Source organism: Mesocricetus auratus, unplaced genomic scaffold (assembly GCF_017639785.1).
Source record: "Mesocricetus auratus isolate SY011 unplaced genomic scaffold, BCM_Maur_2.0 Super-Scaffold_100022, whole genome shotgun sequence".
NCBI lineage: Eukaryota > Metazoa > Chordata > Mammalia > Rodentia > Cricetidae > Mesocricetus > Mesocricetus auratus.
In genome coordinates this window covers 4102015-4174103 of record NW_024429203.1, presented here as the reverse complement: position 1 = coordinate 4174103, position 72089 = coordinate 4102015, and the positions used below count along the sequence as shown (strand labels likewise).

General features: G+C 40.1%; 1 protein-coding gene and 1 long non-coding RNA gene across 4 annotated transcripts; one reads left to right on the top strand and one right to left on the bottom strand.

The window, feature by feature from the left end:
- Positions 1-12710: 12710 nt before the first annotated feature.
- Positions 12711-13378, bottom strand: LOC101844314 (60S ribosomal protein L13-like). Of its 2 annotated transcripts, XM_040729972.1 has the most exons (2): positions 13112-13378; positions 12711-12973 (listed from the first exon to the last, which is right to left on the bottom strand). In XM_040729972.1, the coding sequence occupies exons 1-2, from the start codon at positions 13376-13378 to the stop codon at positions 12746-12748; spliced, it is 495 nt and encodes a 164-aa protein (XP_040585906.1). In that variant the 3' UTR covers positions 12711-12745. The 2 variants fall into 2 exon arrangements, with proteins under 2 accessions (XP_040585906.1, XP_040585905.1); XM_040729971.1 differs by having other exon boundaries at positions 12711-13378.
- A 17406-nt stretch (positions 13379-30784) lies between these two features.
- LOC121133423 lies at positions 30785-69624 on the top strand. Of its 2 annotated transcripts, none has more exons than XR_005870253.1 (4): positions 30785-31038; positions 31195-31343; positions 59615-59695; positions 69478-69624. It is a non-coding gene; the product is annotated as an uncharacterized LOC121133423 (long non-coding RNA). The 2 variants fall into 2 exon arrangements; XR_005870252.1 differs by having other exon boundaries at positions 31191-31343.
- The last annotated feature ends 2465 nt before the right edge of the window (positions 69625-72089 follow it).

Sequence of the window (72089 nt, the reverse complement as noted above, 5' to 3'; positions counted from 1 at the left end):
TTCACTTATGCCTGTTTACTGTTGTAACCCAACAGTGATGTGGAAATTGGCCTTAAAAATGTATCTTGATATGCTTGTGCATGCATCATACAAAATGCATGCAGATCACTCTGTATTAGTGCCATGGGATGGATGCTGTCAAAATCTCCTACAGTCACAAGGATATTTAGAGGGTTAACATCAGTCAAATTAATGACTGAATCCAGATTATTCCCCTGAGTAATATGCTACAGAGTAGACTGTCTCCAGCCACCTTTTCCTGTGGTATTGTTTCAGTTGCTTCCCTTTTCTGGGAAGTGCAACTTAAAGTGTAAATAAAGTCTAAATCGTTTAATATTTAGAAATAACTGAGAGAACTCCAGGCCTTGATAGCCAATGATGACAAAGGAAAAAAATGGTTGGAGTGCTGTAAAATTGTCAGTCTCTTTTGTAGTAAGTTAATGAGGAAATTTGGATTGTCCAGGTTCTGGTGGGCCCTGCAGCTAGGAGATTTGACTAAGGCGTGGCATCCCTGGCTCACCAGTGGCAGTGCTGCATCCCAGTAAGGGGAGTGATAGTGTTATGAAGAACTGCAACAAGGTTCTTGGTGTTTTAGGTACCACACGTACTTCATTGAATTATTACACAACCCTAGGAGGAAACTATGATAATTGCTTCCTTTTATCTCTTTTTTTATATACTGGGCTATTGGAATATAGAGATACCTAAAATTTGCTGATGGTCACAGTGCTGGAAAATTACACAAGGCTAGAGAGTTCCCAATTCTATTTTCACAATATTCTTCCAGATACATAGAAACAAGAAAATAGAATATTCTGCTCCTATTTTTAGAAATCAGTAGGGAATGTGTGTTACAAGTGGGTGACAAACAGCCATAATCTGCTTAAGGAGCAAGAATTAGTAAAACTGTAGATGTACAACCTCAACCAAACTTCCTGCTTCCAGATACCACCTAATTTCAATGTGCTTCTTCTTCCACTAGATATGTAACATGCTATCTTATCCCCTATGCTAATAAGGCTATGTTCAATTCAGCCTTTTTATTTATTTCACAAATAATTATGAGGTACAGTATATCTTGACTACTGAGATTTGAAAAATGCCCTAATTCTAAATAACCATCCAGGCTATTATGGAGAGCTTGAAACATGGGGTGGGGGGGTGATATACTGAAACATTGAATAGGGTTACTTTCTTTCCATTAAAAAGATAGTGGAACACAGAAATTGAGCCCTCCATGGGCAAGCAATGGGGAAATGGGCAATAATGTGGCAGTCACTAGTCCAATCTAGCTGGTAAGATGACAAAATGTCACATGACAAATCCTGAAATTGTCATGAATGAAAGTGGTGCTGGCAGAGGAGAGGAGCTTCAGCAGAGTCAACTTTCAAAGCTTGGACTTAGTAAGCATTTTCCAGGCACTTGGGGTGGGGGAAAGAGGCAAGGAAAACCATACCTCACAGAAACAATTGTGCAGGCAGAGCCTTGGGTGCTTAGATTAGTCACAACCGTGACTAATCTACATGGTGAAGGTTTGGTTTACTGTAGTTAAAGTTTAGACTGCATTTCCATTACTAATTCAGTAAGTAAGTAAGGCAGTCATGGACTAGAAGGACTCAAGCAGACTCTTGATTCAATCCATGCAAACCATCTTTGGTGAATCCAACTGTAAATTAATCTGGATAAAAAAGGTTAGTGCTAATCTCCTTTTCAACTAGTGGTGGGGTAGCCATTGGACCAGAATGTTGTCAGGTGGCCCATTTTGGCCTAAGATGGCCACTGTACTCAGGTTTGTGCAGGTTGCACTTTGACCTGAAAACTCAATTTAGAAATAAACCTTTATAACAATCCCTGAGCTTTGGGAAGTCACAGCAAATAAGCCTGTTCAAATCACAAAAGCCAACTGGTCAAGGTAGGATGTACTATACATATTCCTGTGCATGCCACTTCCATCTATTTTGTATACCACCACCTTCTTTCTGTGTGCACATGCTACCTGGTCAAGCAGCAGTTCCAAGTCTGTCTGGGCTTGCCCAACTCCTGGAAGCTGTCAGATTTAGAAATTGTTCTTTGTTCTGGGTAATTAAACTATTAGCTAGAATTTTGCTACTGTGGCAAATATCTGACATAAACAACTTATGGGGAGGATGATTTATTTCAGCTACAGTTTAGAGACTCAGTCTGTCATGGCGGAGAGGAGAGTGAACATCTCATATCAACATGGCCATCAGGCACACAAAAGTAATGTCTGGGTGTTCCCTTTTCTGTCTTTCATCTATCCAGAGGAAAAAGGGAGGTGTAGTCATTTGGAAGAGAATGGTCCCATATGTTTCAATGCTTGGTCACCAGAGAATGACACTATTTGAAAGGATTAGGGTTGTGGCCTTGTTGGAGGAAGTGTGTCACTTGGGGGTGGGCTTTGAGGTTTAAAAAGCACAAGCCAGGTCCAGTGACTCTCTCTGCTGCCTGTGACCCTGATACGTAACACTCAGCAACTTCTCAGCACCATGCCTGCTTGTGTCCCTCCATGATTCTTGTCATGATGATAATGGACCAAACCTCTGAAACTATCAACAAGCCCCAATTAAATGTTTCCTTTTGTAAGAGTTACTGTGATCAGGGTGTCTCTTCACTGCAGTAGAACACTGACTAATTCAGGGGACATTCAGTTTTATTCTCTGGGGATGTGTCTCTTCCAGTGAGTCTACCCATCCTTTCATTCTCCCAGATGAAACTGAAGATGAAAATATGAGGAAATAAGAGATGAAAATAGACGAAATTGCCCTTTAGTGTTCAGAGGTAGTTGGGCTCTTCTGAGGATGCTTCCACAACTAGGGAAGACTTTGCTTAGGTGTTATTGGAATATATATTAAGTTTCAGATCCCCAGTCTCCACATACCAGGTATGGCCACAGTGGAGTTCTGAAATGAATTTTGAGAATGGCTATTGAAACCCCAGTTCTGAAGTTCACAAACGCATCTTCAATTGGAGGCAGAAACATAGATTAAAGATCACTCTATGGTTAGTGTAGAACTTTGAGTATGAGAGAAAGAGCTTGCCTGACTACAAACTCAACTGGAATTACAGAGCTCCTGCTTCTATCCTCTCTCAGACAAGTCCCACAGACATTCAGTCTTATTCACATTTAAACCATAAGTTTATGAATGAGGTGTTCACCTCCATCATTATCTCTTTAAAATGACACATTTTGTGCCATTTGATGCTTGCAAATTTTATTTTTTTTGTGACTAAGGAAAATGTAGGAATTGTCTGTCTGATAGTTTTTTGAAGTGGAGAGGCCTCAGGCTACATGTATTGGCCTGTGCCCTGTGGGTTTGTATCATACATGTCAACACCATCCCACATGGCCTAGTAGAAAATGCTAAGAAGATGTTAGGGTAAATAACACTGTCTGGCATATATAAAATCTTGGGTTCACACTCAGCATTGACAAAAAAGAAAAGAAAAAATCTGACAGTGTTGAGAACTTTACCTGAGAGGCATCTTGTGCATTGACATCACAGGTGCGCTCCATTTGCTTCCCTGGATCCTATCCTGATAGTGTGGTCAGGCCTTGCCTTCTGTTTCTAAGAAGAGCACCTATTCCAGTGTCCCAGCCCAGAGCAGGGCTCCTGTCATCAACAGCTGCAGCAATCAGAAGCACGGTGGCTCTCATTTCTGCTGGATCCCGATGGCCCTGACACATGCTCCATTCTTACATGCTCATTGCTCCTCTCTAAGGGACACTGTGGTACCTATTTTCTAACACCCAGCGTCTTGTCACCAGTGTCCCAGGCACACTAGCTCAGGTGTGGTCACTGTCTCAATCCTCTTGTCTTCTTTCTTTCATTTCCTGTAATCAACTTTACTAACCCCAGATACAAATCACCAAAGGCGTATTCTTTTATCTATTCTATTATTCTCAATTTCTTTTTAATTAATATTTTGTATTCATTCTTTGAAGACCTCATACATGTATTTGGTGCATTTGGAACAAATCCATCCCCTCATTGCCCACATCCAACGTTCCCCAGGCTCTGCAACACATCTCCCTCCCAAATTCATGCTTCACACTGTCACAGTTAGCACTAACTGCCACCTTGACACAGCCTAGAATCATCTGTAAAAGGAGTCTCAATTAAGCAATTATGTCCATCAGATTGCTCTGTGAGCATTTCCCTGAGGAACTGAGTCATTTTAACTGATGTAGGAGCTCACTATGGTACACTATAAGCGTCACCATTTTCTGGGCAAGTGGTCCTGGATTGTATAAGGCAGCTGAATAACATCAATGACAGAGTCAGTAAGCCTGAACCAAGGTTCCTCCATAATTTTTGCTTCAGGTTCATAGCTTGAGTTCCTGCCCTGGTATCTCCCAATGATGGACTGTTATCTGGAAGTCTAAATCAAATAAACCCTTTTCTGTCTAAGCTGCTTTTTGTCAGAGTGTTTTATCACATCAACAGAGAGGAAACTGGGACACCATCCACCGTCTGTGTCCAATTAGTGCTGCTGTGTGGATATGGGTGTAGTGCCATCGACTATGGTGTGGGGAAGATTCCAGTGGTTACACACACAAAGAAATGTGAGTCTTTATCCCTCAGCAGACATCAGCTAGCAATGGCCTTGTGACAGTCCCCTCCCATCTGTGCTGGAATGTTTGTTAATTGGCTTGACATTGTGCAAGTATTGTGCAGGTAACCATAGCTACTGTGTGTTTATGAGTATAACAACAGCATCTTAAAGCAAGCTCTCCCATGCTCCAACTCTTAGTTTCTTTTTGTCCCCTCTTTTGTAATGTTCCTGAAACTTACAGGCAGGGAGGTTGATATAGAAGTCCCGTCTGTGGCCTTTGAATAGTGTACCTTCATCAACCACTTCTTACTGCCAAGAGGAAGCCTACTGACTAAGAACAGTGCAAATCTATGGTTATAGGCACACATATTTAGAAGGCAGTTTAACAACATGACCATTCAACGGAGCAACAAGAAATTCTCCTTACAGCCTGTGGCATCCTATGTCCTCCTCATGTTTTTGATGACACTTGTAGTATCAGTCATGAGTTCTATCCTGTAGAACAGGCCTTAGATTCAATCAAATTTCTGCCTAATTTAGAGTCTTACTCTGCATTATATGATGCAAGTATTAAATTCACAGACAAACAGTGACATGGATAAATTACTGAAAAGATCATAATCAATTCTTATCAATGACATAAAAATATACTCTAGTTGTATCACAATAAACTTTTAAGTTTATTTTTGATGGCTCAAGAATGTTAGTTTCAGAAGTAATCTTTTATCATTTAGTATGGATGCTTTTGTTTTGCCTCCAGCTAAAGAGAAGTAAGATTGAAACACCTGGCTGATCCACAGTGTCAGTCTGTCCATTTCTGGGAGTGTCTGGAGCATCTGTAAACTCTTACATTCAAATGAACAATGGGTCTCAAATTTGACTATGATCCCTGGAACAGCCACATCTTTAGACAATGGCTACAGAGTATCTTCTGCTTCATGATTCTGGAAAACTAGGAGCTGTTGGCTCCAGACTTGCTACCAACATGTCACCTCAGTGTCACCAGAATTCGGAGTTCAAAGAAGGCTCTACTATGTGAGTTCACATCTTGGTTTTCTGATTTTTATTCTTTTCTACCAAAGTAGTAGTTTGATTGACCTTAAAAAACATTTTGTTTCTGTAAGTTTAAAAGTTATTTCCATTCTGATGTAATTAGTTTTCACAAATTGCAGTGTCAGTTAGTTACATAATAAAGCATTTAAGCTTTTGCTTGCTCCCTTAATTTTACATCTCACATAACAAGTGCTTGAGGTTTCCCACTGACCTCATTGCTCTGTGGCAAACCATCTTTATTATGTCAGTTGCTTACATGAAAAATAAAGATGCATATTCCTTACAGTTGATTAGGGGTGGGGATTATTACTGAAGTGGGTGGCATGTAGGGAACTCTAGCGCCTCAGCAAAAGGCGGGAAGGTGCTTGTAGGGAAACCTAATTTGGACTGATGGGCTTCATCAGTGAGGAGGGCATTGCAGGGGCTGTTCAGGTGAGCTCTGAAACCCCATGCTCACTCTTTCTTACCCATGCAACCTCCTAAACATCTGTCTTGGATGCTTATCTATTTTTGAACACCTTCAAGGGGGCTCCACTTCTTCCTTGGCACATTTCTTCCACAGTTCTCTGCACCCACATATAGCCAGTCTCTTCTCTTCACTGTCCAGTAGTTCTTAAAAGAGATGGGGTACACATACATTCCACAGCCTTCACAATTCTTCTCTTTTCTCCTTGTCTGACAATACCTTGAATACCTCATCTTTGTAGGTGTCCGATAAACTTGTTTCAATTATTCTGGACCCCTCAGTTCTGACTTGTATCTGGGAAATAACCATTTCATGTAGCTAAACTCTGGGATATGCTTAACCCAGATTAGGGCTGGTACCTTCCGTTTCTCTAGCACCAGCTACATCCATGGACAGCATTGCTAGTCTTCAAGGAACCTGTCACCAAATAGGCATGTAGCAGAATGACAGAATGGCTCTCATCCTGGTAGTATTGGATCACAGTTCAAACTTTGAAATGGTAGTTTGTTTCCTTTGCTTTCTAAGACAGGTCTATCTTCTAACATCTAGTTGGGGTTCTTTGGGAAATGTATCATTGTTGCACACATGCCAGTCATCAAAATATTGACCACAGTAAAAATGAGGATGGGGGCAACCATTAAGAATGTTTTCTTTAAGACCCTGTTCTCAAGTACATAATACAAATTGTCAGGTTGAATAGAGAAAACATACCTGATCATGCTCTTTCTGTGAACTGTGACCCTGTGACAGAAAATGTCCATGCATTCTTTCATAACAATTCATTTTGATCTACACTTTCATTTAGCTACTTTTCAGGTTTAATTGAAAATAAATAAAGGAAACACAGAGTTGACAGTTGGGATTTTTCACAGCTGATGACTTACTAAAAGACTCTGGATGACTTTCACATGAAGCTTTCTTAATATAATATTGTCTGCAGTAATACTTCAATAAAGTCAGGTAATATATTCTTAGCATGTTTTAGTACTTTGTCTCCTAATGAGAACAGAGAATGCTTTTTTTCTCTTACATTGCAAACCTATTTCTATCCTTATGAGGATGCATATGAATAGATTGTTTTTATCACACTAAATTTTTCAACAAAAGCTTGGGCACTGAAATATTCATTTTTCTATTGTGGAAGAAATAGAAATATTAATTTTCCCAGTCTTGTTTGCTAGACTATTCAAGCACTCAAGGGAAAAAGAACCATGTGGTTTCCCACACATTTTAACACTCAGAGGGAATTCAACCTACTCAAGAACTTTTTAACAAAAAGTGGGTCTGCACAGCTTTCCAATTATGTAACTGCAATCCTGAGTTGAAATGTTAAAAGTAAATATAAGAAAGACTGGGGAATACTTACAGTTCAGTAACACTTGTTCCAGGCTCCTTTCTTTTAGTTGGAAAACTGTCTTGCTCTGTGATGGTTATTGTTAATTGTCAACTTGATAAAATCTAAAATTACCTCAGAGATGGACCTATAGTCGTTCTTATGGGAATTATCTTGACCATATCAATTAATGCATGAAGAACCATCTTAACTGTGGTCAGGACCATTCCCAACGCTGGGTATCTGGACTGTATAAAACAGAAACTTAACTAAGTTTTCATTCATCACTGACTCTTCTTTAGTACAGTACAACATGCTCTGATTCTGGGAGTTGCCACTGCAACTTCCCAGCTCTGAGGACTGTAACTTGGAACAATGAGCCAGAATACACCCGTTCTTCCTTAAGCCACTCTTATTAAAAATATTTTATCATAGAAATAGAAAAAAAGAAACTAAGACAGAGTTTAGTATTGATAATTGAGAAATGAAGCCATTGATATAATAGACCTGACTATGGGGTTCCTAGACATTTGGTTCTGATTTGCTGAAGGAATGTGGAAAAATTTAGAATTTTGAGTTTGAAATGTCCTTGAATACTTCAGCCAGAGTATAATGGGTTATAGTGTTAACTTGACAGAATCTAAAATCACCTGCAAGTCAGGACTTTGGGAACACCTGTCAGGGATTATGTAGATTAGAGCTAGCTTCTGGGATCTTGGAAGAAAAGAATGATAACAAAAATGCTGATAGTGTAGGCCTGGTTTGTGAGGTTCCAGAGGGGAACAAGGATTATGTGGGGAGTAGGGACAAGGAACATTTCTGAGATATTAGTGTCTAGAATCTAGCTTCATTCTACTTACAAACTGAGAACTTGGGTGGATTTAAAGGAAATGGATTAAGTTTTTTTTGACAGAGTAAATTTCAAGACCAGAGAGTGTTCAGGTTGGTTTTGGGAAGGTACCTGTAATTTGGATTGGATCAGACAATGCAAAAAGTATCCCAAGGGAAATTCCCTTGTCACTTTAGAGGGTGCATCCTGAGCTTGACAATGTTGTTCAAGTAGTGCAGGGTTTAAAGGCATGAAAAATGTGTATTTGAAGGAGTCATAATCCGTCATGTTAGTGGTTAACTGAAGCCAAGCACCATGCAGCAGGGTTGGAATCCCTTCAAAGAAGCCCTGAGATGCCGTTGTGTGAATCAGTGAAGGTGAAACCTAAGTCATAATGAATAATGCAAAACATTGGGGCTGCCTGAGCCATGGCATATCCACCAAAGAGAGGTTTGAGCCTGGGCAAGAATCTGTGTGCGCTGCATAAGTCAGAGCTGGAGGGGTAGAGCTAGCTAAGCCTGTGGGAACCCAGCCAATTTCATCATGAGTCACAGATATTGGAAATGGAGCTGTAGATCCTATGTTTTCCCTGCCGGATTTCGGTTTTGTATAACTCCTTGCTATGGAGGCGATTCTTTCATTTTGCAATAGAACTGTTTACTCTGTGCATTCTGTGCTGGAAGTATGTAACTTATTTTTTATTTCACAGGAGCTCATGCTCAAGCGATTTTGGAAGTTAAAAATATTGGAACTGTCAATGTCTTTGGGCACTTTCAATACCACAGTGAATGCATTTTACAGGATACAATGGCCATGAGCTGATGGAACAAGAGGGGAAGGTTATGAGTTACAATTGATGTGTTTGGGTGTCAAGTTGATGAGAGGTAAAGAAGTGATGCTGGGGTCAATTGTTAACAGAATCTGAACGTGACCCAAGAGAAAGGACTTCAGGCATACCTGTCAGGTGTTACCCATATCAGGGCTAGCTCCTGAGGATGTCTATAAGGGTTTGTCTTGATTGTATTAGTTGATATGAGAAGATCCATTTTAACCATGAGTAGAATCATTCATTAGGGTAAGTTTCTGGAATGCATATGGTGGAGAAAGAGGACTAAGCATGTACTCATTGATCTATCCTTCTAGTTATGGTCTCAAGGTGATGAGATGCTCCAAGCCCCACACCATCTTGATTTTCCAACCAGGATGGATTGTGACTTCAACTAAAGTAAACCCTCTCTCTCTGGCATTTCTTTTGTTAGGACATTTTATCACAGTATATGAAGCAATGATGCTGTGTTTACTAGGAGATCTTATCATTACTCGGTGTTAAGTCCAGTCAACTATTACTGCATTTATTGAAATGATTCTATAAATTAAATTTTTATGATGATGCATATTTTCATATTGATTACAGTTATAAAACTAAGATGCATTTCCTGGAGTAAATTTTATTTTGTGGTAATTCTATTTAAATACAAAAGAATCACTGCAATATATTTTTAACATTTAAAAATTAATTTTAAATTGTGTATTATGTGTCTGTGTTCATGGATCTGGGTACCCTAGAAGCCAGAACAGGTGTCAGATATCCTGAATTTTGTGAGTTACCCAGTATGAGTGATGAGAATTGAATTCTGGTCATCTTCAAGAGCAGTAAATGATCTTTACTATATTCATGAAAGATATTATTTGTATTTTTCCTAATTATATACTTTTGAAACATGTCTTGCAATAAAGGTCATTATAGGTCTTTTTATACCAGAAATTTAAAATTGTCCCTTTCATTTATTCAGAAGACAAGATGCAATACTTGTGTGGTCACTTTAAAAACTATCTGAAGACTATGCTTATAAAACTATGTTTATGATTATTTTACATATGACAACAGATAATAATTTGGTGGGGCACTAAAATATTCTCCATTGTGAAAAAGAAATAGAAATATGATGTTTTTCTGTCTGATTTTCTAGACTACTTAAGCACCTAAAGGAAAAGGAACAAGGTGGTTTCCCACACATTTTTACAATGAGAATTCAAACCACCTAAGAACATTTTAAATAATGGACCAATTTTCTTAAATAGATATAAGAAATATTTTATATATGTGTGTGTTAAAATAATTTATAAACAAATGTCATGTAAATTGTAATAAATTTACTTATCTCTTTTGTGTACTTAAGAGTCTATAATAATGCTATAACACTGGCCATTTGTTTTTCTTGTTATATTTTTATACAACACTTAGCTCTAGTGACACTTTTAAAGGATTTGTTCTGTTGATGTTCTTAAATAACTTTTGAACTGCTTCTCCATTCTATTTTTTTTGTTTTGTATTTAATTAATTTCTGCAACTTTTAGGTTTAACTTACTACATTTCTTTTTATAAATGAGAGCATAGCAAATAAACCACCAAAATGGCATCTTCCTGACTGGAGGAAGGTTTTTATTGTAGATAAGAGAAGGGAAACATCCAGAAGCACCTGGAAAGGTCCAAAGCAGAGAGAAAAAGATGCAGATTGGCCATGGCCAGCTCTAACAAAGCAGGATATGTAAACACCATATAGGTTAAATGTAGCTTAGGGAAGGAAAACCTGTGAACGGCATGGGGGTTTATGGTAGAGAAGGAGGCCAGAAAGGCCAGGAGGTTAGTGTGGGCTTTGAAATGTATAACAGGTACATGTGAATAGGAACCAAGAAATCTGGAGACTAACATGAGTTTTGGTATATAACCACAAGTGTAGGTCCAGGAAACAGAACCTGTTTGGCAAACAGAAACCCTTTCATAGGTTCCTGAGGAATGCCTAGACACGACACTTTGGCATTTCTTTTCTGCTTTCGTTTGTGATGAAACCCTGATGTCTACCTGTTGGGCAATATTTGTTTACACTGTAAAGATGTGTCTCTCCTTAAAGTACTTTCTGATTGGTTTAATAAAGAGCACAATAGCTATACATCCACACACCTTTGAACACTTGATTTTTGACAAAGAAGCAAAAAGTACCCAATGAAAAAAAAAAAAGAAAGCATCTTCCACAAATAACTGGGTGACAGCATGTAGAAGAATGCAATTAGACCCATATCTGTCACTCTGCAGAAAACTCAAGTCAAAGTATTCAAAGACCTCAACATAAATCCAACTACATTGAACCTGATAGAAGAGAAAGTGGGAAGTAGCCTGGAATGCATTGGCACAGGAGACCACTTTCTGAATATAACACCAGTAGCACAGACCCTAGCTAAGATTCCTAGCAATAGTGGAGAGGGTGCCTGGACTGGCCATCAACTCTAATCATACTGGTGACTTCCCTAATTGTCATCAGACAGCCTTCATCCAGTAACTGATGGAAGCAGATACAGAGAACCACAGCCAAGCACTGGGCTGAGCTTCAGGAGTCCTGCTGAAGAAAGGGAAGAGGGATTATATGAGCTAGGGGAGTAAAGGTCATGATGGAGGAACCCACAGAGACAGCTGACCTCAGCTCGTGGCAGCGCATGGACTCTAGAACAACAGTTACAGAGCCTGCAAGGGACCGACCTAAGCCCTGTGCATGCGGGTGACAGTTGTGTAGCTTGGACTATTTGTACTGCTTCTAGCAGTGGGACTAGGATCTGTCCCTGGTGCTTAGCTAGCTTTGGGGAACCTGTTCGCCACGCTGGCTTACCTCACACAGCCTTGATGCAGTGGGAGGTCTAGGTCCTACTACCTCAGCTTCATGTGCAATGCTTTGTTCAAGTCCACGGGAGGCCTGTGCCTTTCTGAATGGAGACAGAGGAGTGGTTGGGGAGGGGGTACAGATGGGAGGCAGTGGTGAAGGAACTGGTGAGAGGAGGAAGAGGACACTGCAGTTGGTATGCAAAATAAATGAAAATAATGTTAATTTTTGAAGAAAAGAGCATAATTGCCAACGTTAGGCAGGAGAGAATAAGCAGGACTTCTGGGCAGAAAGAGACAAGCTCAGAGGGGGCCATCTAGGCTCACCATTGCCAGTAAACTTGGAGCAAGACAGATGTGCCATCTTAAGAATAGGTAACTGAGTCACGTGGCAGAACACAGATTTAAAAATGATGGGTTAATTAAGTTATAAGAGCTAGTTGGGAAAAAGCCTAAGCTAAGGCCAAGCTTTCATAATTAATAATAAGTCTCCAGGTCATTATTTGTGAGCTAGTGATAGTCTGCCAGGAAAGCTTGCTACATCTACAATCTTTGCCTTTTGCTTTGTCAGCTTTTAAAGATAGGAAGCACCTATATCCTCTATACTGTGTTATAACTCCTCTTTATGATGATTCTGTTCTGTATTTTCTAATTTCTACTTTGCCATCTACTTTGATCTATGTATATGTTAGAAGTATATTTTTCATTTTATTTTTATTTCTAAATTTATTTTATAGTTTTATTTATTATATTTAAAATTTAGCTTTGCATTGTTTACAATAAAATGTCCCTTTTTTTGCTTTATGGAAAACTTTATTGCAACACCCCAATAGCACATCACTTTTTCTTTTCAACATCCTGCTCTGCAGCTTCCTTTGCTCTTTTTGCTCGGATGCCAAAGAGCCGGGCATTGGCCCGGGACATGCGAAGACTGGCAAAAGCCTTGAAGTTCTTCTCTTCTTTTGTGATAACTCTGGCTTTCTCCTTTTTGTAGACATTCCGGATGGGCATCACAGGTCCCGTTAGCTGGGTGGCCAGTTTAATCTCTTCAGCAGAACTATCTCCCTTCTTTGGAGCAGACAGCTTCCTGGGGAAAAGGATGAGCTTGGAGCGGTACTCCAGGCGCTGCACATAGGCCTGTAGTGATTCTGTGGATTTGTTTCGCCTCCTTGGGTCCACAAAGATGCCAATGGTGCGAGCCACTTTCTTATGGATACTGGCCACCCTGAGTTCTTCCAGGCTGAAGCCCCGGCCAGCTTGGACTTTGGTGTGGTATCTCACCGTAGAGCACCTCACGATAGGCCTGATGGGGCTGGACGCGGGGCAAGGGGCAATGTGGCCTGCTTTCGCCTGCCGGGCCTTGCGTCTGCGGATCTTTCGTGCCAGCTGGTTGAACCAAGTGTCCACTCGCCGCTGCCAATCCTTGTGGAAGTGGGGCTTCAGGATCATGCCATTCCGGCTAGGCGACATGGCTGCCTCCTGTGCAGGAGAATGGTTGAGCAGAAAAGACAGAGCGCTGCAAAATGTCCCTCTTAGTATCTTGTGTGTGAGCACTTGGGCCCCACACAGGAGGGCACCATTTGGGGAGGTTGTGTAAGTTCTGGAACCACACATTAGCTAGTAGAAGTTGGTCAATGGGAATAAGTCTTCAAGATGACATCTCAATGTATAGTTTTGCTAGTCACTGAGCTAAGCAGGTACTTTAAAGGGCATACTCCATGTCAACAATCATTCGAAGTATTCTTTCCTTTATCTCCAGCTAAAACCGTAGAGTATGTCTGAGCACACCCAGAAGACTTCCTGTTATCACTGTAGTCTTCATGACTTTAAAATGAGCCTGCTTGGGAATGAATCATTCACTACAAAATTATGGTTAGACTCCTAGTTCAAACCCTGGAGCTGCCATTGTTTGAGAGTATTACTTTAGAAATGGCATTTGCTCTCCTTGTCTGCTGCTGAGAAGGTCTTTTCTACTTTTCTATGTCTTGGGTCTGCTTTTTAGACTTTGCACTAATTAACATGTGAATCCATCATGCTCAACTAAAGTTGTGGCCTTAAGGTCCTGCCATTAAATGCCTTCCTCACCACTGTGAAACCATGAGTTAAAAGAATTCTTCTTCCTTCAAGTTGTTTCTGTCAAGTATTTTGTCATAGCAATAGAAAATTAGCTAATACAGTTGGAGCCTTTTATGTTTGGAGAACTAGTGATGAATAATGCCAATCCTTTCAATAGGATTGTGGATATTTAGTTTATGTCTAGCATATGATCATTTTTGTTACATTTTAAAATAGGAAGATTCTGTCATTGTTAAATGTAATATTCTATTCACATCATTTACATCAATTTTCAATTTCTAGCTCTTATTCATATTTTAAACTCTTGGCTTCTTATATTGAGTTCCATACTTTGAAATTCTCAAAGAGCATTTTTAGAGAAAACAAAATACAATGAGGACTAAATATGCCAGATGATATACTTTATAAGGTATGTATAAAGTGCATTATCATTTTTAAAAGCAGGTTGCTAGTGTAGGTAAGAATCAATGGAGTAGAGCCATGAAACCAGGGAGAGTTTTTGTAAAAATAAAATCACACTAATGGAGGGCAAAATAGGTCACTAATATAAGCTAACTGAATGAAAAGTTATAGGTCATCCCAAGTACAAGGACGCTTCCAATATGTTACAAATGTTAAAGACTAAATATAAAAATAACAGAAAAAAAGGATAAATATTGTCTTTATACTTTAGAACAGATGGGAATTCTAAGAAGAGGCCTTAAAATATGACTCACCACATGAGAATTTAAGGTTCGGTAATACCAACCCTGATCTTTCAAAACCAGTGTAAACAAACTTAACAACTTGGAAATGGATTGGAGGGAGGTATTTGTCTAAGACAGATGGAAATTGAATTCTAGTTCCTTCTATATCACTACAAAAATGTCAAGACATCAAGAAGAAACATGGGAACAAAAAACATGTATATTAAAATCTCAGAAGTGAAATATTAAATAACCACTAAGTGCGAACTAGTGCTCAATTGTCTGTGATCTGTGACAGTGAAGACTGTCCTAGTTTGTTTTTTGTTGCTGTGATATAATACTGTGTTAGTCACTGTTCTGTTGCTATGAAAAGACACAATGAACAAGGCTTGCTTACAGTTTCAGAGGTTTGATTAATCTTCATTATGGTAGAAAACAGGATGGCTTGCAGGCAGACATGGTGCTGGAGAAGTAGCTGAGAGCTACAGTCTGATCTGCAGGCAGAAAAAAGAGTGGCATTGAGCCTGGCTTGGACTTTAAAGCCTACCTTCAATGACACACTTCCTCCAACAGGGCAACATCTACTCAAATAGTGCCACTATCTGATGACTAAGTATTCACTATATGAGCCTATGGAAGTCATTTTTGTTCAAATTCCACAAAGATACACAGAAAGAAATTAACCTCATGAACTACAGGTGCGTGTTTGGATTCATTGGTATGTACTCTGCTCTAAGTTACTACATATTATGTAAAACTAATTTCCCAGACCGTGCCTTCTATCTCATAGGCATTTCATTTGTAAGCAGAATTTAACTCTGGTCTAAGTACAAACACAGAGACTGGGTGAGTCTTACTGCACACAAACAGTATCATTTGTTGTAGAATATTAAAGTTAAGAAAAGCTGGCTAGACAAGTCAAGGCTGGACATTCATAAGTAAGAATAGGTCTCCATGTGATTTATTTGGGAGCTGTGTAGTAGGTTCCCAAAGACCCAAGAGTAAGAGTAAAAAACAACCAACAACAATAGCTTGTCTTATACCACCCAGGAGGCATCGGTTGACAAAAAAAGGATACTTACTAAATTAATTTATCAGAGTAAAATAGTACCATATTGTGATAGATTGAACAAGAATGGCACTCAGGTGCATAGAGCTGAATGCTTGGCTGTTAGTGAGTGGTGCTACTTCATAGGGATTAGGAGACTTGGTAGTATTGAAGTAGGTGTGGCCTTACTAGAGGAAGTGTGTCCCATGGGTGGGCTTTGGATTTTCAAATGTCCAAGCCAGAACCAGTGTTTCTCTCTTCCTGCTGCCTGTCTGTCTGGACGTAGAACTCTCAGCTACCTCTCTGCCACCATGTCTGCCTGTATTTTGCCATGCTTCCTACCATGACCATAATGTACTAAACCTCTGAAACTGTAAGCAAGTCCTAATTAAATGCTTTTCTTTATAAGCATTGCCATGGTCATGGTGTCTCTTCATAGCAATAGGACTTTGACTAAGACATATATGTAATTGGAAATATTAAAATAACTTCAAGAAATTTAGACCCAAAAAGGCTTTGAACACCAGACTGAAAAAAGGTGTCATAGACTCTTCTGGACCTCACAAACAACAGGTTACCGAAAATGCAATAGCTGTGTCCTCTTAATCTGCCATATCTTTTTAATACCCAGTATGTGTTAAAAGAATCTAAGCAATAGTGGAGAGGCTGTCTTAAATAACCTTCACCTATAATGAGATTGATGTCTACCTTATATGTCATCCTAGAGCCTCTATCCAGTAGCTGATAGAAGCAGAAGGAGAATCAAAGCTAAGCACTGAGCTGAATTCATGAAATCCAGTTGTAGAGAGAGAGGAGTGATGAGCAAAGGGGTCAAGACCAGGCTGGGGAAACCCACAGAGACATCTAACCTGAACAAGTGGGAGCTCATGGAGCCCAGACTGATAGCTGGGAAATCAGCATAGAATGGAATCAGGCCCCCAAATGTGGGTGTCATTTAGGAGGCCTGGGAAATCTATGGGACCTCTGGTAATGGAACAGTATTAATCCCTAAAGTATGAATAGACAATGGGAGCCCATTCCCCATGCAGGGATACCCTCTCAGCCTAGACACATGGGGGAGGGCCTAGGCCCTGCCCCGAATGATGTGACAGACTTTGATGAGCACCTCCCATGGAAGGTCTTACCCTTTCTACGGAGCAGAAGAAGGATGGAATGGAGGTCATTAGGGGGCATCGGAGGATAGGAGAGAGAGAGAATTGGGATTGATATATAAAATAAGATTGCTTCTAATTTAAATTTAAAAAGTAAAAATATAATAATAACTTAAAAAATTAATAGATGGCGGACTCCCAACTGCTCAGGGACTTAAGTTTGTTCAGTCCCCACTACTGATGCGGCCTCCTGGAATTGCTATTCTGTCTGGACCTGGTTCTGTGCGTTGCCACTATCACCTCCACAGTCCTGCATCTCAGTTGAGTTGTTCAACTTGGCCCTGTTACTGGACTCTGAAGCTGTGCCTCTAGCCAGGGTCCTTGTCTACCTCCTTAGCAGAGAGCCTTGTATTTACATCACTATGATCTTTCCACCTATGCAGTCAGTAAGGTCTCTTTGGAAATTTTGTATCTGCTGGGTCCTCTTAATCTTTTTGCAGCCATGATGTAAACCCCCCTACCCAAATATATGCATACATAACCCTTGTGTGCATGTAGATACATTTACTGTATAATGTACAGTGTGTGATCTGGACATTATTAGCAGTAGTTGAGAGAAGGATAAATAAATCTGTCTTCCAATAGGCGACCATCCAGGGTAACCAGGGCTACTTGTCAAAATGCAACCACTAAAATAGCCTGCGAATTTATTGTTTGTCTTAGTTACTTTTTTCATCGTTGTGACAACATACCTGACAATCCATTGGTTATGTTTTGGCCTGTGTGTTTCCAGGATCCTAGACTTTTATTTAAGCATTTATGGGAATAAAGATGCACACCAATTTGTAAAGCGGTGGGAAATTCTATTCAAAAATGAAAGAAAAATACAGGTAAGAGTATGCTGCCATGGTGACAGGGAGCCACATGAGTGAAGGTACTCAAGGGTCCCATTATCGTGTCGGGGCTTTCTTTGTGAGATTCAAGAGAAGCGGGAATTTGGTATAGATGATTCTGAGTTTTAAACAAGAAATTTGATTATGCAAGCCTTTGCTCACTGTATGTTCTTTCTCATAATGCATTTGGTTTTAGTCATATTTGTGCCCTACTATTCACAAGGTGATAAATTTGACATTCTTCCTAACACCTAAAGGGAACAGTTTGTACCATTTCACTCACATGCCAAACCAGTCTAGGACAGATCACCCTACTGCCTATAGTTCCTAAATCTGTCCCAGTATGTATTTGAATAGAAATGTGGTAGTATAAAAAGGTTACTAATGGTACTAACATGTTTCTTTTTTTAAAGCGGGTATATGTGCAACCTGATTCATGTTGGAGACCCAGGCTGCCATCACGTAGCCAGATACACTGTTTGTAAAATGTTATGTAGACAACCTGAGCCAAGTGGTGTCCCACATTGCTATAAGACCAATGTGCCAAGGGACCCACCCTGAGAAGATGAGGAACAGAGGAAGCAGCATGGAATTGGTGCAAATAAACACAAACACGGGAGACTTTTCTGAGTGCCAAGGCTTAACTCTTTATTTTACGTTTCTCTGTATGCTGCTTCTACTCTATTCTTTCTCGTCCTGTTTTTTTACCCCGATGTTTTCCTTCCTGATGCTTTTCTTTCATCTCTTCTATGATGTTTTCTTTCTGTATTTTCTTTCTACTTCTTGTAGTTTTCTATTATCCCTTTTGTACCTTCTAAGCCAAAAATTTCTTCACAAGAAAAGATTACCTCACAGCCACAAGTTACATATTTTCCAAAAACAAAATTAAAGTCTTAAGATAGTGAAAAATCACACTATGATCACAAGTCACATGTTTTTCTTAGACGTTCACATGTATTTAAACATTTTCTTTTGCATTAATTTTCCCACCATAGCATCTTCACCCCAAAGCAATGATTCTTTTATAATTGATTTACAAAGTTTTAAGCAAAGTATACCTCAGTCAGTTGCTTTTGTACTTGCAGGCTGTTATTTGCAATTACAAAGAAAGGATCAATCATTTTATTATTTATCTCAAAAGGCAATCTTATAAAAAATCTTAAAAGATTCACAAATCTAAACTTTTAAATATAAAAAGCAGTCATTTGTATTTTAAGTCCTCAAAGTGTACACCTACTCATCAATATTTTCATTTATTAAATCACACCAGGAATCTAAGGGCAAAATTGGTACAAGAAATTAATCATTGCCTTTGATCACCAACCCATATTTAGCAAAAAAGGCATGTCAGCTAATAATAACCGTGCTGCCTTGGTTCTTTGACCTCAATGAGTCCCTCGCTTAACTATTAAAGTGTACCTTTCAAAACTTGAAACTATTCCCCAAGATTTTCTACATCAAAGTCAATAACCAAACCATCTTAACCTAACTTTGCTAACAATCTTCATCTCTAAATTCTTTCTGAGGGTGGTGGTGGAATCAATAATCTGCTCCAGCAGCAATGCTTGAAAAAGTCAATCACTATTATTGACAGTGAGGCCCTGGAAACTCCCTTAGAGTTTTCATACAATTCACAGATTATGAGGGAAATGGTGATCATGGGGGTAAAAGGCAGAACTTTGCTAAATAACAGCATGAGGTCTTCAGGATACATAGTCCTGGGGCTCTGCCTTTCTAAAGTATATCCATTGTGTCTATGCTGACTAGTTTACTGTTTTCTCATAAGTTCCAAAGCTACTTGATATTTCTTTCTCACGGTCCCCAACATCAGTGGTTGTTTACCTCAACAATAACAACTTAAGGGAAGAAAGTTTATTGCAGCTAGAAGTTTGAGGGTCTATCTCATGATGTGAGGAAGTAGGGCGACAGAAGAGAGAGGAAGCTGTTCACATTACCCCCACTAAATCAGAAGTCAAGAAGTAATGTCTGCCACTGCTCAGCTGAATGCCTTGTTAAGGCAGTTTAAGCGCAAGCCCAAGCAATGACACCTCTCTCCTTCAGAGCAGTTCTTTCTAACTCAGCTACATCCCCTCACAGGCATGCCTAGAGGCTAACCTTGTCTAAATAAACCTTCAGAAGTGTGCCTGGAGGCTTCTCTCCTAGGTGATTGAGTCAAATTGTCAATCAAAGCTAACCATCATCTTATTGCTCAAAAAGTACTTACTTTGTGGAAAGACACAGATATGTCTGCGTATGTTTCTGGCATACTGTGTTCTTGACAACAAACATAAAAATGGTACAAAGAATATAGAAGAGAATGCAAAAGTTTATAAGATAAGAATGTATGGATCTTTATCAATATTAACCTATGTCTTAACTAGATGTTCACAGTTGGCCATAAAAGAAAATTCATGGATATGCTGATTCCATTTATGGTAAATTTATCACTGCTTTGTGATAAAATTAGTACAGTAAGTAATTTAGGTGCCATGTATAAAGAACAGACAATATGGAAACCTACTAATATAGAATCTTCTTAAAATATATACATATATGAAAGAAATATAAAGGGACTGACCAAATAGCAGGGGAAATAATACCCAACTATATACATCTTTCACCATCAAGTAAAACTTCCAGTGCCAGGAATGTGTTTACATCTGATTGAGTTGTTGGTCAAAGAGGATCTATGGAACCCCCAAACAACTCAGGCTATTGCGAGGGTTGTTGGTTGCCCTTTACAAACTGATAATAAAGCTCTATTGCTGAAGACAGAGCAAACATATCTCATTAAACACAGATAATTCATTCTGGTGTCTACCTAGAGCCTTCACCCCTACTGACTAGTAGTGTTCATGGTCCTAGAAAGTACTCTGCATACTACCAAAGGAGAAAGGTAACTATCAACCTAGTTATAAGCTCTGCTGACATTCCAACATAGGTCTGGAATTTCCACATTAGGCCTAATGAATATTTAAAAAAAAATTCTAGATAGGCAAAAGTAGAACCAAACGTAATAATTACCTTTTCTTGGATAAGCTTGATTTTAGCAGCAAACAGAGGCCTTTAAGAGATGGCTTCCTGGCTTGGGGCTAGCAGCTAACATGAGCTTATGAGCAGCCTGAGGTGCACTACTTGGTGGCAGCATGAACCCAACAATTTCCCAGAGTTGGGGTGGTAAATGTAGCTCACATATGTTAAGGTGAGCCAAGCTGGTGACTAACATAGCATTTTAAGATTCATCTTATACAATCAAAGTACAGTACAGTAAAGACAAAGCCAGACAAGAAAAAAAACACCTCTAAATAGATTACAGTGTGTTTAAAATATACATAGGCTTGGGAGAGAGAAAAGAAAGGGTAGAGACAGTCATAGATTAAAAAATAGTTTAAAATAATAATGACCTTAAAAATGAGTAAATGAAAAACCATATGAAGACACATAAAGATGGTAAATATGCAGAGAGTCTGGATTCTGTATGTTATGCTCTCTTTAAAATTTCTGAAGGAGCAACAACTGATAACATTGGATGATAAAAACTGCTGGATTAAACCAACATATGTATTTAAAAATGTCTTGATGGCAAAATGGAAGTTAAAAAGATATCTTGCTTTGGAGAAGATGTTATGCTTTTATTTCCGCAGAAAATGAGAGATTATGGATATATTCCAGGTTGATATGGATCAGGTTTGATTGGAGAAGATCCCCTGAAAATGCTGGCTACAGATATAAAGAAATAAACCTAGGAAAACTACAAAACATGTTACATATATTTTACTTGCTCAAACATAAGACAAAAAACATCTTTAGCTAACCTGAGTATAACATCCAATCTATATTTGTATTAAAAGGCATGTATGTTACCTTTAAAAGCTTATGTATTTTCAGAACAAGGGGACCAGACACCAATGAAAATGGATGGCCCAGATGATCCAGCATCCAGAACAGCTTCAAGGATGCTGGCTGAGATACCCAGACTCACAGAATACTCCAGCCAAGGCTTAACAATTATCTTGATTTTCTCAAGGTTCTCCCAAAGATGCCAACACCCCCAGACAACAGGAAGTAGTCTTGAAAAAGCAATGCCCACATTCCCAAAAGATTGTTTATGAATGTTTGTCATCATTTAAAGGGATTGGTGGCATGTTGTTGTTAGTCATGGTCAGGACAAAAGCTAAACGAATTAAATTCAAAGATCTCTCTCTAAAGGAAAAATATAGAATTGATGAGATAAAAGGGTAAATTATTGAATCAACTTTAATTCAAAAAGCAACTATTAATGTCAAAATGTTTTACATTGGTATGGATTTTGATTTATTGATACAAATTAACAGTCAATTTTGTTATACTGTATGTACATTTCTACTCTTGTTTGTGGTATTGTGCTTATGCAGCTCATTGAAAATGAAATGTATAATTTAAAATACTGGCTAATCGCTTGTCATTTATAGTATCAAACTTGTTGTCATATTAGCCATATTTTCAAGGTTAAACAGATATATTTAGATAGAGAGAGATGATAATGGTCTTCAAATCCTTAAAGACTTACAGAATAAGGCATTTAATATGTTTAATAAATTAAGGTTTTTAATGACAGTGAGGCACATCTGCTCCTGGCAGCACCAATCTCCTTCAGAGAAGATGATGAAAATCAAAGAACCTCCATATGGCTTTTGCTTTTTTCATGGCAAAGCTAGTCATTTAGGCAAAAACTACCTTTGCCTCAATTGCTGTCAATATGGTATTCAAAACAGACCAGTAGGATATAAAGGAAAGCAACTTCCAAACTTTGACAAGACAATGTAAGACATTCCTTCAAAATTTCCTGCTTCTCAAAAATTTCTGTCCAACATACTAGGCTTGTAGGCCCAAATTGGATGTCCTAATTTCGCGAAAGAACTTTGAGTGACTCCCCAGGTGTCTGGATGTCCCTATCATTAGGAAACATTTCACCCTTTTGGGGTATTTGGTGGAGTTAAAGACTAAATAACAAGACTTAAAATTTTCCTTAGTTATTACAAAAGATAAATTTGTTGTAAAACTTTAGACTCACAAAGATATGATAAATAATAGAGTGTTTCTTTTTGTTTTGTTAATTTTTAAAATTTCCCTGTTTTCTAAAGAGAGAGAAAAGAAATTGTAGAATTGGATTGGAGGGGAGGTGGAGAAGAGATGAGAAAGGGTTAACAGTGATCAGAATATGCTGTATGAATTTTCAATAGCAACAAAAAAGAACAGATAATTGTGATGTGTGTGAGTTGAAGCAAATATGAAAATTGGGAACTTGGAAGAAGCACAGAAAGTCCTAAGGTGGTCCTTCCATTCCAGGATGATGGCAGCTAATGTTTTGTGAATGGAGAGGTTGTAAACAATTATATACTTTATATGTAGAATTGAGAAACAAAACACTACTCCAAAATACCCTTGTGTGTGTGTGTGTGTGTGTGCGTGCGTGCGTGTGTCTGTGTGTGTCTTAGTTTACATTGGAAGAAGACTGTGATGGTGATGGTGAACTTTGTTAACTTTGTGCATTAGGAATCATCTGGGAGTTGGTAAAGTAGCCTCTGGGTATATCTGAGATTATTTCCAGAGCTAATTAGTTCATGAGGGCTTGGACACAATCAATGTATTAATCTCAGGTGAGATGCACAGTATGAGGGCTCTGACATCATCAATTTACTCATGTCACAGTACATCCATAGTACAATGTGAGGGTTCTGCTATAATAAATGTATTAATATCAGGGTAGATGCACAGTATAATATGGGGGCTCTGACACCCTCAATGGAGTCATCTCACAGTAGAACCATAGAGTACTGTGAAGACTCTGACATCATCAATGGATACATCACACAGTAGATCAACAGTATAATGGCATTGCTAGGAGGTGGTAGAAGGTAGGATCTGAGGAATTGAGTCACTCAGCATGTGTTTTGTGGGCTGTATTGCCCTAGCTCCTTTTCAAATCCCCTGTCCCCTGTGTTTCATAATGGCCATATAGTAAACTACCTGATCCTCCATATCTTCCCAACCATGATGTGCTAAACTCTCTGTCCAAAACAAACACCCCCCAGCTTTACCTCTTCTGGGAGATACTAGTCAGAGGAATACAGAAGTAACACACAGAAACAATATGCTTTCTCCATGTTGTATGGTCCCATATACATTTAACATTTTCAGTATGATTTTACATAGCTGTTTCTTTTTTAGAAAAAAATAATGTTCTTATACAGTCTCATCAATTTACACATTAAGTTGAATGTGGAGTGAATTAATCAAGCTCTAAAAGAGACCCACTGGGATTTATGTTAGAATTGATTCCTAATAAGGAATTTCAATATAGAATTATATTAAATGAATAACTTAATATGAATAATTGACCTAGTTTCAATCCAAGGAAATATGTTATAAGCATAAAATGCAAGAAATCACAAATGAAAGCATTAAAATATTAACTGCTCTTTTTCTTGGCACTCTAGGACAAGATATTGTGTTCTCCTTATCTACTCTGAGTTCTGAATTTTCTTTAGTATGCATTCTATATTTTTACAGAAAAAGAAATCATTTAAATAGTGAACCATCTAGAAATAAAACTAGGAGGAATGGTTATTTCCAACACTGATTTACCTTTTAATGAGAAGGGAGAGTTGAAAGTGACAGTTTCCATGTCAGAAGTTGTTTATCAAAGTTGGCTGCAATTGTTGCAGATGCAGAAAAAATTGATACTGTCGTTTTCTGTAAGTAGTGCCACTTTCTTTCTAGAAACAATGCCTCCAAACCAAATGTCCTTCTTTAAACTTAGTATAGGACCCAAGGATAGTGTTACCAAAGGTTTCTCAGTGAAGCATGGGGCAAAATAGACTGACTGCTTTGAAATGAAAAGCAATGGTGTCTCCAAAGCACCCGTTCAGAGAGTTCTGTAGGAATCCATTAGAAGTGAACTGAAATACTCAAGAGGAACACTTTAACTGAGATAGGGAGACTACGAAATTAGAATATTAATTCTGGAATTTAACAGTATTTGCTTTTTAATTTTTCAGAAATTTGTGTAAGGGAGAAGTGAGTGTGCTTATGACTGTATGAGTGTGTCTGTGTCTCTGTGTGTGAATGTGGTATGTGAGTGTGTGTGTATATGTTTATATTTGTGATTCTGTGCGTGTGTGTGTGTGTGTGGTATGGTATGTGAATGTGTGTGTGTGTCTGTGTATGGGTATGTGTGTATCTGTGTATTTGTGTCTGTATGTATGGTATGGTGTTTCAGTGTGTGTGTGTTTGGGTGTGGGTGTATGTTTTTCTGTAGGTATATATGTGTCTGCCTGTGTGTGTGATGTGATTTGTGGGTGTATGCATGTGTGTTTAGTGAGATATGTGTGTATGGTATGTTGTGTGTTTGTGTATGTATTATGCACATACATATATTAGGAGGCCCAAGACCAATGTCAGAAGCAAACATGTTCATAGCCAGGGACACTTTTACAAAGAGAAGAAACTGACTCATTTGAGGGATATTTAAACCCATGTGAAACCTGAAGCCATGATAGCAAATGACATCATTCTTGAACCTCCTTGTCTATAAAGGCCCATGTGATCTAAATCATCAGACATGAGAGCCCTCACCAGAGCGATTGTATATCAACTGAGACTATGGTCTAAGATTTGAAACTTCAGACACACATATCAGAAAGGGACAGTTTCCTATAACTTTAGCAAAGAAAGCAAACAGATCTAAGTCTCAATGATCTGTTTGAGCTGTCAGGTTCCCTCAAAAGAGAATATAAACAGTAGCAAATTCAGCCTTATGTTTATGATTTTCAATGCAGCTGCTACTCAGACAGGCTCAGTGATGTGAAGGAAGCCAATTGGAAAGGGACTTTATGGTAGCCCCAAACATACTCATCCACTCTTCTGTTAATCCAGAGTTCAATTAAAATACAGCTTTTGCCTGTAAAACCCACTTGGGTTTATCCCTCAGAATTTCCAGGAGGTACCCACTTGCAGAAGATTAATACTCAGCATGAAGGGGATTAAGTGCTTAGACAATTCCACAGTCAAGAGGAGATTAGGGAAATCACACTAACTTTAGTTACTGGTTCTCTAGCACCCCGAGTTCATTGTTGGCAGTTTATACACTGTCAAGAAACTAAAAATAAGTTTTTAAATGGGCCAAAACAGGAACTTGGGAGTCATATGACTTAGCTGGGTTTTTTTTACTTTGCTACTTACTAGTTGTGTGACCTTGTGGAACTTTGACATTCGGGCATCTCACCTTTCTTATAAGGATGTGACCATCTGCCTTTCCTATAAGAGTACAACAGACTGAGGCTTGGAATTCCACAGATTCATCACTGCCCAAAGTGTCCACCTCTTACTAATCTCAGGTTCCAAAATACAGATTTTGGAGGGACATGACGCCCAAGACAATGTAAGAACCCACTGATATATTTAGAGTGTATAGTTAAGGGGGTGACAGGACAGGGTACAAAGCAGGAAGTGCACCATGAGTGTAAACTAGAGATTCCAGTGTATTTGCTTGTTATCTTTCCACAGTTCTGTTTCCTTCCTGCATTCCTTTTTCCTACTAAGAGGAAGAAGAATTTTCATGAGTGAAAAATCATATCGATTGAGCCTTTTGGTTCTTTCTATCTATCAAATGCTAGAGAGAGATTTGTGTCTTGAGGTTTATGTATCACATGACTGCTTCTCTGACTGACTCCTATAACAAGCATTTTCCATGGCCACATTAATTTTCAGAACCACGTCCACTTACTGAAGCATTTATTTCACAGTTTTTTTCCAATGCCTGCCATTTCTCGTGACTTAGTGACACTTCTTGCTTTCCCACTGTGCGCCAATTTTGAGGAAGCTTTTATTCTTCTCATGGTGTTTAATCTAGCTGAAGTTTCTCTTCTTGACCAAAGGCATTAACTTTAGCTCAGTTGACACTGAAGTTAATCAGTGACTATATATGAGCACTCATCAGACAATGCTGTAAATTCCTATTAATAGAACTTTTTAGATGATGGAATGCTGGATGTTGGAAATATTCCCACCTTAAGTTTAGAAGTTCATAAATCAGGCTATGTGGACTCCCCAAGGCAGTATAGGCACCCAGATAATGGACATTTACATAGTTTCCAGTTGTTAAGGAAGCTCTTTTTTCCAATTACTAAAATTTTATTTGAAATTGTAAATCAAAAGTTTATTATAAATGACTTGCAAATAAAAAAAGGAACTGTGAAAGATTAGCCAGACCAAAGTTTGTACATCTCAGTGCTCTTCTGTCTAATTAGAAGAGCCAGTGAGAAGCTGTGGAAACTCATGGTAGGTTTCACTAGTTCACTATAAATTATATTTTATGCTTTTATGCTAGACGCACACACACAGAGAGAGAGAAAGAGAGAGATCCATGTCAAAGTTAAAACTATAAAATCAATTAGCAATTTTTGTTATGTTAAAAAATAAAGTCAGACATAGAAAAATACACAAAAATGCTATCACCGTAGCCATCTTTGCATGTACTGTTCAGGGATCAGTGTATTAAATGCACTCCTAATGTGCAACTATTGTCAGAACTCTTTCCATGTTGTTTTCATCGAGTGCCCATAACCTTCTTTTACTCTTCTCTCTTCCCTCTCTCCTTCCTTCCCTTGCCCAGAAGAGCCTTAAACTAATGACCTCCTGCCTCAGCTTCCTGAGTCATGGAAGATGGGCAAGCACTACAATGCTTCATGCTCCCTAGAATCATCATTCTGCTTTTTGTCTCTAATGTTTTTATTACTTTATGTACTTCACATGAGTACAATTATTCAGTAGTTTTCTATTTGTGATTCCTTTACTTTACCTACTATCAAGTCTTTGGAGTTAGATAATGGAGATTTTGATACCAAGTCTGGTGACCTAGGCTTGATCTTCAGAATCAATATTACCCCAGTGTGTGTGGGTGTGTGTGTGCGTGCACATGCACAAGTGGGCACTTGTATGCGTATAGGTGTATATGTGCACACATGTATGTGTATAGGTGTGTGTGTGTGTGTGTGTCTGTATGTGGTGCTTTGGTACTCATATGACCAGCCAAATATCATGTTCTCAAGGTTTATTAATATGTGGCATATTCCAGAATTCCCCTTTCTTGCTCTAAAAGCCAAATTATATTTAATTTATAGTGTACTGTGCTTTATTTATTCTTTTGGTTGCTTTATCTACTTTGTGGGTATGCACGTACAGTCAGAATGGCCTGACTGCATAACTCTGTTTCACTTTTTTGAGGAATTGCTTTATTGTTTCCATAGTAAGTGGAACTTTCAATATGACTGCCATTGGGGTAGGACAAAGTATTCTTTTTCTTCAGGTCTTTGTCAATTTTTATTGTTTCAATAGAAGCTACCCTAAAAATACCAGGTGGCATCTTTTTACAATTTCAATGAATATTTCCCTAATAATAACTAGTGTTGAGTGTATTTTCACATGCTTATTGGCAATGTATGTCACACATTTGAAGAAGTGACACATCAGTCCTGCCCATGGGTCCCTCTTTCAGTGTTATATGTTTATGCCTCAACAAGTCTATAGTCCTAGAGTTGTGCCAGTGGCAGGAGGGAAGGACTACCCATGAGGTGGGTCTCTGGTCCTTACCATCTTGAATGAAACCTCTTTAGATACTTATTTCCTCATATTTCATCAGCAGAGTCCAGAGACTGGAAATATTTTCAAACCATGAGGTGTGAGTGAAGAGTGTCACGCTGAGTCAGAGACGGCTGGATTTTGTCAATGCAATCTGTGAAATCTTAGAAAACTTCCTATACGTTCAAGGCTTTTATTTTCATTATTTTAAAGCAGGATTGCTATTGGTTAGGTGGTTTGCATATTTCTCTCTTTTGTTCTCTATAACTCTGTATGACTTAGGAGGGTTAACTGAAGACCACTTACTATGAGTTGCATAGGCTGCTGTTAAAGATGTACACTGTGTTGAAAAGAGGTGAGTGGTAGCAGGAGCCAGGAAGAAAGAGGAATAAGTGAAGCACAGAATAACCTATGCAGACTCATTTCATATCAAAGAGGCATGATTTCAGGACCCCCTGGGAACAGGAAACCCACCTATCCCATGAAACACTTCTAATTTTATCTTGCTTTCTTTTGTCGTATGGGATGTCAGGCTAAGAAAAGACCCGATGGAAGGTGGCTATAGGAAGTACAAAACAAAGAAAGAATGAGCTTTGTGGGTGTTTATTTTGAGTCTTAAAAGAAAAACATTACACCAACCGCCTCTGTTGACTTCTTGCACTCAGTACAATGGAAGAGACTGCTTCATTCCTGGAATTTCATTGTTGGATAATTAGACAGGCCGGAGAGTCTCAAGGACTTGCTTAATCAAAATCAAGGAAAATAAGCAGTATCTACATTTTCAGAGTGTTACCTTTCTGTCCATCTGCAGCAGTTTGAATAAGAATGGACTCATATATTTGAATGATCACTCACCAGGGCTGGAACTGTTTGAGAGGACTAGAAGGATTAGGAGGCGTGACCTTGTTGGAGTAGGTGTGGTCTTGTTGGAGGAAGTATGTCTCTAAGTGTGGGCTGTGAGATTGAAGAAGGCCCTTACCAGTGTGGCTCTCTGTGGCTGTTTCCTGTGGATCAAGGATTAGAGCCCCCATCTGCTGCTCCTGTGTTCCTGTCAATACCAGTTTGCTTCCTGCCATGATGACAATGCACTATGAAACTGTAAGCAAGCCCAAAGCAACATGGTATCTTTTATAAGAGTTCCTTTGTCCGTGGTGTCTCTTCTCAGCAATAGAACACTAAGATTGTGTTTTCTTATTTCCTGAAAGGGGTAATTTCTGAGTAAATGTAGCATCAGCTTTTAAAAACTATTCAATTTTTTTGTTGATTTTTGTATTTTATTTGTTAATTTTTTGAGGCAATGCCACATATGATCAAGACTAACCTCCCTCCACCTCATTATCTAGCCAAGGATGACCTTCAAACTTTCATGTCCCAGGCACCATCATACCTGACCCATTGTGAAGTTTTAAACTTTCAAAAGCCAATTAAATATGCAAAATAAGGTGCCCTGATATCATTGAGATGCTATATATTATTAAAGGAGTTTAATATCAAATTTACTTGGTACAAACATAGCAATGTCTGTGGGTCTCTATAAAGGCATTCTGCAGGAATCTATAGACATTTAGACGAGAGGACGATGGCCACACTAGCCAAGAAAGGTCTTCAGGACTTCACACTCACAGACTTAGAACAAGAGCAGACACTTTAGGGACTGTGTGACTTGATTCTTTCCTTTCATCTGAGTGCAGGTGAAATACAAGTCTCTTTACATTGTGTACTAAACACATTGACTTCACGTCCATGAAGAGAAAGTTTTTTCTTTTACATCCATGGCTACAGATTGATTGTTAAAGTGCTTCTGTAGCTCCAAAGCCATGAAGAGAGTCCTCAGAGAGCCAGAAACAGGTGTGGGTAAACGACAAGCCACTGATTCACAGGCCATGCCTCATTTCTCCCTGTAAAGTGGCTCGGGTGAGCCATTCCTTTATTTCATTTAACACAATGAGAGAAGAGGGACCCCGACATAAGCGCTCTGCTCTCTTCAATGATTTTGTCAGGCTGGCTTTCAATTCGAAAGGAGTTTCACAGGAAATGAAGACTGGACTCAAATTCCTCGAAGGCAGCACACATTATATAGAAGGCATTCTGTACAACAGGAAACCCACCAATCGTGGTTCCTTGATCAAACTGTGCTGCCTGTTACTTTGTTCATCATTTTATTAAGAGCCGATTTCTCTTTGCTCCAGGAAAGTAGAAATGCAGTGGAAGGAACTGTGAATTAGAGCTTCTAGAAGATGGATGTTTATATATCAGCTGAGCCTCTCAAACATGGGGATGAGTGGCTTTCACCTTCGTTTCACAAAGCTCCAATAATGCTCAAATGAAGTAATGTTGGGACAGGGCCATTTACAGGAAACACTAAACATTCGGGATTATGACCTGGTGTCTTAAGTAGACGCCCCACCCTCTTCAGCCACCCTTAGAAAGAGGAGCTGTGGTCGGTCGGCATGTAAAGAGTGAGAAGCACTTGCTGCTTTGTAGCATAAACAAACGTCCACAGCCTCATCGCTGCTTCTTGGGTCTTCCTGCAGCTTCCTGGCTCTGCTTGGTGGGGACGGAACTCCAGGGGAGCCAGCTGGCCTTTTGGAACGTCCTTTGCAGGTCCTCGGGTGTGACTTAGGCCTCAAGCGGAGACAATTTCATATAGAGTTTGAACACAGTGTTTCCTTCCAAACTTCTGAATTTTTACAGTGTGAGTGCTGTCTTATAGGGCCCTCATATTAAGTAGCAAGGGTTAGATGTTCAGAGAATGCCATTTAGGGGTGAAAAGTTCGTACCAAACCATTTTCTGGGACATTTTCTTGACTGTTCACTGTAGGTAATTCCTTTGTGTGTTTCATTCAGCTAGTGCTGCCAGACATCCTCTTGTATGCCTCCAAGTAGAGGAGAGGCCCTCTACTGTCTGAAGATGCTTAATGTATGCAGGAGCACCCTGCACCCACCCACCTCAGTGAAGGTCAATGGGAATTTCTGCCATCAACATATAGAATCTAAGCGGTGAGTCTAACGGGTTATAATATCATCCACTAAGTTCATTATGCTCTTCTGAATATTTGGAAATTGTCTCCTTCCTTCCTCTTTGCTTCCTTCTTTCTTTCCTTCCTTTCTTTCTTTCTTTCTTTCTTTCTTTCTTCCTTCCTTCCTTCCTTCCTTCCTTTCTTTCTTTCTTTCTTTCTTTCTTTCTTTCCCTCTGTATGCACATGTTCTCCCAATCCCTGAATACATGCTATTACTCACATGTGGAGATCAGGGGACAACTTGTGTGAGTCATTTCTCACCTTTTCTTTCATGTAAGTCTCTTTACTGAGTGGGCTGACTTGATGGCCTTGGAAATTGTTTTAATTACAATCAAGTAAGGTGAGGACACAGAAGGGAAACATGAGAAATATTCACAGAGCATTATTCTATAATAGTAAATATTATAAAACTCTGACCATATTTTGTAATCGTATATTTGAATATATGTATGTGGTTTTTAGTGAGTCTGTGTGTGAATGTATGCAACTATATGGGAGAGTGAGAAAGAGAGTGGCACATACTATCTTTAATCCTACTTGTATTGTATAAAATATTTATTGAAATAAATATGTAAGTCTACTATCTAATTTTGGGTATAGATAGTAGATAATCTTAAATTAGCGTCATTTTGAAATTTCTATGTTTACTTATAACAGTAAGATAAAAAGTAGCATTTGCTGATGATGATTGTGTTTAGTAACAAGGAAGACAGAAATATTCACATAGTTCTTTATGATTCTGTACAATGTTGGAAAACTGTGTGCCTTTCACTGTTGTGCATGGAGGGGAACCAGCAAAAACTCTTGGAAGATAAGTCTCAGTGGCAATGACAACTGTTCCACAGGGAGAAATTAGATCCCAAAGCTTTTAGTTTCTCTGTATTGTCTACAAGAATGTATGTCATCATTACCTAAAACAAAATGTTTAATTTAAAGAGAGAAGGCTGGGGTTTTCATTCAAGGCCACACTTTCTGAATATATGCCTTTTGGGATCATAATGAGTTGAATAGAAAGGCTTGGGAACACCCCTCTCAAGTATAGAGAAGGAAATTATAACATATATGAAGGTCATTTTCCTGCAGCTTTGCAAGCTGAAGGGGCTATTTTAAACATTAAAAATGTATGGCTCTTATTACAATCTCCCAGCTTTAGTGACTTGCCTTTCACGAGGCTCATTTTTCATTGAATAGAGTAACAAGCTCCTTGTATAGTTACCTAAGGTGACGAGCAGCGGGGCTCTAGAGCTGGAAGAGGCCTATTATTCTCTGCATGCCACTTTATCCCCTACTCTGAGCTCAGAGCAACCTTTCTTAACAGAAGCAAGAGGAATGTGTCCCTGGACTTGAAACTGGCAGCAGAGGAATGGTCAGACCCCTGGGCTTCCCTTAATGTCTTTCCTTCTGTATGCTGTGGCTTGCTGTGACATCACCTCCTCAAACCTCAGTGCTCACAGGCTTTCCTATCTATATGATTTTAAAAGGCTGGGATGGATTCTAGCTCATCAGCTCTCCAGCTGTTGATTTTGTTCTCACTGTAGGCAGCCTTCTCCATTGCCAGCCCTCTGGCCCTGCATGGTGAGGAAAGTGTCCTGGCGCCTCTGGTCCCACCAGAGAGTGTGAGTGTTTAGTGCAGCCGGTGAGGAGAGCTTGGTGTATTGATGTAGGACCAGTATGATGGGTGACGCAAAACCCCGGCTTTGAGCTGGTAGCATCAACAATGAGCTTTGGTTATCATACACTATAGATAATTGTAATCTCCATCATTATGCAATTACACTTTCAAACATTCCTGAAGCAATGGGGATTTTTATAACAGTGGTTGACAGGAACAAGAGTAGAGACTGGCCAGTCAGTTCAGGATAAAATGACCCCCCTCAACATGAAAATTTTCTTTTTGGGCTAAAAGTCAGAAATGTTTTGGCCAGAATCAGAGCCATGTCCTTGCTGGAGGCCAGTTATACCAGAAAGATCCAACTGAAGTTGTCTCTGCTTTTGCTGTTCTGTGTAGCTGGAGATACCAAAACCGGGTCTGAGCTTTCCTTTTCTTCTCCCTAAAGCCTGTCATGGAAATGATACTGAGGACATAACCAAACATGAGAGGGCATAGATGCCTTTGAAGAACACTGGACTGACCAGCTCATCATCTAAGGCTCAGTGGTACCTACTCCTGTTGGCCAGGAGCTCTGCCTTCCTCTCACCCTAACTGGTCCATGAAATTCTTTCTTTGAATCTGTAAGACTAGAACCCAAAAGCTTCTGGCACAGAGCAGCTTTCATCACTGTTGAGTTTCTGGACCCTGGCCTCACAAGCTAAGTACAAAAAAGCCAAGAAAGGCTCTGTTGCTCTCAAAGACACACAGATATTTCTATATCATAGTATCACTAGTACTTCGTAGATAGCAACAGTCACATACTTTTTTGTTTCTTAACTATCCCTCCCCCCTTTGGCCTGTGCAAAATATAAATAACAGTTGGAATGTATCTAAGAATCAGCACCATTACATTTGGAAATTTGAAAACCACATGCCTCTGAGCTGACAGCCACCAAGTAGCTTTCACACTAAAGCTGCGAAAAGGCAGAATAGCAGAAGTGGGTGGCCTCGCAGGTGACAGAGTGTGTGAAAACTGACGCAGGAGCCGGAGAGTGTGGAAGGCGTGAGCGCATGTGGAAGCTGATGAAGGAGCCCGAGAGCGGCTGCGTGTGTTTGGTTGTAGCTTCTTTTCCTTCTTCTCTTCATTCTGCACTGTCATAGAAAAATGTTCCTACTGAAACCTGTGTTTCCCCGCATCCTGAGGGGCACTGTCCCCTTCACCTCTCCAGCTCTACTCACAGCCCCTGCAGTTTCATGCTTGAGGCAGGAAGACAACCCTTCATTGGCTCTGTACAGATGATGACGACGATGAGGAAGCCAAAAGCCTCTGAAGACTAATACTCGCCCCCACCCTGTACCTATCTCTGGTGCTCTGAAGTAGTGGTATGATCTGGGTACAGCCACACAGCTCTGGTACAGGGAAACTGGAACAACCACACAGCTATAGTACAGGAAAATTGAACTAACATATAGCTACAACACAGGGAAACCGAAAGAACCACACAGCTATAACACAGGGAAGCTGGCACAGCCACATACCTATAGTTAAGGAAAACTGGAACAATCACATAGCCATGGTATAGGGATACTGAAAAACAAAATTTTCTTCCTCTCTTTCCAAAGTCTTGCTGTGAGCTACTAGATTGTATAATTGAGCAATTTCTTGAAGTTTTCCTCTGGATCCTGCTTCAATGTTTTCTGTGTATGGTTCCTCTGAGTCGCACTTAGTAAGAGTAATTTCATTCCCCCCTGAGTAGCAGAAACACTAACAGCAGGCTTAAGAGATGTTTCTGCTGTCCTTTTCATAGACAACGTGAATGTTCTGTCTTACATTATCCTTCCACATTTAACCTGTCAAACACTTCCGACTGTTCTTCCTCTTTCATGTCTGCTGTATTGTCCTGCCAATAGCTAATTTCTCCACCAACGCTGCAGGGCTTACTCTGGACAGCACCTTCATGGGGTTCCTGCTCCAAAATTCTCTCTGCTAACTTCATGCTACTTCCTAACAGTGTTAGCACAATTTCTTTAGGTTAAAAGAACAGAACACATAAAAACAAGCAGAACATTCCTTCGACCTCTAGTTTTCTTTCTTCACATACTTTTTTATTTGTTTGCTCCAACTGAAGCTCCTGAAGGAGCTGTCCAGCATGCTTCGTCCCCATATCCTCATGCCCTAGCCCTCCCTGAGCCTAGGGCCATGTGTTGCTATTCCTGCCCTCTCTCCCTGCCCAGACTCATTGTTCTTATTAACTGAATGCCAGGGCTTCTCTCCCTTTGCCCTTAATCTCTTTTAGACTCTATTTACGTCCTACCTCTTACAACCTCACTTCTTGTACCTGTCCTTTGTTCATTGTTTTTTCTCCTTCCCTAAATATCCTCTGGTTTGAATGAGAGTTGTCTCCCAGAGTCTACAGCATTTGGACATTTGTTTCCCAGGTGACTGCACTATTTAGGAGGTTTAGGAGGCATGACCTTGTTGGAGGAAGTATGCCATATGAAAATTTAAGTTTAACATTCTCATCATTTCTGCTTCCTACTTGTGGTTGAAGATGTGAACCCTTAGCTTCTACTCTAAACACGGTGTCTATTGTTCACCTCCATGTGTCTCAGCCAGGATGGACTCTTTCCCCTTTGGAACCATAAGCCAAATAAACCCTTCCTACTAGTTGCCTTTGTCATGGTGTCTTATCACTATAACATAAAAGTAACTAAAACATTCTGTATCTCCAGAGCAGGTTCCTTTTGCCTCCACCAGTCTCTTATAATTGTACACACTCTATTCTACCTTTTCTCTCCTTGTCTTTTGAGCACATCTGCCACACTGTCTACACCATCAGTCCTTTGTTTTTCTGTCCCAGCCTCTCTGGGTTCTAACTTGTACCACTGGCCATTCTGAAATGCAAGCCGGGGCTGGAGAGATGGCTCAAGAGGTTAAGAGCACTGACTGCTCTTCCAGAGGTCCTGAGTTCAATTCCCAGCAACCACATGGTGGCTCACAATCATCTACAATTCAATCTGGTGCCCTCTTCTGGCATGTAGGCAGAACACTGTATATGTAATAGATAAATAAATCTTTAAAAAAAAAAAAGAAATGCAAGCCTTCTCATATTACTTTCCTGCTTAAAACAGTATTCATTTTCTCATTCATCTGTGCTTGGGTTAAGTTCAAGTTGCTTCCCAGGGTTTATATGTCCAAGCCAGACTATGTGGCTGCTGGCCTAGTGAGGTGCAGATTAGAGTTCCAGCTGGGTAGAGATGCTCCGCTGTCAAAGGACCAACAAACACTATTTGCTACAGGCTGAGACAAAAATGTTTGTGCCTGTTTGATGAGTTTGGAGAGGCTGATTCATTACAATATAATGGAGAAGCCAACTTCTCCATTATAAACTGATCTGTGGTAGATGATATGCAGCAGTTTCCTTTGACTTTGTGACATTGCATCCTGCAGGAAAGCTCCTACACTCCTTAAGCCAGAAAGCGAACAAGTCTAAATAGATTTAGGAAGTCCCTGAAACTGACAAGATTCACTAGGATCCTCCCTGCCAGAGTAAGCAGTAAAGAGTGCTGAGAGTCATTCTTAGACAAGCCACACCGCAAAAAAGTATCTGAGGTCAGACCACCTGCCTGGAAGAAGCAGAAACCTGCCAAGATGCCTAGAAGAGGTTTTAACCAATAAAGTCACTTAGAAAGGACACTCTTCAACCTGTCTGCAGCCTGTAGTGTGATCTAGGCTCCCTGCTTTTGTGAGCTGTCAGTCATGCTAGGGTAGACTTTGGTAATGCATCTATCTATCTTTGAGTCACTATTCCTTTAAGTAACTTGTCACTCACATTCCTGTAAGAAGCACCAATAAAACTCTTTGGCTCACAACAGTGAACTTTGGTGGTCTCTGTACTTTGGTCCGTTGTGAGCTCCTCACCTGGGGTGAATAGACATGCATGTAGTGTCTCCCCAGGAAAAGTTTTGTCCAACAACAGGTGTCAACATGACAACCAATTCTCTTGTACTTGGAATTTATGACCCTTAGGCCCTCATCATTTTTTAATCCAGCTAACAATAATCCCCAAGGAGCATGGAGGAGGCATACATGGCTTCCCCTTCCTGTTCTTCAGAAAACCATTATAATGTGCCTTAGTCACTTTCTATTGCTATGACCAGATTCCCTGACCAATACAATTAATAGAAGAAAGACTTTAGTTAAGCCTTACAGTTTCAGAGGATTAGAGTGCATGACTGTCATGGCAGAAATGCAGCAGGCAGGCAGGCAGACAGGCAGGCAGGCTGGAGCAGTATCTAAGTGTTTATGCCTTGATCCACAAGCACAAAAGAGAAAGACCTAACTGGGAACTCAGTGGGCTTTCGCAACCTCAGAGCCTCCTCCAGTAATGCCACACCTCTTAGTCGTTTCCACTAACTGGTGACCAAGTATCCTAACATATGAGCTCATGGGTGATAGTCTCATTCAAACCATCCAACAAGAGCATACTCCTTAGTATTATCTCTGAGCCTTCAAAGAGGCATCAGCTGGCAAGTGTCCTCTTGCTGGCTCCATTTAAAGTGTACTCACAATGAGCACTCTCATTCTGTTTCATTGTAACCCAGAAGGAAGCTGAGGAAAGGAGAGGTGGATGTTCAAGCAGGCAAGGGACCCAGCAGTGACAGTGTACACAGCACTTCAGTTTCTGGAGGTCTCTGGGCAGGGGTCTCTTGACATGTGGGAAGCAGCATGGGTTGGACTGAGAGGAGTCTGACTGTCCATCACCTCTCTATCAAGGGAGATGCTCTTCAGGCTTTGTTGTCATGCCAGGCTCCTCCATGACAGATAATGCATCGGTTTATTTTGTTGCCCTGTTTCCTATTAGGCAATTGATAGATTAAATCTTTCTTTTAGAAGAAGAAACATGTCATTCTCTAAAAGAGTCTGTTAAATGTTGTTGATTTCCTCTGCGTGAGCCTTGCATACTTGTGGCCTCTGAGGATGTCTTTGGAATTAGCCTTTGTTATGAAGCTCTCAATCCAGGATGAGTCTAATTCTTTTGGGAATTTCTTCTCCTTCAAAGAGATTGCTTCAGATAAGCCTTGAAAAAACTTATTGGGATATATTCATCATCAAGAAATTGCTCCTGCAAATGTTTTCCTTACAATCTTTTATTCGAAGGCAACAGAATCTTAGTGTGTAATAGTTTCACTGGAAAACCAGAAAATAAAAATCCACTGAGCAGGCCAGTAGGGTAGACCACTGAAACTGGCATAATTAGGACAAACCACTTCAGGAAGTAGTACATGAAATTGCTGTGGTCCCACTGCAGCCAGGTTCAGGTCCTGAGATGGGGAAAGGGCATCAGCCCCAAGAATTATCTGACCACTGGATGAGTTTTTCACAAGTGGCTGACCCTGAATAGCTTGAATGATCTTTATTTATACTTCAAAAACAAGCATGTTTTTCCCATTCTCCAGGATTAACCTACAGAAAAAAAAAACAAATATGTTTTTCCCAACTTACATCAAAACAATATTTAAACCAAAACCATTGCTCAATATTTTGTTAGCTTGGCTAAATATTAAGCCAGGCACATCCTGTCTTACAAAGCTAAAAGGATAAACATAGACACACATTATCAAGAACAATATTGTTCAAAACTTAGCAAAGCATATTTGCAGTAATATGGATCATTTGTCATAGACTGCATGCATACAGTTTATGTATTTCTCCAACTCTTCCCTTGCTCATAAAAAAAGGATCCTGCATGCTTAAGCCTCATTATAAAGAGAGAACTTTGATAAGGCACTCTTTTTCTCTCTTAATGTTTTTCCCAGAATTAGGAGATGCAGTTAATGTCCCCTGTGTCGCTTCCTTATATGCTCCCATTAATATTTTATCGCCTCTGATCCTGTCAGCACTGAATCAGGACAGCTCCCAGGGTCTGGGGTGACAACTGGTGTTTCCAGATAAGAAACCCAAGAAGCATCAGTTCCCAAATAATTTCAGGGGAAAATAATGGAGAAAAATGGGGTTTCAGGGAATGATCTCATCTATCCCATGTGTGATTGACAAAGTGAAATTAAAAACAGCCAAGAGAATCATCAATAATATGAAGAGAGTGTGCAGGCTGCATGGTCGTAGCAGTATTCTGCACTGTCCTGAGGTTCACTGGTTCTTGCCAAATGAGAGACCATCCCCACGGGTCTTGCCTCACAGAGACACAGTGAACATGCATTCACATGCTGAGTGGAAACTAGGCCACAGAGCTCTCAACACACAGTCGTGTATCCTTCCTTCAGCTCAGTCCCAGCCCTGCCCTCCCAGCCTCATGTCACTATTCCTTTTTGAGAGTTCTCCTTTCCACTTTCCTTGTTCCTGACAGCCTCCCACTTACACATCTTTTGAGGCCTCCTGAGTCTGTGTGCTCCAATTCTGCAGCTGTGCCCTACAACGTGTTGCTAGACTGGATTGATGAAGAATTTGAGAGGAGGTGGAATGGAATCCTGTGTAAGCCTTCCCTGTTAGCCAGTTGCCACATGGGCCAGCAGTTCCCTGTGACACTCCTTACCCGACAAACTTCATGGGACACCTACAGAATTCTGGGCCTCACTCTCAAGGGATAAAGCATAGTGATACTGAGATACATGCAACATAGTAAGTCATTATGGATAATATGAAAAGCATCCAACGTCTGGATATTCTCAACATAGTAAAAGATCAGAGAATTTGAGAATGCCTCTAGATGGGTCTTGGCTTGATGGTTTCCTATGTGACCAGCTTAGCATTGATCCAGAGACTTCTGATGGCATTGGTGAGGCATTTTAGATTTTGCTATTACATATTGTTAATATTATTATCATTATTTAAAATTGTGTATGTGTATATGTGCGTGGGTATCTGCACATGATTGCAGATGCCCAAGGAGACCAGAGACATTGTGTCTTCCTGAAACTGGAGATCTAAGTGATTATGAGCTTCCCGTCTTCCCAGATCCTTGCTATAACATCTTAAAGTACATATGCTTTCTGTAGTTTTTTAAAACCTCTTCTACTAGTCAAGATTTGATTTATCACATAAGAAGGAGGGTGAGTAGGCTGCCGCCATTTGATACACATGCCAATAGCCCAGAGTAATAACGAGGACATGAGGACTTCTAACATGTCTGGGTTTGCGCTTTGGTGCCTACTCAGCTCTGGGCAACATCTTCGGTGCTCTGGCTGTGGCAGACTCTCTACTGTACGGGTCTCGTTTTTCTCTCTCTTGGGCCTCCCCCTCTAGCCACAGTCTGGTGCTCTGCGGCTGGTGGGTCTGCTTTGAGGGTACTGTTGCCATTCTTCTCTTTCCAGCTCCATTCTGAGTGAGATTTCTTGAAGCTGCACAAGAAAAAATGGCACAGACCACACCTGGCCCACCACCTGTGAGCATCCAAACCATCTGTTGCATGCTGCAGTGGTAACCCGAGGATAATTGGCTTATGACCTCCATCGAAAACTGAGGAAGTGTTTCTTGAGGTCCATTTCAGTATCTTCAAAGAAGGATGCCTGTTATTCCTTAAGGAATACAGCACTCCTTCCTACATATCCGTCAGCAGGGACAATGAATTTCCAAAGAAAGTGACCCTTGGCTGCATCCTATCCAATTCCCTCTCATTTGGGGAAGAAGACATCACTTCAGAACTGGAGTGGGGAATTCCTCCCTAGGATTTGGGAGGCATTTTCTCTTTCAAGCTTCCCTCTTCTTAGATGATCCCAGCTTGTGTCAAGTTGTCAAAAAATAAACAAATAAAACCCAATAGCTAAGTAGAATATTTGTCCAGTCCCAAATCACAGTACATTTCAATGAGCTCTATACAGTTGCAACAGCCTTTTGAAGCCATTTTACACTTTGACCATCGATTCCTTTTTAAGTCACAAGTCTACCACAAGAAGAAAAATAGTATGCAGAATAGTTACTAGAAAAACAATTAGATTCTAATCCTTTCTCTACTCCTGTGTCTTGCCTGCATTATGCCCTTTCCCATCACCAAGTATGACCTTTTCTTGGTCTCTTGTCCAGTGGTATACTGTATATACCAATTCAGATTCTTACATATGTACACATTATAGGCTAGTATCTGCTCATGAATGGGGATTTTTTTTTCTTCCTGGAATAGTATAACTTCACTATGTCTAGCCATTTTCCTGGTCTTATATTTCTTTGGAGATCAATAATATCCCATTTTGTATATGTATCAGATTTTAATTATTTTTTTATCTGTTGATGAACATCTGGGTTGGTTGTATTTTCATACTGTCATAAACAGAGCAACAGTAAACACGGATGGGCAAATGTCTACGTGATAGGGTATGGAGTTTCCTGGATAGTACCCAAGACTAGAATATTTGGGTCATATGGTAATTGTATTTCAATTTTTTGAGAAACTTCAAATCTGATTTCCATAATGGTTGTATTAATTTATACCCCAACCAACAGTGAATGTGGGTTCCCCTCTCCCCACATTCTCTCCAACATTCCCTGTGAGATTTCTTTGTGACAGCCACTCTGACTGGGTTGAGGTAGTGTCTGAGAGTCTTTAACACTTTGTTCTTAGTTTCATCTAATCCCATTAGGAGGAGCCCACAAGACCAGGCACCTGAGCCCTCATAGCCATTTACAGCTAACCCCTCAGGCCCACTGCAGTTAGTGTCAACAGCAGCTGCTTTTCTGGGACCCAGCACAATGATTGCTCGGTGGCCACAACAATTTTCCCTAGTGAAGGTCATGAGGAACAAGAGAGAGTGGGAGCCATGACCCCACCAGGGAAATCACCAAGTTTTGGGGCACAGTGCAAAGACATTGCACAGTTGGTCCCCATGTTTCTAGCTGAATCTCCCCTGCTAAAAAATCGCTTGAAATAGTTTTGGAGTATTCTATGTTTCCCAAGCTTCTGAGAGATTTGTTTAGTGATTTATCTTTTTGTTATTATGCATGGAGAAATGATGATTCTGTTGTAAACATCTTGGACTTATTGAACTATATTAGCATGTAACTTTTTAAAAATCATCCAAGATCCATTGTCGAGAAGCACTATGGCACATAAACATAAGAAATGTTGGAGGGGTATGCAAATAGACTGTGTGAGTGTTCTCTCTCAAGACAGCACAAAGCCTCATTTCTTCTGGGGACAGGGCATATTATCAGTGGAAATTAATTCATAATATCTTCTTTTTAGTTTAGTTGAAATATGTTTTGCCATAAAGAGCATGAGATTAGTTTTCATGATTAACTTGGCATAATATAGAATCACCTGGAAGAGGACTTTCAATGAAGCATTAGGCTGGCCCATAAACATGTCAGGGGGATTCCAGGGGCCAATCTGACAGGGGTAGTGAGGTAATAAAGGAAAGACAAATTTGCATGTGAACAGACAGAAAGCTGGGATTGAGCAGTCTGGGTTTTCTGAAGAAACCACAGAACCCTGGAAACTTACTGTGTTTATTATATAGAGTTATATAGGGGTTATTGCACACAGCTTAACAAGGAGCTGGGGTTATTATATGTTGACAAAAATTCTATATATAGGGTCTATGTTACACAGCTGGATCAAGGAGACAGGTTTAGCTCATCTCAGTCAGAAGCAGTCTCTGTGAGGAAGCAATCTTCAGGATGTAAGTATCGTAGAAAAGAAAGCTGTTATGGACATTGCCTGCACTTCAACTGCCACACATGAACCTAAAGGGAAAGCTTTCCCATTTCCCTTTGAGCCACACCCCAGGCCATTTTCTAATAGGTCTGAGGTTAGTGTCTATGTCAATAACACATTCACTCAAGATCCTAAGTACCCAGAGTTTCCTCTACTACCCATATATTATTTTGATTATGTTAACTGAGTTGGGAAGCCTTGCCCACTATGGGTGGCACCATCCCCTAGACTGGGGAGCCTGAACAGGACAAGAGTGACAAAAGTGAGCTGAGCATGGGTGCATTAATTCATCGTTTTCTATTCTTGGCTGTAGATATAATGTAACCTGTTAGTTCAGGTTCCTTCTGCCTTGACTTCTCAACAATGATAGACTGTTTACTTGTTTTACCTGAAATTGTAAAGCAATAAATCCTTTCCCCATAAGATGCTTTTGTTAGGTTATTTTATCATAGAGAGGGAAGCAAACAATGACAGAGGGTATAAGATAAGCTTTACTAGGAAGTTTAAATCATTTTGTAAAATAATTACCATTTTATATTTCTGCTTGCCATATGTGAGAATCCTAGAACCTCCTTATCTTTCCCAGAATTCGATTTATGGGTTGTTTTTAATTGAAGCCATCATAGTGAGTGAATACCCAAATCCACTGTACTTTTTGATTTGTAATTATGTGAAAATGAAACCATGTTAACAATCTATCTATGCTTATTGGTTACTAATGTATCATTGTTTGTAAAATATCTATTTAAATGTTTTATCAGACTGAATAAGTTTTTAATTTTTAATCATTTTGGTGTGTGTGTGTGTGTATGTGTGTGTGTGCGTGAGAGAGAGAGAGAGAGAGAGAGAGAGAGAACAGTTGAGTAGAGGATGAAGATCAATGTTGGAGTCTTTCTCTGTCACTCTTCATTTTATTTATTTTTTATTATTTTAATTTCAAATACCTTGTCTCACATGCCAATCCTAGTTCCCTCTCCCTCCCCTCCTCCTACACCCCCCACCATCCCCCCCAGCCTCCCACCCTATCGCTACTGCTGGTTTTGCCAGCCCATTCTTTGCCAATTTGCTCATTGCTCCTCTCTCTGTCACTGGGTTCCATGGTGGTCTCTCCACTATTGCTTAGCTTGCCAATTGGTGTCATCCCTTTAGATCACTAGAGGTCTCACTGGTGCCAGATCTGTCTTCTAACCTATGATACCCTCTTCCCTCTATTCTACCCCCCACTCAACCTTCCTGTTCCCCCATGACCTACTCTCTATTCCTTTTCTCCCCCTCTCTTCTTCCCAGTTCCCACTCCCCCCCACCCCTCACCCTGTTCCCAATCTGTTCAGAAGATCTTGCCTCATTCCTCTTCTCTTGGGTACTATGCATCTCTCTCTTAGGTTCTTTCCTGTTTCCCAGACTCTCTGTCAGTGGAAGTGCAGACTGGCCCTATCCTGATCCATGTCTAAAATCCATATATGAGTGAGTACATACCATGTTTGTCTTTTTGTGACTGGGTTACCTCACTCAGGATGGTTTCTTCCAGTTCTATCCATTTACCTGCGAATTTCAAGATTCCATTGTTTTTTTTCTGCTGAGTAATACTACATTGTATAAATGTACCACACTTTCTCTATCCACTGTTCAGTTGAGGGGCATCTAGGTTGCTTCCAGGTTCTGGCTATTACAAATAATGCTGCTATGAACATAGTGGCGCAGATGCCCTTGTTGTATGAATTTGCCTCTTTTGGATATATGCCTAAGAATGGAATTGCTGGGTCTTGTGGTAGATTGATTCCCATTTTCCTGAGGAATCTCCATACTGCTTTCCAAAGTGGCTGTATGAGTTGGCACTCCCACAAGCAGTGGAGGAGTGTTCCCTCTCTCCACATTCTCTCCAGCATAAATTGTCTTCGGTGTTTTTGATTTTAGCCATTTTGACAGGAGTAAGATGGTATCTCAAAGTTGTTTTGATTTGCATTTCCCCGATGGCTAAGGATGTTGAGCACTTTCTTAAGTGTCTCTTGGCCATTTTAGCCTCCTCTGTTGAGAATTCGCTATTTAGTTCTGTACCCCACCTTTTAATTGGATCCTTTGGTGTTTTGGAGTCTTACTTCTTGAGTTCTTTGTAAATTTTGGAGATTAGCCCTCTGTCAGATATGGGGTTAGTGAATATCTTTGCCCATTCTGTGGACTGCCTTTTTGTCTTATTGACTGTGTCCTTTGCCTTACAGAAGCTTCTTAGTTTCAGGATGTCCCATTTGTTAATTGTCGATCTCAGTGTCTGTGCCACTGGAGTTATGTTCAGGAAGTGGTCTCCTGTACAAACTTGTTGAAGAGTACCTCCCACTTTCCCTTCTAAGAGTTTCAGTGTGGTTGGATTTATGTTGATATCTTTAATCCATTTGGACTTAACTTTTGCACAAATCACATACCAATACCCAGTTATGCCAGCACCATTTGTTGAAGATGCTTTCTTTTTTCCATTGTATAGCTTCTTTGTCAAAAATCAAGTGTTCATAGGTATGTGGATTAAAATCAGGATTTTAATTCGGTTCCATTGGTCTACCTGTCTATTTTTGTGCCAATACAAAGCTGTTTTCAGAACTATAGCTCTATAATAGAGCTTGAAGTCAGGTATGATGATGCCTCCTGAAGTTCCTTTATTGTATAGGGTTCTTCTGAAATGGGGTTTATCACTGAACTGAAGCATGCATCTTCTGCTAGCTTTGCTGGCCAACAAGCCCAGGCATCTTCCACTCCTTTCTCAGGCCCCACCCCTGGGGCTACAGACATGTGTCTCCATGCCTGGCTAAAATTATTTGCTGCAGTTTGAAACTCAGCATCCTCAAACTTTACTGACAAACAGTTTATCAACTTTATTGGTTCTGAAATGATTTTTTAAAATACTCAATATATTTTAATTTGCTAGATATATGTACGTGGAATACCTTATTTCTATAAACCAGTGCCTGTATAATTTACTATGCTTTAAAAACAAATTATAGTATACAATTGTTATACAATATATAACATAGTTTTAAAGAATTTTGGTGTATATGTTTACCCATAAAACTATCAGCAGAACATATATCATTTACTTTAAATGTTCATTGTTCCTCTTAGAGTCTAGCTTTTCTGACCATAGTAGTCCATTCCTTAGGAATCCATGAACTAGGTTTTGGTATTATAGATTTATACTGTTTCCTGACGTTTCTTATAAATGGAATCATATGTGTATAGACTTTTAATTTTATTTTACTTAGTAATAGCCTTCTCGGTCACATAGACCATTAATATATTGTCAGTTAGAATGTGTTAAAATTATCCTTGCCTTCCTTGGATGAAACTGAGTAGGCCACTATGTATTGCATATATATGATTGAATTCAGTTTGTTAATACTTATTCATTCTCTTATTTATGTTTGTAGTTCTGGGATTGAACCCAAAGTCTTTTGCATACTCAGCTATCACCTCAAGCTTTTTTGAAGAATTTTGTGATAGGATCTGACTATGTTGCTCAGGTTGGCCTTGAGCTTGCAATGTTCTTGCCTCAGCCTCCCACCTAACATGGCTTAAAGTCATGTACAACCATGCCTGATACTGAATTTGTTAAGGCTTCATTGTCTGTCTTCTGGAAGTGTTGTATGGAGCTGGCAAAATTGTTTTGTTGAATGTTTTTAGCAATGCATCTGTGAAGACTGATTCCTAGAGATTTTAATGTAGGAAAGTTTCAACAACAATCTTGTTTAGAAGTGATGAGAACAGATGGGCTCACATTCTCTCCAATCTCAGTGCTAAAGCGTCTCAATATAAAGTGTGGTACTTGCTAAGACTCCATCATAGGTCTCCTTTATCTTAATTGAAAAAATCTTGGTCTATGACTGGGGTTTTCATGAAGGATATTAAATTTTTTGACAAATGTTCTTCTACAAGTATTGAGATATGAATTTCTCCTGTATTCTTTTAACCCTGGGCATTGCATTAACAGAGTATTGATCTGACTTTGCTCCTTTGGAGTCATGTTCAGGGCTTCATGCTGTGTTTCTATGTTTTAGGAGTGAAAATTCAATATGCTAGTTTTGTGAAGACAGTGTCCATGTGAGTGGAGCATCCTAATCTTCGGTTTTCTGTCTTGCAATATTGTTCTGCAGTTGCTTAATTTCCTGAAGTGATTCCAATCTTTTCTAACCAGACACATAAATGAGAAACTTATGTGAGTTTTCTGACAGTGTTAGCTGGCACACATAGGAAGTAAGTTAGTTGTTTGCAATCCCACACCCTTGTGCTACATCTGGTCTTCCTGAATCTAAGCCTCCTGGACTCCTAGAGCAGGTGGCTGTATCTGGGCTTCAACTTCTTTGTATAATCTAGAAGGAACTCCATCTATTCTACCTTGGAAGATGCCATCTTTAATTCAGTTTTTGTCTAAAAATTTTCTCTAATGGATCCCAACTCAATTCCCTGATTGTAATCAATGTATACTTTAAAAACTCTTGCTTTTAATTAAGCATACCTTTTGGAAGTTGATCACTATATTTTCTATAATGGCCACAAAAGCTTCTAGCCAATATGCTCTCCTATAATATGAACTTGTAATTTTTTCTTCCTCAACATGAGGTGGCCTCTAATTTCCTTCCTTCTTTTTGTTTTTGAAGATGTTTCACTTATTGTTAGTTAAGATATACAGTATTACATATCATTTTCAAATAAAATTTATTTTTGTTTTTAACCCCATCTCCTGAACCCATGACTCTTAAATCTTCCTACCCACACCATGAACTTATTTATGGCTCCTGTATCATGTTGCCCTTCTCCATTTATTTAGCACAGAAGATAACAAGGATGTGGAGATAGATGCACCATTCATTATATACTGCCATGAGCATATGACCTTGTACAGCTATTATGGAAATCAGGATGAAAATTCCTCAAAGAAAGTTAAAAACACAATCTGGAGAGATGACTTGGTAGATACAGTAGATAGATTACTTGATGTACAAGCATGAAGGGACCTGACTTTGGATCACAGTGTCAAGTACAGGGTGGGTATAGACACATTTGTCTGTCATCCACAGGACAGAAAGTATCCTAGAGTCTCACTAGCTAGCTAGTCTACCCAATCAGTGATCTCCAGTTTCAGCGAAACACATTATCCCAAAATAAATAGAATATATATAAATGATTGATAGAGAGATAGTAGATAGACAGACAGACATACAGATAAGGCAGAGAGGGATTGGAAAAGACACATGATGCTTATTTCTCTCCAGAGATAAACATGCAATGTAGAGCACAACTACATACTTATATTTATACACATGAGGATAGCACATCCTATATATTCCTTTTCAAATTGAAAACAAAATGTAACCCAGCAATAACACTCCTATGCATATTATCATAGGACTCTGTATTCTACCACAGATACAGATGTACAACTGTTGCTGATTTCTGCATTTTTACAATAGCAAGAAAATAGAGATAATCCAGATGTCCATCAAAAGATAAATGATTAATGAAAACATGCCATGTATATATTTGGGGCAGTGTATTATTCTTGATATGGTTTAAAACACCTCATTACCACCTACGTGTGATGCCTGTATAGTACCAAAACAATGACCAGAATAGCAGGGATATGCCTAAGAATGCAATAGTAGTATACATATCTTGACAGTAGACAACTCTCTACTTGGACATAAGGCTGCTCAACAGAAGGGAAATCATGTCTGGTATTAGAAACCTAGGCAACTACTCAAGGATAGCAAGGTCATACATATTCAATAAAAGCCTACTACTATCACTTTACAAAACTAGTATACTTCCTAACTGCCTTCTAAATACATATTCTTATACCACAGATTAATAGGTCTCATCCCTTCATTATAAAAGCTTCTCTTTAAAATAGAAGGATACCATTACATAACTGGTAAAAATGCAAAGAACAACTGACCATGGAGTAAACAGCCCCATTGGATACATCTATGATATAACCCTTGCACCTAACTCTCATGAAGCATAATAGAAATAAGGATGTTAAGATTTTAGGGGAAGAAAATTAAATCAAGAACAGATAAGCAATTTAAATAAACCTATAACCCCTATGGAAATAAAAGCAGTCATCAAAAGTCTCCCAACCAAAAAAAGCCCAGGTCCAGATGGCCTCAGTGCAGAAGTCTACCAGAAATTCAAAGAACAGCTTATACCAATTCTTCTCAAAGTGTTTCACACAATAGAAGCAGAAGGGTCCTTGCCAAACTCTTTCTATGAGGCTTCAATAACCTTGATCCCCAAGCCACACAAAGACACAACTTAGAAAGAGAACTTCAGACCAATATCCCTCATGAACATTGATGGAAATATACTCAATAAAATACTGGCAAATCCGGTCCAAGAACACATCAAAACAATCATTCACCACGATCAAGTAGGTTTCATCCCAGGGATGCAGGGATGGTTCAACATATGAAAATCCATCAATTCAATCCACCATATAAACAAGCTGAAAAAGAAAAATCACATGATCATCTCACTAGATGCTGAAAAACCCTTTGACAAAATCCAACACCCCTTCATGATAAAGGTCTTGGAGAGATCTGGGATAACAGGAACATACCTAAACATAATAAAAGATATATACAGCAAACCAACAGCCAACATCAAACTAAATGGACAGATGTTCAATGCAATTTCTCTAAAATCAGGAACAAGACAAGGCTGTCCACTCTCTCCATACCTTTTCAATACTGTACTTGAAGTTCTAGCCAGAGCCATACCATAACAAAAGGAGATCAAGGGGATACAAATTGGAAAGGAAGAGGTCAAACTTTCACTATTTGCAGATGATATGATAGTTTACATAAATTACCCAACGAACTCTACCAGGGAACTCTTACAGCTGATTAACACCTTCAGCAAAGTGGCAGGCTACAAGATCAACTCAAGAAAGTCAGTAGCCCTACTATATACAGATGGTAAAAGGGCTGAGAAAGAAATCAGAAAAACATCACCCTTTACAATTGCCACAAACAACATAAAATACTTTGGGGTAATGCTAACCAAACAATTGAAAGACCTGTATCACAAAAACTTTGAGTCTTTAAAGAAAGAAATTAAAGAAGCCCTCAGAAAATGGAAAGATCTCCCATGCTTTTGGATAGGTAGGATCAATGTAGTAAAAATGGCAATCCTGCCAAAAGCAATCTACAGATTCAATGCAATCTCCATTAAAATACCAGCACAATTCTTCATAGACCTTGAAAGAACAATAATCAATTTTGTATGGAAAAACAAAAGACCCAGGATAGGCAAAACAACCTTACTCAACAATGCAACATCCGGTGGCATCACCATCCCTGACCTCAAGCTCTATTATAGAGCTGTATTCCTGAAAACAGTTTGGTATTGGCACAAAAATAGACAGGTAGACCAATGGAATCGAATTGAACACCCTGATATTAACCCATACATATATGAACATCTGATCTTCAACAAGGAGCTAAAAATGTACAATGGAAAAAAGAAAGCATCATTAACAAATGGTGCTGGCATAACTGGATGCTGGCATGTAGAAGAATGTGAATAGACCCATGTCTATCACCATGCACAAAACATAAGTCCAAATGGATCAAAGACCTCAACATAAATCCAGCCACACTGAACCTCTTAGAAGAGAAAGTGGTTGGTACCCTTGAACGAATTGGTACAGGAGACAGCTTCCTGAACATAACACCATTAGCACAGACAGTGAAATCAACAATTAATAAATGGGACCTCCTGAAAATGAGAAGATTCTGTAAGACAAAGGACACAGTCAGCAAGACAAAAAGGCAGCACACAGAATGGGAAAAGATATTCACTGACCCCACATCTGACAGAGGGCTGATATCCAAAATTTACAAAGAACACAAGAAGCAAGTCTCCAAAACACCAAACGATCCAATTTAAAAGTAGGGTACAGAACTAAATAGAGAATTCTCAATAGAGGAGTCTAGAATGGTTGAGAGGCACTTGAGAAAGTTCTCAACATCCTTAGCCATCTGGGAAATGCAAATCAAAACAACTCTGAGATACCATCTCACTCCTGTCAGAATGGCTAAAATCAAAAATACCAAGACAACTTATCCTGGAGAGGTTGTGGTGAAAGGGGAACACTCCTCCACTGCTGGTGGGAGTGCCAACTCATACAGCCACTTTGGAAATCAGTATGGAGATTCCTCAGAAAAACGGGAATAAACCTACCACAAGACGCAGCAACTCCACTCTTAGGCATATATCCAAAAGATGCCCATTCATACAACAAAGATGTCTGTTTCACTATGTTCATAGCAGCATTATTTGTAATAGCTATAACGTGGAAGCAACCTAGATGCCCCTCAACTGAAGAGTGGATAGAGAAAATGTGGTACATTTACACAATGGAGTACTATTCAGCAGAAAATAACAAGGGAATCCTGAAATTTGCAGGCAAATGGACGGCACTAGAAGAAACCATCCTGAGTGAGTTAACCCAGTCACAAAAAGAGAAAGATGGCATGTACTCTCACATATATGGATTTTAGACATAGATCTGGGGGAATCCCAGCCTACAATCCCATGGCCAGAGAGTCTGAGAAACAGGATCTTCATTCAGTGGCTGATGGAAGCAGAGGCAGACTCCCACGGCTAAACACTGAGCTGAACTCAAGAAATCCAGTGACAGAGAGGGAGGACTGATGACCAAAAGGGTTAAGACTGGGCTGGTTTAACCCCCAGAAACAGCCAACTTGACAAGGGTTAGCTCTTGAATCCCAGGCTGATGCCATGGATTCCAGCATGGGACTGATCAAGACCCCCTGAATGTGGGCGTCAGTGAGGAGTCCTAGGTAATCTATTGAGCCTTGGGTAGTAGATCCGTATTTATCCCCGGTATACAAATGGACTTTGGGCTCCCATCCAACAATGTGAGATGCACTCTCACCCTGAACTCTTGGGAGTGGGTCTAGTTCCTGCCCTGGATGAAATGACAGACTATGGACACCTCCATGGAGGGCCTCACCCTCCCTGGGGAAATGAGAGGATATTGGGGGGGGGGCTGGTGGGAGGGCACGGGAGGAGGGGAGGGAAAGGGAGAGGGACCTGGAATTGACATGTGAATCAACCTTATTTCTCATTTAAATTTAAATTTAAAGATAAAATATAAAAAAAAGATTGTAGGGGCAGAAGACCAGGAAGCATGCTACAAGATTATGTCTCTTAAAAGTGATGCTTCAATTGTGATACATTAACAATATGGCTGCCTAAAAGAGACCAGAATGAGAACACCAGTAGACTTGCTAACATGTAAGAGGCAAATCTCACAGGGCCCCACCCATAGACAAAGAACTCCAGAAAGCTGAGTAATCCCGAGTGGAGAATCAGTTGTCTCTAGGGATGAGCTCTAACTGGTTGTATAAATGGTCAGCCCTGAAATCAGATATATACAAACAACACTAAATAGATTTATCAGGTTATATTTTGTATTTACACACACACACACACACATATATATATATATATATATATATATACATATATATATATAAAGAGCTCATAAATTTGAGGAATGAAGATGGAAAGTTGGAGGGAGAAAAGTGATGGGAAAATGATATATCCATATTTTAATTAACAAAATAAATTGCAATGAAAGTATAAAAACTAAAGGACAGCAACTGATCACAGAATAGAAGAAGAAAAGAAATATGTACTTCCGTTTCATTTTGACTCAGGGATGCCATCAGATTCTATTCAACAATTCAGAAGAGATCCCTGAATGTAAATTGTTGAAAGTGGAACACAGCAGACTTCTGTGAATTAGAAATGAGACTGAGAGTAAGTCTCTAGTTTTAGTTCTGGTTTAAACTTGACAGGATTTGAACATGTCAACTCATCCTTGCAACTCAAAGAAGTCATCTAAAATTTCGTTTTTTCTTTCATACCACCTCTATTATGCACTGTCATCTTCACTCTGGGAAATGGATCGGTTCTCAAGGAAACTTGGGGTTTCCTTTTGGGTTCTCAGGATAATTTAGAAATGGACTCAGAAGGAAGCTTGCTAACAATATGATTAGACAAAAAAGAAAAACAATGAACCAGGGCAGATAAAATGAGAATCTAGGTGGCTCCTGGGAGGAGAGGATGGAGGAAAAGAGGAGAGAAAGCTGTGTCTATGTCGCGACCACGACCAACAAGGAAGATGCAACTCAGGAATCCTTCTCACAAGCGGTTTATTCAGGACCTTGATGAACAATGTGGAGGCAGCCACGGGAGAAACCCCTCCTGCTCCCTAAATAGCCAAGGCCGGCCAACCCTGAGCAGCCACGTGTGCGCAAGCCATAGGCTCACCAGCATGCCTAAGCAATCTGATTAAGATGGCGTGACCCCGGTGGGATAGGAGAACACCAAATAAGGAGTTGTTTGTTACCGAGAGCACTCACCATCGGGATGGTGGAAGGCTGAAGCCGGCGCCATCTTTAAGGTGCTTAAGGAGCGGCATGGCGCAGCTCTCCACATGTCTACTGCAATGGAAGACAGCTGAGTGGTGGAAAAGGAAGACTATTTGAAGAAGAAAATAGAGATAAAGTTATCTCCATGACAAGATGGGGGGTTATTTCAGAATATATCTGTGCAGGATTATCAGGATTATTTCTCTCACAGGCAGGGGTTGAGGTACCATTCATGCAACTAGTGTTGTTCAGTCAAAATAGGGCGTACAGGGATACTGCTAGTGGTACTGATTTTAGGATAATGGAACTGCCAGCCTCAGCAAAAAGGGATATTTGAGCTGGAATATATCATGGGATAGGATCAGTTCCAGTATATAAAAGAAAAAGAACTAGGAGGAATAGTTACTTTTTTCAAGTTTGGACTCAGTGAAAGAAATGGACTTTGCAGTGCTGCCTAATGGAAAGAATGATTACAAGTATCTGACCTGAGTGACGGGAGTCTAGAAAAGAAAAGTACTTTATCTCATTAGAGACATTAGTCTTCTGTTCTCCTTAGGCTTTCCTTGATGGAGAGGATACATACTGGACTCCTGGTCAGGTGATTGACAGATATAGCTGAGTTAACTTAAAAAGACAGTAATGTGGAATGTTTTAGATAGCTTAAAATATCAAGTCTCTATTCAGGGCTAGAAATAAAATTTAGATTCTGTTTTTGTTTTTTATTATTATTATTATTTATTTTTAAATTTAAATTAGAAACAAGGTTGCTTCACAAGTCAGTTCCAGGTCCCTCTCTGTTTCCCTCCCCTCCTCCTGTGCCCTCCCCCCAACCCTCCTAATAGCCCCTCATTTCCCCAGGGAGGGTGAGGCCCTCCATGGGGGTGTCCATAGTCTGTCATTTCATCCAGGGCAGGGCCTAGACCCTCCCCCAAGAGTCCAGGGTGAGAGTGCATCTCACATTGTTGGATGGGAATCCAGTTTTGTTTTTTAAACAGAAGGAAGTAGCTTGACCTAGTGGCCCTCAGCATAACTCAGACACCTTCACTCTTCATATAGTAATTTAGATCCTATGGATCATCGTCCCTTCCTAGAATTACCAGGGAAGCAGGAAGGGGGGTCCAAAGTTGACCATGAGAGAGGGGACCATCCTTAATTAAGTTGCTAGCCCCTGTAAAGGAGCTGTGTTCATAAACAGCCTATGGCTTTATGATTTCCAATTTGCTTTGGTTTAAAAGAACACTTGAATGAGACTGGGGAAAAGAAGGAAATTGAAATTGGATATTTATTCCCTTGGGTCTTTTCATATTATTGGTATAGTGACCATATTCCCTACTGGAGTTAATAACCTCTCTCAAAACCAGAGTTTTTCTGTATAGCTCCATAAAGTGCTCCTTCAGGCTCAGGAGTAGTAATTACATCTCAGTATGACTGGCCCCAAGGTACAGCATTATGCTTCATCATGTTCTTAAATATTCCTTATGTCTTTGTGACTAAATCTTTTAAAGAATTCTCCTGGAGTTATCCTATTTTAAACATGCCATCTGTTTCCAGCAATGAAGCTAACCCTGATGTCCAGATTGTCCCTGGCATTGCTACGACATAAAATATTTTCTAATTCTATCAGAGAAACTTTTGTTAGATATGATTCTTTGTTCCTCACAGATCCTCCTTTATAGAATCAACATATTCTTGACATGATATAATAAATCTCTTTCCACAAGCAAATGCTTGCACACAGCGCACACGCATCAACAGCATTCATTTTCTCCATTCACATGGCTTTTACAAAGGATTGGAATTGGCTTTCTTGTGTTGATCCAACTGACATTCACCTTCTTGCCAAAGAAAAGATGTAAGGGATAAAGATAAAATTCCTTGTATTTGTGCTTTCCATTTTCAGAGTACATAGTCAATGGTGGTATGGTTCAAAGTACAGCACAAACTAGCCATCTACCCTAACTCTGATGCCGACACACAAACTGAATTTTGATCGTTTTGAACTTGGTGGGGTATTGTCACCTCAGATAATACAATGAAGAAAATCCCTCACATTACCTTGAGTTTTAATCAGTTCCAGAGGGAGTCAAGTTGACAACCAAGATCAGCCATCATAGTATTCTTATGTGGTTGCTGTTTTTGAGACAGTCTCTTTCACTGTGTAGCCTTAAGGTCATTAGTCCCATGGCTAGTTTTCCTAAATGCTGGGATTACAGGTGTGAAACACCAGAAATGGTGAACTGATAATGAACTCACAGGCGAATGGACCATTAGGATACAGAGCACTGACGAGCACAAATATTGTCAAAGGAAACTGAAGAAACATAAAGAAATGGAAAGGTATTTTGCTCATAGTTTACAAGTAATTTGGAAAAACTATAGACACTACATTTATCTATAGACAATAAAATTTCCAACAGCATTTTGATTAGAAATAAACAACAAACAGGAAGCAATCCTAATATTTGTAAGGAACCAAAACATTTCCCAGTATCTACAGCAACCTTGTGCAAAAAGTACATAGCTTAGCTAGAGGCATCACCTGCCCCATTTCAAAATCTCCTGTAAAGTTTTAGCAATCAAACATTAGAAAGAAAGTTAGTAAGGATCTTGTGTCTCCTCTTGGCCTCTCCATTCCTGACTCCAAAGCTCTACACGTTGACCTGTTGACGACCACAGACCCTCTAGCTGCTAAACATGTTTCTGAAATCCAGGACCTGTCCACATAGCCAAGGAACTGGCCCAAGAAGCCTCAGGCACCAGAACATAGCAGACACCCACAGGGTGGTCTATAGATGTGAGAACCAGTAGTTAGGATCTAACAAATCTTTAGCTGGCTTGATGTAAGCCGAGGGCTTTGTAGGAAGTAGTTACATGCTGACTGCCTAGGGATGAGGGCTGACTGGCAAATCGCGAATAAATCTGAAAAATAATCACGGATGATAGTTCCAATTTCACAGTTAGGGCATTTAAAATTGATTATTGAATGTGTTTTAAATAACTGCAAGTTCTGGTGCAATATAATTAGGAAAAATTGTGTCTTTAAAATGTATTCAGGAGCTACCAAGATGGCTCTGTGGGTAAAGGCGCTTGCATTGCCCTGATCATCTCAGTTCAATGTCTGGGGCCACATGGTCCAAGGAGGGAACCAATCCCTGAAGGCTGGAAGTTGTCCTTTAGTTTCTGCGTGCCTTTCCCCACCCCAATAAATAAACAAATAAATAAATACGATTTCAATGTGTTTTAAAGTTCTCCAAGTCTCACTGTCCCTATGTACTACTTCAATAACAGCAAGGATCCTCATGAAGCAAACTAATCCATTTTGTAAGAAGTATTATCTACCCACACATCATATTCTGCTCTTAAGAGCCACCCTGTCATTACTTATGCCCAGAAATTCACATTGTCTTTTCTCTCTCCACTTACTTTGAATGGTCTGTATTTATTTATTATTAATTTTCTTTGTTTCTTTACACCAAGTAATGTTATATTGTCTGTCTCAAGAGAAAACTAAGGAGTTACAATAATGAATCATTAACTAGTCTTCCACTGTCTGTCATGGAATAGGACTTCCCTGTGAGAAGGCCTCTCTGTAACTGCAGTGAATTTCAAATGAGACAGCTACTGTTCAGAGATGAGGGAGTGTGTGTATGTGTATGCCAGTTATCACACAAAAACACTGATTTCCTTTTGTCTTTTCAAATCTCTCTATTCCCTACGAAATTTTCCCAAGGTTTGCTAAATAATAACCAAAATCGCAGTTCCTCTCTACTGAATGTTCTGTCAGAGTACATGCATTTTTATCATTACAGTGACCACATGAGAGATGGAAGAAGCTTTCGTGAATATGATTAGAAAACAAATAAAGTCAAATACCTGTATTAACCCAGCACCCCAGAGTGAGGAGTCTGTGCATTGGGGGCCAGTTGAGCAAACTGAGACCAGTTACATAAATGAATCTTACATAGAACATCTGCTCTTTGAAATACTTTTCCTACCACTTGCTGATACTTGGAAAAAATTTTGATAGATTTTAATATTTTTGCAGCAGTGTCACAAAAAGTGTGCAGGTGATACAGACAGTATGTAGTCATTCTAGGCTGCTGTAGCAGAATATCACAGGCTGAAAATGCAAACATTATTTCTTATGTTTCTGGAAGTTCCTCACAGTGTGGTGAAAGTGTGGCAGGAGTTTTCCTTCTGGTATGTGGATGGCTTTCTTTCAGCTGTACCCTCCTCTCAAGGGTCTTCTCCCATGACGTAATTACTTTCCTCTAGAATCCACCTACTGATACCTTCGTATTCATGTCTTGTCAGGGATTTCTTGGAAGTGAGAATTGCACAGACTCCCCCTTGGTGTGATTATTAATGTTGGCTGTCAGCTTGACACATCATATTAGCCTGCAGGCACATCTGTGAGAGCATTTCCTTGACTACATTTTAATGTAGAAGGCTCAGCCCACTGTGGGCATTACCATCCATAGGCTGATGAGCCAAGGATATACTGACAGCTGACTGTGAGCCTGGAGCAAGCCAGTAAGAAGTGTTCCTCTGTGGATTCTGCTTTGGTTCCTACCTTGGCTTTCTTGGATGATGGACTGAATAGAGCCTGTAAGCCAAATAAACCTATTCCTCCCCAAGGTGCTTTTGGTCATGATGTTTATCATAGAAACAAAGAAGCAAACTGGGACATTCGTTTTCCCTTGTTTTTGCTATTTGATATTTGGAGGAATATTAATCAAATGTTTTCTACAATTTCTGAAACAAAGATCATTAAAGTTTTCTCAGATTAGACATGAAGTCTATGTTTAGGAGGAATCGTAGAGGAAAGTGTCATTCTTAACAAACCCGTCATATCCAACTGTATGTTTTTTGTGATGAAACATACATTTTATATAGGATTGCATTTATTAATAATTTATTGCAACTTTGTTTTTAATTTGATTATAATTATCTAAATTCCTGTTTATGGGACTTTACAGCAAGGATGCAGATGGTAAGGGTGCAGAATTCTGAGCTACATCAGTTAATATGATGTTTAAAGGTTAAATGGATATTTAAATGTTTTCCAAACAGAGGGATCAATTTGATGCTCACATTGGGGGATAACTTTTTATTCTTAAGTAAGTAGTACAGAATTTAACTTATAATTGTGAAAAGATGTTCCCCAGACTATTGAAATAATTTCTAACACTGTAACAAATACCCAAAACAGCTGACTTATAAAACAAAAAAAGGCAATTTTGCCTCACAGTTCTAGAAGATTCAGAATAAGGTCAAATGACACCATGGATTTGGACTTGTGTAAAAGAAGAGGGGGACAAATTTCATAGCATGAAAATCACTTCACTTTATGACCAGGAAACATGAGAAACAAAGAAAGGACCTGTGTCTCCATCAAAACAAGGCTCCCAGTGACATGAAAAGCTCCTATTTGGCCCAGCCTGTTTTAAATCTCATAATTTCCTGATATCACGATTCTGGGAACCATATCTCAAATGTATGGGTTTGGAGGAAATATTTGGGTTCCAAACTATAGTAACCTGCTTCTAAAAGGGAAATTGTGTTTCTCTACTGTGTAAATATTTGCCTATTTTTGGGGAGAAACATGACAAACTGCTGAACAATTTAAAATATGAATTTGATAAATATGGATATTACCAGAAATATGCAATTGAACAGTATATACATTGATTTTGAAAGCACATTGGGTATTGTTTAACCATTTATCTTATGTATGGGTGAAAAATTGTAGTCTAGTATTTTGCAACAAAATATTCTTTGAGACAAGGTTTTACTGTGTAGCTCTGGCTGACCCAGAACTCTCTATGTAGACTGGCCTTGAACTCACAAGGATTAGCCCACTTCTGCATCTGGAGTGTTGGGAAATAAAGATGTGCACCAGTATGCCCAGCTCAGCAGACATTTAGAAAAAGCAATATTACTATTATTAGAGAGCTCTTGGTTTGAGGGTTGAAGACACCTGGATTTATGGATTTGATCTCACTTCTGACATGTTGTACTCCTGAAAAGTCCTCTATAAATAAAAGCAGGGTGTGTGTAGCAGTGTTTCTTTTTACTTTGTTCTTTTCTAGCCTCAAATCTCAGTTATTGGGATAGAATCTAAGAATTATGTTGCTTATCATATTGATTTCTAGAACGCAAAAGTCTAAATTAGCTTATGAAATAAACTACAGTCAACCACATTTTACATATTTTAGCTGCTAATGGAGTTCATCTAAGTAAGTTTTTAACCTAAAAACTTTCGTTTAAAATAGCAGGTTTAAAGCTATATTTCTCCCTAACTGCAGTTTGTTCTGACAGTAGATGTGATAGGTATCTATCTTGACAAAAGTCATCACTTGGTCTTCTCAATCTTTTCCAAGATGAAGGTGACTTGGGTTCTTACATGATCATGAAAGGAGCAAAAACAGAGCAGTAGTATGGGACACCTGGTTACATCAGTGACTTTTTATGTCTGTGATAAAATGCCATAGCCAGAGACTCTTATAGAAGAAATGACTTATTTTGACTTATTCTTCCAAAGGGCTAGAAATCCAAAATGGCGAGGAAGGCAGGCATGGTATAAGGAGCAGGAAGCTGAGAAATCACACCTCAACTGCACAAAGTAAGTGGAGACTAAGAAGCAGTAGTGGGAGAAGGCTATAAACTTCACCTCCAGTGCTGTAAACCCTCCTGCAGGGCTCCATACCCCAAAGTTCCATAATCTCCTTAAACAGCACCACCCTCTGGAGACCAAGTGCTCAAACACATGAGCCTGTGGGAACATTTCTCATTCATATCACAATAGTGGGGTGAGGGAGAAAACTCAAGGAGATTAAGAGATGAAGGGCATTCATCAGCTTGTGAGTGAGGGCTTGAACTGCCTGACAATTTGTGTCTCTGGGTCTCTGCTGTACCTTGATTCTCTCTCTCTCCATCTCACAAACTTATGACTCATAGAACATTCTGGGCTTTGATTCTCTGCTTTCAAGAGTATAGGTTGCTGTGAGGTGCTGAGGTATTTGACCAAACTCAAAGGGAGTGTGGGTTTTGTCCACATCAGCTTAGGATGCCTGTGAGCCATCCAGAGGCAAGTAGCCTGTGGATGTTAGTAGATGAATGTACAAGTTAAGGATTCAGGAAAACATTGTGGCTAGAGATAAAACATGAAAATCATAGGCTATTAAAAGGTTCTGAAGCCTTGGGACTGGTAGGAGATGAGCTAGAAAACCAGTGTTGACAGGAAGAAGACAGCTGAGGGCAGAGTCATTTATCTCCATCCCTGCAGTAGAGCGTTTAGGCTCTCCTGTGTTATATAACAAGGACAGCTGGCTGGAGGACGAGGCCTAGGAGAAACATCAGACAGAGTGAAACCATCCTACTTTTATTTTCTACTGAAGGCTGCTCTAATTTTCCCCAAATACTGCTTACTTTAATATTCTCCCTTTTTATTTTAGTTCTTGTAAGTCTTTAATCTCCTAATTTCCAGCATTTATCTTATCCTAAAGGTTTTTATTGCTAGTCTGTTAAAAATGTATTTATTAGATATCATAGAATTAAAGTAACCTCCCCACTATTGCTTAGATTCATAGCTGGGGTCATCCTTGTGGATCTTTGGACATTTCCTAGTTCCAGATTTCTCTTTAAACCTATAATGGCTTCCACTACTTTAAATACTCTTCCCCTATAAAGAGATTGATGACTACCTTAAATGCTATCCTAGAGCCTTCATCCAGTAGCTAATGTTAACAGAAATGGAGACCCATAGCTAAGCCCTGAGCCAAACTCCTGGAATAATCCTGTTGTAGAGAGGAAGGAGTGATGAGCAAAGGACTCAAGACCATGCTGGGGTAACCCACAGAAACTGCTGACCTGGGGAAGAGAGAGCTTGCAGTTGTAAAGCTGGGAAGCCAGCATTGGACTGAACCATGCCCTCTCAATGTAGGTGCCAGTAACAAGGCCTGGGTAGTCTATGGGGCCTCTGACAGAGGAAACAGTATTTGTCCCTAGTGCACAAATGGACTTTGGGAACCCATTTCCCATGGAGTGATACTATTGCAGCCCAGATACAAGAAAGAGGGCCTAGGCCCTCCCCCAAATGATGTGACAGACTTTGATAATCCTCCATAGAAGACTTCACCCTCCCTGAGGAGTGGATGGGGGATGGGATGCAGGGTTGGTGAGGGGCATGGGAGGATAGGAGGGAGAGGGAACTGGGATTGATATGTAAAATGAGATTATTTATAACCTGAATACAATTTTATTTTTAAAAAAGGATATTGATGCGGAAGTCCTGTGTATATGTCAATAAAGCACTGTTGGCCAATAGGGAAGCAAGATAGGTGGGACTAGGAGTCCAGGAGGACTCTGGGTAGGAGAAACACAGGGAGTCATCATGTAGCCCGCCAGAGAAGTAAGATGTCCGTCCTGTAAGAGAAATACTTAGATGGGTTAAATACTTAAGTCAGAGCTAGCCAGTAAGAAACAAGCAAGGCCAACAGCTTCATAATTAATACAGCATCTTGTGTGTTATTTGGGGACTACAACGCGGCAGAGCCCAGGCAACTGGTGGGGAAAAAACCAAAGCGGCTGACAAGGAAAAGACTTCCCTCTACAGGATATCATAGAATTAGTATTTTTATATGTCTGTCTATCAAGTCACAAGGAAACCAAGACCATAAAGTCCCTTTATCCCTCTTTTGTAATTGACAATCACACTTGTTATGTTTAACCAGATCTGGAATCAACCAAAATAAGAATATGGGCAGGTCTGTGAGATTCTTTGCAGGAAGGGTTACCTGATGGGGAACAACCTATGTCAAGAGTAGACAGCATCTTCGGTCAATTCAGACATAAGGAGTTAGAGAAAAAACAAAGCAGCTTGCCGGCCTGCCTTCCCTTCTTGTTGAGTAAATCTGTCTAGACACTAGTATCAGAATCCAGAATCTAACCTCTTCAAGTTCCAAGAAGACAAACTGTCAATCATTCTCTGAAAGTCTTTCAGGCCTTTAGCACAAGATTAATACTACTGAAGGGTTCTGCTTCCTAATCAATGCTGCCAGATTCTCAGCCTCTCTAGCTAGTAGACAGCCATTATTGAATATGTAGCCTCTACTGGTTGTAAGCTGTTCTACTGAATTTCCTTCATAATAATGCACACACACACACACACACACACACCTGTTCTATTACTCTAGAAAACCCTATGTAATACAGCACCACTGTTGTCTAGTATAAATGCCAGCTGTAAATGAAGGATGTGTGTATATGTTATCTTTTTACTTTTTCTTCTTTCAAGGCTCTAGAGTCCTGGCCCTGGAACTTGCTATATATACCAGGCTGGCCTTGAAATAATAGAAATCCATCTGCCTCTGACTCCCAAATGCTTGAATGAATGTCATATACCACCATGCTTAGCTTCTTTCACTTCTCAGTAGTTTTAGTTAGGATAATTGGGAATTTTAAGTCCAAACTGCCTTTACTAATAATCACATTAATTATTAACACTATTTCAAAATTAGGTTATAGACTCTATTCTAAAAGGAAGCATGTTCAAGGAAAATGAATGTGTGTGTGTGTGTGTGTGTGTGTGTGTGTGTGTGTGTGTGTTTATTTGTATGTCCAGGCATGTGTTGGAGTTCAAAGGACAACTTGTCAGAATTGGTTCTCTGCTTTGATAGTGTAGGTTCTGGGGATCAAGCTTAGGTTATCAGAATTTCAGCATGTAACTTTCCCCCTGAGCCATCCAACTGGCTCAGAAAATATCCCAGTGATTATATGAATATATTACAGTTTCGTTCATCTCAGTACAGAATTTTTTCTCCTCAAGATGTGTGGTGGCGTTTCTTCTGAAATCTTAGAGAAACGGTAATTTCATTTGTATTCAGTGTATTAAAGAACAAAGATTCAAGTCTAAGAAAGTTGTTTTGTTTGTTTGTTTTCCCCCTCTCTAGGTAATCATTTTCTGCTGGACAGGATTTGTTATTGTTATCATCTGGCATCTGACCTGTTGAAATTTCATTTTCCTGGAAAAAAATTCAAAATTCTCTTCGACAGAGACAATGCTTACTGAAGCCCTTTTTGCTTTGTTTTTCCCTGTGTTCAGCACTCTCCCCCTGCTATCCATTGATCTTGCATGTAGTGTCTCCAGGATCATTTTCCTTCTGTTGTCATTTTATTTATGACTGTATTCTTCATCTACTTTCCTCTAAGTGCTGGTACAAAACTTTTGGTTCAGATTTTATCAGCTTCTCAGCACTTTTCACTATCCAACTTCCTAATCATGGCTTGAATACTGCTTTTATTTTTTTAATTTGCAGTCACGTTTATTATCTGAATGTGTTTTCCTATGGCTGAGTAGTAACTTCTAAAAGCATTTGGTAACTTCTGGAATCTCACTGAACACTTTCATTACAAAGGCAGACATTTGTCCAATTCCTTAACTCTATTTCTTTTCCTTTGAGATGCTGAACTACTGAGTTGATCTGTTTTATTTTCAAGTAGAGGAATATAAAGGAAATGTCACAGCTATACCACTCTGTCTTGCATGGACCCTAACGACAGCTGACAGAGACCTGCTGCCCTATTGTTTCTGTTTTATATGACAGGAAAGCATATAAACCAAGCCCAAGTCTTACTTTTGTGTGGAACTGAGAACCATCAACTCCGGTACATTTCCTGAATCAAGGTGGCCTACTTAGAGTTTGTATTGTGATAAAACACCATGATTAAAAGCAACTTGGGGAAATTGTCTCACAGTGTGTCAGGGCAGGAAACTGAGGCAGGAACCAAAGCAGAGGCCATGGAGGGATACTGCTTGCTGCCTTGCTCCTCATTCATGCCTTGTTCAGCCTGCTTTTTAAAACATCCCCATGCCACCTCTCCAGTGTTGACACCACTCACAATGGAATGACCCTCCCACTTTAATGAAGAAAATTCCCCGCAGGCATTCCCTAAGGTGAACCTGGCTGGGGCATTATCTCAATTAATGAGTCTAGCCTGTGTTAAGTTGACATAGAAACTATCCAAGGGCAGTTTTTAAACTCCTGCCTCTATTATGTACTCCCTTTAGCTAAAAATTCTGCTGTAATTTATACCACTAATTCCCCACGTTCATTGTTGCTTCATAAACAATAAAATGTGTTCATTGTCCCCTTACCTCAACTACTTAGGTCTCACATGTTCCAAAACTGGACTATTGCCCTTTACAAGACTATAGAATCTACATTACATTTTCTTGGTCACTTTAATAGAAATGAGTTAGCGATTGGAGTGTAATAAAGACAGTTAAAGTTTTATTTCAGTGAAATTGCCAGGACTTTTTACACTAGTATAGTCCCATAAGAACTGTAAGCTACTTTTGCAAAAATTGCCACTATCGGGAGATACTTATATATGCACATATAGGCTGTCTATGAAGAATAGAATTTTATTTAATTTGGTGTCGGAAGTCTAGGGGCATAGTATTGACACTGGCTCATTTCAGGTCTTCTCAGCTGCATGGCAATGGCGTTAGCAGGTGTTCACATACATGAAGCCAGAGAGAGGCAATGGGTAGGGACAGGTTCAAGTTTTTCCATTAATTGTTTAATAAGAACTAGCAGGGCTTCCCAAGAAACATCTTTATCCCTGGGCTGCTTGCTCCTATTGAAACCTGACACAAACTAGAATCATCTGGAGAGGAACCTCAACTGAGAAAATGCCTCCATCAAAGTGCCTGTGAGCAAGCCTCTAGAGTGTGTTCTTGTTTAACAATTGATGTGGGAGGGTTCAACTAACTTTGGATGGTGCCTCTCCTGGGGAAATGGACCTAGGAAAGCAAACCCAGTAGGCCATTAAACAGCGCTCCTCCATGGCTTCTGCTTCAGGTCCTGCCTCCAAGTTCCTGCCTTGACTTCACTTAGTGATGAACTATTACCTGGAAATGTACGATGAAATAAACCCTAAATTTCTTTTGGTCATGGTTTTTATCACAGCAGTAGAAACCCTAAGATTGTCCTGTTAAAGGTATGCGTGTAGTTAAGCTAAGGACCTCCCATTAAGCCCTGTTTCCTAATAATTCATCATTTTTAAAAGGGGCCAGGCTCCATACATATGAAGCCTGGAGGAGACAGAAGAGAGACAAAACTATTCAAGCCACAGCAATGAGAGTGAACCGCTAGGACAATGTCTCCGCATCTCATTCTCCTGGCTAGGCTGTATTTTTGTAGCTCTCCATATGTGTTCATCCATCAGCTTTCTGTTACCACTTTCACGACAAATAAGATAATTATATTTTCTTGCTGACTTCCAAGCTGCTTAGCAGAAGTGTCGATCAGTCTCTGCACAGGCCCGCTTCTATAATTAGTTCTGAGTAGGTACCTGTGTCAGTGGCACCTCAGTCTCCTCCCTAACTGCTGTCACCATGCCCAGCAGACCATGCTCAGTGTAAGACCTATTTAACAGTCTCAGCTGTTGAACAATCATGTTAAAAGTATTTGCAAATCTCCTCTTTTAACTAGAACTACCTCTTTCTCTAGCCTAAACTGCAAAATCGTAAGCAAAACCATTTCACTTGCTAGTTTCTTCTCACCCTTAGGGAAGTTTGAGTCAGACCTGAGCTTAGAAAAAGAGACTTATGGCACAGGTACCTTCCACCTAGCAGAAGGGATGAGCTGTAGAGAAGAGGACAGGGCATGGATGCAGGTCAAGAACAAAGCTGATAGACTTCTCCTGCCTTGAGCCTGGGTTTCCATAGTTACCTACACACTACCATCATTTAACTAAGTAGTTGGGGAGGGTCTTCACTGCAGTTTGACCAAAGTGAAACTGAAACCGCTGTTTGAAATGCAACTTGTTTGGTCTGTCTCTGTTGCAGTGCCCTAGGGCATTCATTGATCTTGTCCCCAAAGGATGTTGGAGGGAAGAGAGGAGGAGGATGACCCTTTCAATGCCTTCCCCACTTTAGGCTGGCATCCCACTTTCTGAAGTCACTTCAACCTGTGGGAGAGTTTTCTTTAGTCTTACTTGTGAGGCATAAAGGTCTCAAGTAATTTGTGCAAAGTCACAAAACAGAAAGTGCTCCAGCCAGGATATGTGAACCTGTATCATTTTCTCTCCATTCTACTTGTCACATTAGCACGAAGGCCCACAAGCTATGGCCCATCAGCCACATCTGACCTGCTACCTAATACAAACACATCCAAGGTCACTCATCCCTGCCTTCTATGTGGCTCTTGTGCTAAAAAGACTAATGAGTAGCTGTAGCAGGGAATGTATGGTCCACAGTCTAAAATTTAACAGATCGCATATCTCTACACCATGACATGGGCTGGGCACACTTCCAGGTGCATTTAAAGAACATGAAGTTTTGTCACAATCCACGTGATGATGCAGAAGGTCCCTGGTGATGCCCAAGATCCTAAAGAGTGTTGCTACTCCATAGCTTGTCTGTCATGTAGATGATATGTACACAGGGCAGAGCAACCTGAATGTAACCTGTTCAATTTTCTCTGTGGCTCCCGGGGCCAATAGAAGGAAAAGACCCCCTCCAGTTACTTACCTTCAGGGTAATCTAGGTATAAACTATATGGGTTCTGTTTCATTGGGTGTGGAGCCAACAGCAAGCTAGGCTTAGGCTGCTATATACTTGTCAGTGTACTGAGGAAGTCAGAGCAGCTCCAACTTGCCCTTTCAGTCAAATGTGAGTCCCAGTCTTTCAGATGCTCCACTGTGATTCTCAGCCCCAGCTACACATGGAGATTCACTGGAGAGCATAGGAAACACCTGAGTGGCCCTGAGAATCAAATACCTAAGGCAGCGTGATTCTCAAACTAAACGTCACATGAAGAGCCCTTCAGAGAGAATACACTAGAATGTTTGGACATGGGAACCAGACAACAAAATTTCGGAAGTCTTCCAGATGATTCCATTACACATCCAATGCTCTGATCACTATCTATGATGAAGTATGAAATTCAAGACTGAAGGATTTGATGTCTGCCTATAACTTTCAAATTTTGTACAAAAATATTATATAAAAATTATGTTCTCTCTCTATCACACACACACACACACACACACACACACACACACACACACACATTCTTCCCTGCAAAATTATAAGCAAAATACCAGTCGTACATTCATATTGCCAAAATTGAGAACTACTTAAGAAAGTTTTATTTGGTTCCTGGTTTCAGTTCATCATTGAGAGGGCAATGTTGGAACAGACCTGCTTATGCCCTGTAGTCCAGGAGGCAGAGAGGAAAATGCTGACACTAGCTGTTCTGTTGTTCTTTCCTGATTTCTTCCACCTGGGTGCTTGGACTAGCAAAGGTGTCATCCACACTCAGGTAGGTCTTCCCTCCTTAGTGAAACCCTGTCAACACTCTCTCACCAATGCACCCAGATGTGAGCTCTAATACTCTCCTGGGAACCTTTAAAAATCCATCAGGATGATAATCAGAATTTACCATCACAGGGAGTAGCGTTAAGACTGTAACGGAACATTAAAAAGCAGTGAGCATGTGTTAATCAAGGCACATGTAGCTTCTCTATGTGTTCTTACCTCTTGCCACTACATCTGGCTCAAAGGCTTGAGAATAATTTTATTAAACTTGTAGCGTTTCTGTAAAATTAGAATTATTTCAGAAACCAACAATAGAAACACAAATTAACACACATCTTTTAAAAATGTGATTTTATCTGGCAAGTAGCTGGTGCCTTTAATGCCAGCACCCCCAAGACAGAAGCAGGTGAATCTCTGTGAGTTTTAGGCCAGGCTGGTCTACAGAGGTCTTTCCAAGACAGATAGAGATACATAGAGAAACCCTGTTTCAAACAACAAACAAACAAACAAACAACAACTACAAAAACCAGCAAAACAAACAAAAAGACTATGATTGTGTTTGGCAATAGTTTAGGTGAGTGATTATTGCCCATGCTACGTAAAGTTCAGCTCTTAGGGAAGAAGCAACAGACTCCTTTCTGGCATGTGCAGGTGGTGGACCATTAGTTTCATGTTATAGACTGCCCGGTGATGACAGAATGCCCTGTGTGTATATGTTTGTCTTATTGGTTGATAAATAAAGCACTGTTGGTCAATAGAGAAGCAAGATATGTGGCACTAGGAGTTGAGGAGGATTCTGGGAAACAGAGGCACAGTCAGTCACCATGTAGGATGTGAAAGAAGTAAGAGGTCTGGACCCTGTCTCCTCCGGTAAGAGAATACCACATGGAAATACTCAGATTAGCAGTTAGGGGTTAATAATTAAGTCAGAGCTAGCCAACAAGAAATCATAGAAAATGGCCAACAGATTCACAATTAATATAGCGTCCTGCATGTTCATTTGGAACTGACGTGACTCTGGGACCAGGCTGGCAGGAAGAATCTTGTTACAGTCTGGCTCCCATGTTACCTGACCTGGACATATTAATTGCAGGGGACAATGTACTACAGGAAAGATGGAGGCTCTAGGGGAATGTGTTTTAAATGTTCTTATTTTTACCTAGTCTGAGGACTTCTTGCTTTTCCTTCTCTGCCATCTGTTGGCCACTAAGCATAGTCATAATACCAGGCTTGCCAGTCCTATGTTGCCTCATCTCATTCCCACCCATCTGCAACTGCTGCCTATCTGGAAACCCAACCTCCTAGCACCATTAGTATTTGGCCTTGGAGTTTCATCTGGCTGTGAATCATGCTGCTTCTTTCCATGTTTCTTATTTCTGAGTACTTGTTTTATCTTTTCCTTTAACTCCACATTTGTTTATCAGAAACCAGCAACTGTTAAAATTTCCACACCTAAGGCCAGAGGAAGAGGCAGAAATTGATCGTCAGAGTTATTAAGTTATTTATTAGAGTTACACTACTGGTAACAAAGCAATCGGGATCCGGCCTCCCCCTAGCTCATGATAGGTCTATATTTTTCCACTAAAACCCTTCTTAAAGCAGAGATCTATCCTTGTACTCATGGTCAAAGGAATATGATGCTGATGTCTGCTCGTCTAGTCATGGAGTAGAGGTCTCATTGTGTTTGATGGAATTCCGGAGCCTAGATGAGAAACTACCAGGAGACATATGATGGTTGTGTCTGTCTTCTTTGTTTCTCTGAAGCTACTTTTGACACTGTAGATAAGCATGTAAGAGAGTCCTGTGATTTCAGTGAAAATATGATTTCACTGTCAATGTGGTATGTGATAATTTGTAAAAGAAACACACCCCATAAAGTGACAGTAGTCTTTGAGCAAAGTTTACTTTTACAGTAAATTCTGCCCCCTTCAGGGGTGAACACTGAGTTTTGCGGATAGTAACTCACCTGCAGAGGGAGGCACATGGTCACATACCCTGCCAAGTTCTAAGTAACTCTTGCCTCAGCTCCCAAGAAAATTTTCTTCTGGTTTAACCCAATTTCTGACTTCTGTTTCCAGGTGCAGATATTGAATGGATGCATTTGAAGTCTGTACTACCCCAGTTTGTCTGTCTTCAAGGGACAGATGTTGTCCTTGCACAGGAAGCTACCTCCCCGTGTCCCACCAGTAGGCACCTATGGTGATAACAAATTTGAAACTTCCCCCACTCCAACTCTACCTTTCTCATCTGCTTCCTTTCTAATGTCTCACTGCTTCCAAATTAGGTCACTGCCTGTGAATGAGTTCTTTCAAGTAAGGGTATTGAAGACCCAGAGCAGGACAGAACTGAGGATAGACAGCTGGCAGGTGACAGTCTTGCAGGTCCAGCCTTGATCCTCTGACCATGCCTTTTCCCACTGTATCATACTTTTGAATCTGATTTAGAAAGGCAGCAGCCTAGAGCCATGCCTGCATCCATGGCTCTACCACAGCAGGAGTCTATGTAGAAGTTCGTGGCTCATGTTGCCACCAAGGGCCCTGTGGTTGCCTGGAATTAGGTCTGTCATCTGTCGCTGTTAGTGGCCAAGGGCCATGCTGCAGCCAGGGCTCTACAGATCTGAGTGGCCTGTACTGCTACCCATTGCCATGGTGATGACCCAGCCAGAGCTGTAGTTGAGGGCTATGTTTGGGTCTCTGGCCATACTCTAGCCAGGATCTGTGTTGATGTCTGTGGTTCCTATTACCATAGAAGGCCATGTGACTGCCCAAGATCTGGGAACATGCTGGGGGCCTTGCAGATCTGAGAGGCCTGCACTGCCATCCGGGGCAATGGTGGTATTAACACCCTGCTGCTGCCATGGACTATGTCTGTGTCCTTGATCCTGCAGCAGCTGTGTCTATGTTGACACCAAAGATTACACAGAAGCCTAACCCTCGGTCTGGGCCACAACCTGTGCCTTTTTTGGTATCTGAGAATCAAGCTGCAGCCAGAGACACTTATATCTTAGTGACCTATGCTGCCACTCAGAGCCAAGATGTCATCTGGATCTAAGCTGCTGGTGAGGATCTATGTCTGGGTCTATGGTCCTGCTGCAGCTGTGGTCTGTGTTCATGCCTGTGGCCTGTGTCCCTCAGGGAGCCATAGGAACTGTGTGTGATTAAATCAGAGGGTCACTGAACCAGCTCCACACTTCTCTGTCTCTGGGATAGCTGGCCCTGCCCCTCACTAGACACTGAAGCAAGAGAGCTGGCCATGATTCTTGTGGGAGAACTGGCCCACACACACTCAGGAGAGATGCCCTACCCCTCACCAAGAGAAAACTGACCCTGGTGGCATGGGCTAGCTCCATCCCTCATTGTTCTGGACTAGCCAGCTCAACTCTATCCCAGGCCCACAGTTGGGCCTGGGGTTGGCCCACCCTAACATTTACTCCATCTAGGTTTTTCTGGAGACCCTATAGGGACTGATCCTGTGAAATGGTACACACAGAATCTCCATGACTTGAAAGTGCTGCAGGATATCTGAGAGGAGTTCTGGTGAGGATCCAGTGATGACAGTGTGCCAGAAACCAGAGGACTTGAACCAGACCAGTGACTCAATTCAATGAACACTTGCAAATAAAGCTGATTAGACAAAAGTGTATACTGTGTGACATGCTGTGACTCCCAAAGCCACCAGGAAAATGAAGAGGTGTTGGAGTGATGGGAAAGATGAAGGAGTGAAGAGGTTTTTGTTGCTGCTACTGGGTTTTGTTTTTGTTTGTGCTTGGTTTGTTTAGGATTTGTTTGATTTATTAAAATTTTCTTGGGGGGCACTGCAGGGGGATATGGAGGGACTGAGAGGTGATAAGAATTAGGGTGCATGATATGGAATTTGCAAAGATTCAATAAAGAAATTATGTTAAATAAAAGAGAAAGAAAGGAAAGAAAAGAAAGAAAGAAAGAAAGAAAGAAGGAGAAAGAAGAAAGAGAAAGAAAAAAGAGCACAGCCTGGCTGTGATCAAGTTGTGGATCAGAGCCCAGTTCATTGCATGCTGGGAATGGGCTATGGAGCAGCTGGATTCAATTTGATCTTCTCTCTCTCTCTCTCTCTCTCTCTCTCTCTCTCTCTCTCTCTCTCTCTCTCTCTCTCTCTCTCTCTCTCCCTGTTGGGAAAGTCCTGTTATTTGTCAATAAAGCACTGCTGGCCAATAGGAATCTAGATAGGTGGGACTAGGAGTCCAGGAGGACTCTGGGAAGGAGAAACACAAGAGAGTCGAGATGTAACGCCATGGGGTAGGAAGCCCGGAAACTTCTCCGGTAAGAGACATACTTAGATTAACAATTATGGGGTAATTACTTAAGTCAGAGCTAGCCAGTAAGAAACAAGCAAGGCCAACAGCTTCATAATTAACATAGCCTCCTGTGTGTTTATTGGGGACTGATGCGGCTCTAGAACCAGGCTGGCGGGAAGGCTTCTCTCAAGAAAAAAGCTTCCCTTTACATCTCCCTAAAGATTTCATTTATTTATTTATTTATTTGATGTTTACTGGTGTTTAGCCTACACATACATTGTGTGAAGGTGTTGGGTCACCTGGAACTGGAGTTACAGACAGTTGTGAGCTGCCATATGGATGCTGGGAATTGAACCTGGCTCCCCTGAAAGAGCACTCAGTGCTCTTAACCCCTGATCCATCTCTCCATCCCCAACC

Bases quoted from the DNA above. Each gene is read 5' to 3' on its own strand.
- LOC101844314 (XM_040729971.1), bottom strand. From the start codon at position 13,378: ATGTCGCCTAGCCGGAATGGCATGATCCTGAAGCCCCACTTCCACAAG.